The sequence below is a fragment of the Mesoplodon bidens genome, assembly GCF_964165515.1.
Source record: "Mesoplodon bidens genome assembly, chromosome: 3".
NCBI classification, from domain to species: Eukaryota; Metazoa; Chordata; class Mammalia; order Artiodactyla; family Ziphiidae; genus Mesoplodon; species Mesoplodon bidens.
The window spans coordinates 20,156,235-20,228,323 of NC_138178.1; the positions used below are offsets into that span (position 1 = coordinate 20,156,235).

Sequence of the window (72,089 nt, forward strand, 5' to 3'; positions counted from 1 at the left end):
ATACTTTAGATCTCTAACTTTATTTTTCAAAAATGCCATTATGAGAACAGATATACTAACATATAGTCAAGTTCACCTTAATCACAACGAAGTCATAGGATGAGGAAAAAAGAAAGAATCCTCAAATATAAGGGATATTTAAAATGTTAGCCATATCAAGACCCTCTTTTTTTTTTTTTGCGGTACGCGGGCCTCCCACCGCTGCGGCCTCTCCCGTTGCGGAGCACAGGCTCTGGACGCACAGGCCCAGCGGCCATGGCTCACGGGCCCAGCCGCTCTGCGGCACGTGGGATCTTCCCGGACCGGGGCACGAACCCACGTCCCCTGCATCGGCAGACGGACTCTCAACCACTGCGCCACCAGGAAAGCCCGACCCTCTATTTTTAAACACTGTGTAACATGGCATCTCGCTATATAAAAAGGAAATAACAGGGCCCAAGTATCCTTTAAACAAATCCAACGTAAACAGGAGTAAAATAAAGACTATTTTTAAGAACCTGTAAAATCAAAGCACCTATTTAAATTAAGACCATCAAGAATCTATGAGAGGGGCTTCCCTGGTGGCGCAGTGGTTGAGAGTCCGCCTGCCGATGCAGGGGACGCGGGTTCGTGCCCCGATCCGGGAGGATCCCGCGTGCTGCGGAGCGGCTGGGCCCGTGAGCCATGGCCTCTGGGCCTGCGCGTCCGGAGCCTGTGCTCCGCAACGGGAGAGGCCACAGCAGTGAGAGGCCCGCGTACCACAAAAAAAAAAAAAAAAAAAGAATCTATGAGATTATTTCAGGAGGACAAGGCCTGGGCGAGACACTAAATACTGTCGTTCTAAGGAAAACATTACAATCATTTTATGTAACTTACAAGGCAAATTAATACTATGAAAATCGTCCTTCACAGCACATTTAGAAGTTTGAGTTTAAATAATACTCAACAGGAAAGAAACAGATTCTGTGACAGTGGCTGAGACATACAACAAAAGGGTGTGACTTTCCAGTGTGGTCCTTCCGGGTCTATTTTAAGAGGTTTTAGACTCCGGCCTGAAATAGTTTTGATAATAATGCTTGTGGCTACAACTCAGCATGTAAGACATTGTCTGGGACAAAACCAGTTCTTCTCATGCTGTGTAACTTAGTTCGCTGTTTTTTCCCTTTTAAATTAATCCTGAGATCTTGCTCACAGAACATGGGGGATGTTAAGAATCTTTTGTTTCCTTCTGTTTACCAGCCACCTTGGAACATGCAAAACTAAAATTAGGTGATAAATTAAAATTAGGTGATAAATGACATCTTTAAAAGCATACTTCACTAACAAAGGAACTCTCTTGCTTAGTTGGAAGCTTATTTGGACTATTACTTTAATTGGAAACAGAACACATTGAGGAAAAAGCACTTTGGTTCACCAAAAAGTTATGGAGATGTGTCCTTAAAAGACTTCCTTATTAGGAAGTAACAATTTCTATGTCATTATCTCAATACTGAGATGGCTTGTATATCAAAAGAATAGGAAGTGCTTGCATCCTGTAGTTACGTAATAGGGTTTTAAGAAGTTTATATATATGTAATAATGAATGTGTGTGTGCAAACCATCTATATCTGTATATAACATATATGTACCTATAAACACACATGTACATGTATATACACAGTACACGCTCATATATGTATCTCCCAGTAACACAGACTCTGTAGTCTGATGAGACTTACTTTCTTAAAACTACCACCTTTTCCAAACTCAACCTTTCCATTCCACTCCCGTAACTCAACGTTACAGTAAATCATACTCTAAAGGCTTGAATTTTCAATTAAAAAAAAACCTGGGAAAACCAAATTAGACCAAGAAACAAAGGCATATTTAGGCTAACATACTCTCTTTTACCTTTCAAAAACAAACAAAAAACCAAAACAGTATTTTAAGACACTATGAAAATTGAACAAGCACTTCTTTATTTTCTTGGAAAGGAGGGGACGGTCCCTTTCTTGGAGAAACGAGTATGAGAGATCTAAACTGGCTTTCGTGTCATGCACTTTGGATAAAAGGTTAGATTAGAGACGCAGTAACAGAAAATTCAGACCCAATCCCCCTCCTCCTAGATCCAAAAAACATATGGCATTTACAAATCACTGAAACCTGTAGGTGTTCAAGGTTATTCTCCGAGCTCTTGGAAACGGGAAGATGTGGTGCGGGATGCTCTCGTTCGTAAGGATGTTTCAGCTCGGATGCGGGCCAGAGCGGGGCAGACAGTCGGCTGACTCCAGGGCCCCCATCGCTGGTCCTCCACGGGGTTCCGCAGTCCGGGCTTTGCTACTGTGCTGTGCGCATGCGCACATCCATGTTCGGCCACACGTAGCTGGTCACCCTAACTCCCCCAGCGCCGCCCACTCTCCGTCACAAGTTCTCCTTCAGGAGGCCGAGCTTCCGCAGGGCCTCCCGACGGGCCTCCTCCGTGGAGCCCCGGCCCGAGAACTGGACAGTGATGCCCTGGGGTCTGAACCCCACAGCCCGGGGGAGCGAGCCCGACCGCTTCCTGGCGTCCTGGCCGCAGTCCGGCTGTCGGGGTGCAAGTTTGCTGGGGAGGGCCGGGTCCGGACGGAAGGTGACCGTCTTCCCTGTAGAGACAAAGGGCCCGGGATGGCTCTTGAGGATGTCGTGGAGACTCTGGAAGCCATTGGCCATCGGCAGGGGCTGTTCCGTCTGCACGCCTCTGGACTGCTGGCCACCGTGCGCCCCTGCCCGCGCGGGAACAGCCTCCCGGGCCGGGCCCGGCTGGCTCTGCTCCGGGGAGACGCTTCTCCTCTGCTCGGCGGGCTCGCTCCTCTGGGCCCGGTCCTCCGTCTCCCCCACGGAGAGGAAGGAGACCCCATTGATGTTGGCCAGGACCTGGGCTTTGCGCTCCTGCACGTTGACCGCGGCCTTGGAGATGGTCTTATTGAAGTCCTTCCCCGCGCTGTTGGTCACGCTGATGTTGCTCGGGAAGCGGTGGATCTTGGGCGCCGGCTGTGCGGCATGTCTGTGCCACAGCGAGTGGTCTCCGTGTCGAGGGGCCACGTTAGTCAGCGTCCTCCATCCTGCAGGCCTGCCCTCTTTGGACGGGGATGTGGGCGAGAGCCCTTCGTTCCCTGCCAGCTTCTCAGACATCTTCTGGGCGATGATGAGCGGAGTGGGGACCGAGCGGGCCAGTTTGGGGTGCTCTGCTGGAGGAGGAGGGGGCTCTCTCCCGGGATGGGCCGGGGCTGCTGCAGGGACAGGGTGGGGAGATGGCAGGGGAAGGGCCTCGGGACCTGGGGGGTCTGGCGGGGGAGACTTCTCAGCATCCTCTTTCCTGAGGACAGGGGTGTCTTCCTTACCAACAGCGCCAGCCCCTGAAAAGTAGCAAGGATCCTCATAAGCTACCACCATATGCAGAAATAAATGCATCATGTTTCCTTTTCACTGAATTTACAAAGGTCTCAAAGGGATTCAATACCAATTTCAACAGTACCTCTTGTAAGCTAAACTCCCTCTACCCTATCCCCAGGACTAGTGAAAGAAAACATAGTATATGATTCTCATAATCACCTGACGAGAAAGAATGAATTAGCAGTGGTGAAAGATGTGCAAGCCAGAAACAGTACCTGGGAAGTATATGGTAAAAGCAAGTTTCTAAGGAGCCATCATCCTGAGACATGTAACAGGAGGAAACAACAGCTTACCTTACGGGGGATTTTACAGAGGGGAAATGGAGGCTGGGAAGTTTGTGGTACCCAGCAACTCTCCCTCAGGTCTTTCTAGATGAAGGATAATTGGATGTGTCACTTTCCTCTAGAAACAGAAATGTTTCCTGACAGCCTCCAGTAGAGTTTAATACACCAACCTATGATTCTTTACTATATCCTAACATACATGATCACAGATCACCTAACACTTTTCTGCACTAGTATTTATACACCCGTGTCTGCTGCAAAATTGGGAGCTATGTATTATATTTATCTTTGTATTCTCAGAATCTCACACAATGCCTGCCACAGAGTGGGCACTTAAAGTTGTTATGAAAACATCATGTTAGAGAATTGATGGGCAAGTGGCTTACTTTCAAAAAAATGTTTTCCTTGGCACAATTATATGATCTGACATTTTTAAGGGATCAGTGGTTCAAATTAGTTTTAGGAACTAAACTTCAAAGAAGAAGTGATAAAAGGGGAAGTTCATATTAAGTATCTTCTTTGAAGAGATGGCTGCAAACTCAGCCCCATATTTGGAACATATAACCAATAGTACATGAAATTCTGTGTAATACACAGCCTTGCTTACAAAAAATAAAGGGGTGGGGATATATTTCTAGAGGCTTGTGACAAATGGAAGTATTTTGTAGTCAACAGAGCAAAGATATTTTCCATCCTATTTTTCCCTCATCTTTTCCAATCCTTATCCTCTTGTCCACATTTCCAGTATCTTTTCCAACCAGGAAAAAAAAAATTGGAAGAACATTTTCTCCTTGTCCATGTCCCTCTGGTTCTATCACAGAACTCAAGGGGCAAAAAGCATACCTCTCCTCTGATGCCACCCTGAATCAAGCAAACTTTACAAAGTAGATGCTGAGCTGAATTTTTGTTCTGATCATTTTTGTTTTCCTGAACCAGCTGACTTTTCAGTTCAAACACTCCCACCTTGGAATAGGGGTATAATCTTGCACAAGAATTGAGATTGAACCTCAAAGGCTAAAGTACAAGTCCTTTGTATATTTTCTTTGTAGAATGGGATTGTTTCCTGAAGCCATTTCCAGTTTTCTTTTTTCTTTTATCCATGTATGCAATGTTTGTGTGCCCAATTAGTCTCATTCTTTATTCTCCCCCTTTTGAAATTTCCCTTCCATGTGTTTTCATCCTAATATGCCATGAAAGCACCTACTTGGTTGGATAATCAGACTACCAAGAGGATGCTTCTACCCTACAAAAATCTGATCAGCCCCACGAGCTACTATACTGGCTGGAAACACAGAGAACATGACAGAAAGGAGGGCCTCAGTGTCTTGTACCACATGACAGGCCACATCAGAGGTGGGGGACCTGTTCTCTGATCCTCACCTGCTGCCTCCGTCACATCCTGAAGGCTCTCGGGTTCCCCGGCTCCAGGGCCCAGCTGCACTAAGTCCACAACGTCCTCTGGCTCGGAGGGACCAGAAGTGCTCTCTTCCAGAGACCGCGGAGAGTGGCACCGAGCATCACCATCACACAGCACCTGTTCCTCAAAGTCGTCTTCCAGGGAATCAATCGTCTCTTCAAAAAACAGGAGGACGTCCTTTTCCTCATGTGTGAGGTACTTCAGGCTCTCATCCTCCTGTACAAAAGGTTTGGACATGAGGAATAAAAGCAACAGTGGTTTCACTGAAGGGAAAACACCCCACAACAATGTAGGGATCAATACAGAGCCTGGGGTGGAATTCATGGCACCATCCAATTTCCCGTCTGGGGAGAGTGCACCATCCAGGCAACCCTGCTGGCGCACCTCTGCCTGTGTGTCCCTCACCGTTCGACTTGCATGAGAAAGAAGTCTGTCCAAAAGGTGTAGCAGATTACGGATCTTAGACACTTTTGTTCCTCGTGAGTCAATGACAAGAAAGCAATTCTTCAGTATCTCCTCGGAAGAGGTCTTTTCGACTTGCTGCTGACAGATTTGCTTGGCTTCCCCATAACAGCAATGGGGGGATCTTTAGTTAAAGACAGTGGAGTGAACTCACGTATTTATCTCCTCTCCCTCCAGAAACCTCACTAAAACAAAAATGGGCTTTATCTGTTTTTAAAGATACAAGTCACAAAGACAAAGATCCTAGGAAGACAGCATTTGGGAAGGTAGACAAGGCGGTGACTGACTCAGAGAATCCAAGAACGGTGGATCTTAGTCAGCGGCTGGGGGTGGGGCCGGAATCGACCTGCTGTGGCATGGAGAGCCCTCACAAGGCTCAGCACAGCGTCGGGGAGGTGCTGGGCAGTTCTGGAAGTCTGGCTAAGATGACATTGAAAGGAGCAGAACTGGACGAGAGTCTCTTTCAGAAGCAATCAGGTCACCCAGGCAGAAAACTAGATGTTTATTCTTTTTTTTTTTCTTTTTAATATTAAGGGTGAGTAGTGTTTTTTTGTGTTTTTCTTTAATTAATTAATTAATTTATTTATTTATTTTGGACTGTGTTGGGTCTTCGTTTCTGTGCGAGGGCTTTCTCTAGTTGTGGCAAGTGGGGGCCACTCCTCATCGCGGTGCGCGGGCCTCTCACTATCGCGGCCTCTCTTGTTGCGGAGCACAGGCTCCAGACGCGCAGGCTCAGTAGTTGTGGCTCACGGGCTTAGTTGCTCCATGGCATGTGGGATCCTCCCAGACCAGGGCTCGAACCTGTGTCCCCTGCATTAGCAGGCAGATTCTCAACCACTGCGCCACCAGGGAAGCCCTAGATGTTTATTCTTAAAGAAGGTAAAGCCGGGGGGCATCAAGCCAAGTTCATGGTAAAGAACCGTTCTGAAAACTGGGAGTCAGGGAGTCAAACTGACCCTCTGGACAGAGGATTGGAAGGGTCTTCTCTGGGGAAGTGAATGGTCCAAGAGCCAAGAGGTGGACACCTTGGGCTCCCCAGGGAAACAGCTCAGCAAGATCACTCTACCAGTGAAATCACAGTCAACAAACCCCAGCACAGAATTCTTAATCAGTTTCTTAACATTCTACTCTTAAGTGTGTTCATATAGCTAATGATCACCAAGCAGCTGAGAAAAACCTTTAACATGAAAGACACATCAAAACAAGATAAGAAGGAAAAAAAGGCAACTTACAAGAAACAAACTATACAGAATGGTAAAAATTCCAAAAAGATGATCATGAACATCCTCACAGGGATCAGAGGAGAGACTGAAACCATAAACAAGAATCTGATGCTATTTTTAAAAACTAGAAGACAGAAAAGAGCTCTTAGAAATTAAAACTATGACAGAAAAAAAAAATGAAATAGAAGCCTAAAGATAAAGTAGAGAAACCGGAAAAGTACAACAAAAAGTCAAAAAAATATTTTTAAGCAGAAAACTAGAGAATACGAGTGGGAGGGCCAACATCTGAATAATGTGTTCCAGAAAGAGGAATGAGGAAAAATAGAGGAGAAGAAATGATCAAAGTAAACAAGTAAAATTATTCAAGGAAATGTCCTTAAACAGAAGGATGTGAGCTTCCAGATCAAAGGGTTGTGAGAATAACCTGATGAACAGGAGTAAAACAGACCTATGCCAAGGCCCATCAATTGAAATTTCAGCCATGGGAGACGAGGTGAGATACTAAAAGCTTCCCAGAGTGGAAAACGGGTCACATAACAAAACATCAGGAGTCAGAACAGCAACAGACTTCTCAGCAGCAGCTTTGGAAGCCAGAAGACAATGTTGTGATTCCTTTAAAATTCCAGATGAATTCAGAACTAGAATTTGTACATAATCAAGTTAAAGTTAGAGTAGAATAATGGTGTGTGTTTTTTTAAATTTATTTATTTAACTTATTTATTTTTGTCTGCGTTGGGTCCTCGTTGCTGCTTTCTCTAGTTGTGGCGAGTGGGGCCTACTCTTCGTCGCAGTGTGCAGTCTTCTCATTACGGTGGTTTCTCTTGTTGCAGAGCACGGGCTCTAGGCACGCGGGCTTCAGTAGTTGTGGCGCACGGGCTCAGTTGCTCTGTGGCATTGGGATCTTCCTGGACCAAGGCTCGAACTTGTGTCCCCTGCATTGGCAGGTGGATTCTTAACCACTGCACCACCAGGGAAGTCCCAATAATGGTGTTTTTAAGACACACAAGGTCTAACCAGCAGATCTCCCATGCGTGCCTTTCTCAGGAAGCTACTGCAGCGGGGGTGGAGGTAGGGCTGTTCCCCTAGACAAGGGAGGAACCAAGAAGAAAAACCTGGGAGCCAGAATATAGGAGAGAATGAGAGAAAGCAGAGGGAACCCCAGGATAACGGTGCTGTCCCCATGATGTCAGCTGTGCAGTGAACAACCAGCCTAGTTCAGAGCAAGTCATGGGGCCACACAGAACATGAACAAAGCAAGCAAATAAAACCAAAGCAATTATCAACCACAGGAAAAACTAAAGTTATGAGACAAAGCATGTATCTGTGAGTCAATTCCTCTATAGCAACACACACACACACACACACACAGGTATACTAATTATATCAGTATTTATGGTAGCAAGAAAATGAGAAACCACCTAAAATGTCCAACAATAAAGGTATGGTTGAACAAATCAGGGCACATCCACAGATGGAATATTATACAGCCATTTTAAATGGTTTTTTCAAAAGAATATAACGTTAAGTGAAAAAAAATGCAGCTAAGCAAGATTTGCCTTGATTTAAATATCAATATATGCATACTTCATATATCCACAAATACAAAAAGTACTGAAAGGATAAAATGTCAATGGGGGAAAATGAAGGTAAATAACAAACAGGAATGAGTTAAAAGTCGTTGCCTCCAGTGAGTTGGAAATGGGGGGAGGGGTACAAGTAAGACTAATGCTTTTTATAAACCTTATAAAAGTATTTGAGTCTTTACGATGAAAATAAATTTTGATAAAACGACAGGAAAAAATATAGTGGAAGCAAAGGGGACTAAGAGTTGGTCCATGTGGTATAGAATAATGCACTTCATACCGTGATCTGAGAGGTCTTCAAATGCCCACCTATCCAGGCCCATCACAGAGCCTGCAGTGTCCAGAGGTTTAGAGACTTTTCTTCAGTTTCAGGCACAGTATATACTTGTTTGGGGGATGATTAGCACAAGAACACATGCAAATTTCTCAAACTAGCTTGGCCATGTTAGCTGAATCCTAAAGGAAGTCCACTCAGGAAAAGGGGACTGTCCATGGCATGGGTTCAGTAAACAGGAATAACAGAATATTGCTGGGGAGAGATACCTACAGCATGACTTAGGTAGCAAAACAGAACACTGCTGGGAAGAGAAGCAATATATACCTATATACAACTGCTGGGTCATAAGATACGTGTCTGCTTTGGTAGACATAGCCTAACAGTTCTCCCAAGCGGCTGGACCAACACACACTGGTTGGTGCATGGCCCTGCATGTGGTAGCATCTCCTTCTGATATTCAGTACATTCCCAAGAAGACAGCAGTGTTGAGATTTTTTCCCTCATAATACTTAACTGGCTGTTTGGAGATCCTCTTATGAAGTGCCTGTTCAAGTCTTTTGCCTATTTTTCTATCAAGTTGTCTTTAAAGAAATAATTTGTAGGAGTTCTTTTATGCATACTTGATACAAATCCTTTGTGGGTGTATTTATTGCAAATATTTTTTCCTACCCAGTGGCTTGTTTTCTCTCTCTGTTAATGGGGGTCTTCTGGTGACTAGTCCTTAATTTTGGTGTAGTACAATGTATCAGTCTTTTCTTTAGAGCTTTTTGTGTCCTATTTAAGACACCACTACCTACTCCATGGTCATGAAGACGTTCACCTGCTTTTATTTATTCTAAAAGCATGGTTGTTTTTAAACTTCCATATTTGTGCTACAATTCATCGGAATGAACTTTTGTGTATGCTGTGAGGTCACAATTCGCTGTTTCCTACACTGATACCCAACTGTTCCAGCAAAACCGCTTGAAAAGACTATTGTTTCAGGACTTCCCTGGTGGCGCAGTGGTTAAGAATCTGCCTGTTAATGCAGGGGAGACAGGTTCAAGCCCTGGTCCAGGAAGATCCCACATGCCTCGGAGCAACTAGGCCTGTGCGCCGCAACTACTGAGCCTGCGCTCTAGAGCCCACGAACCACAACTACTGAGTCCATGTGCCACAACTACTGAAGCCCACACGCCTAGAGCCCATGCTCTGCAACAAGAGAAGCCACCGCAATGAGAAGCCCGCACACCACAATGAAGAGTAGCTCCTGCTCACCGCAACTAGAGAAAAGCCCATGCGCAGCAATGAAGACCCAATGCAGCCAAATAAATTAAAAAAAGAAAAAAAAAAAGACTATCGTTTCCCCACTGCAGGTCCCCTTGGTTGTAAATCAGGTGACAGGTCATGAGTCCATCTGTTTCTAGATTCTCTTTTCTGTTCATTTGTCTACTTGTCTGTTTGCACAATGATAAAATACTGTTTTAATTATAACATTATAGTTTGTCTCGAGTTTGAAGCCCTCCTGTTTTGCTGTTCTTCTTTAAGTTTGTGCTGGCCCTTTTTTTTCCAGTATCAGCTGGTCAGTTTCCATATACACATAAATATACACACACACCCATGCTGGGATTTTTTTTTTAATTAATTAATTAATTTATTTATTTATTTATTTATTATTTTTGGCTGTGTTGGGTCTCCGTTTCTTTGCGAGGGCTTTCTCTAGTTGCGGCGAGCAGGGGCCACTCTTCATCACGGTTCGCGGGCCTCTCACTATCGCGGCCTCTCCTGTTGCGGAGCACAGGCTCCAGACGCACAGGCTCAGTAGTTGTGGCTTACGGGTCCAGTTGCTCCGCGGCATGTGGGATCTTCCCAGACCAGGGCTCGAACACGTGTCCCCTGCATTGGCAGGCAGATTCTCAACCACTGCGCCACCAGGGAAGCCCCCATGCTGGGATTTTGATTGGACTTCATGGAAGTTCTTCAAATTGAGTAGAACTGATGTCTTACAATATTTTTTCTATCCGTATGGTGTACTTATTGAGATTAGTGGCTCTTTAAGTGTGGTCCTTCACCCAGCAGTGGCCGCAGCACCCGCAAACGTGTTAGAAATACAAATCCTCGGGCCCCACCTCAGATCTACTGAATCAGAAACCTTAAGGGGTTGGGCCTTCGATCTCTTTCAACAGACCCTCTGTGTAATACTGATTAACTAACGTTTGATATGCCTTGATCCGGTTCTTTATTTTCTCTCAGTAATATCTTGTAATTTCCAGTGTAGAGATTTTGACAGATTTTGTTCTCTCTCCTCTTAGGTATTTGATGTTTTGTGGTGCTATTAGAAATGGCATCACTTTGAACATTTTCTAAATGTTTCTGGTCTATAGAAATACAAGATATACTGACCTTGAAATAAGCAACTTTAACAAATGTGCTGCACAGTACTAACAGTTTATCTGTAGGTGCTTTTCAGTCTTCTATATAAACAGTGGTGTCTATAAATGAGAGGTTTTTATTTCCTCCTTTCCATTCCTCATGCCTTTCATTTTCTTCATTCTGCCTTATCGTACCACCAGGGTCCTCCAGTTAGCTGAACAGAAGTGGCATCTTCATCTTGTTCCCAATGTTGGGGAGAAAGCTTTCAATATTCCACCATTAAGTACAGTGTTTGCTATAGGTTTTTAAAAGATGATCTTCATCAGATTAAGAAAGCTCTCTTCTATTCCTAGTTTGCTAAGTGTGTTTGTCTTTAAAATAATGAATGGGTTTTGAACTCTGTCAAAGGCTTTTTCTTCATTTATTGCAGTGGTTCTCAGCTGGGGATGATTTTACCCTCCCTGGGGCATTTGACAACGTCTGGAGACAATTTTAGTTGTCACAATTTTCTCATTTATTCTGTTAATGTACTGAAGTAAGGTGATTGATTTTCAACTATTAAACCAACCTTGCATTCTTGGAATAAGTCCAACTTGGTTGTGATGTTATTAGCCTTTTTATACAACACTGAATCTGATTTGCTAACATTTTGTTTAGAATTTTTGCATATATATCCACAAGACAGATTATAATTTTCCTTTCATTATAATCAGATTTTGTATGGATTTCCTTTTTTAAGTTTGAACTTAGGAAACAGTGTGCCCTTAGACTTTAGTTCATGGCCTATCTTTCTGTTCCACTTCTTTTGAGATTGGGTGGGGCTGGGGGGGGAACAGAGTGATTTTAAGGAAAATTTTTCTCCAGTTCAAATTGTAACAGTTTTGTATTAACTAGATCTCTGTAAGTTTATCAGTTTACGTATCTAGCAGTTGTGTAGCCCTTAAGAACTTCAATTTTTCCCTCTAATAAGAGGATCCGTGTGAAGGCACATTAGAAGAGTAGCAGGATACTACAGGGGAAAATGGGCACAAGGCGTTCCTTATTTAATACTTTTTATTGAGCACTGAACCAAAGAAGAGAGGAATAGGTTTTAACAAAAGAACCAGGGTTAAAATCTTGTAAATCCTTCATGTCTACAGAATATATGACTAATGCATTTACACTTTATTCTGAGAACTCCAGGATCTGGCCCTACCTACCTTTTAAATTTATTTATTTATTTACTTACTTTTGGCTGTGTTGGGTCCTCGTTGCTGTGCACAGGCTTTCTCTAGTTGCAGCGAGCGGGGGCCACCCTACTTACCTTTTAAATGTCACTCCTACTCCTCTCCCCTTTATACTCTATAGCAGGGCTGGTAAACTTTTTCTGTAAAGGGCCAGATAGTAAATATTTGGGGCTTTGCAGTCTTAATGGTGGCAACTATTCAACTCTGTCAATGCAGTGTGAAAGTTACAGGTGATATATAAATGAATGAGCTTATTAGCTTTGTTACAATAAAACTTTATTTACAAAAACAGGCGGGGGGCCACATTTAGTCCACAGAGTGGGGTTTGCTAATTCTTGCCCTATAATCAAATCAAATCACTTGCTATTTCCTAGACCTGTTTCTCTGTCAGCAATGCCCATGACTGCACAGCCACATCTCATCTGTCCTTCCTGGTCCAATTTAAATGTCACCACACCTCCAGCCTACCCCCATAGCACCCACTGAATCATGCATTCAAATATTTGAGCATCTAGTAAGCATCGGGCAATGTATATACGAGGGTGTAAATAATGTTCTTGCTGTCTGGTTTAGCCCATCTAATGAGGGCTTCAGACAAGAAAGTAGACAAAATGGCTATGACAAGGTGACTATGGCGAGTTAGGGAAACATAGTATGGGTGTCAACTCACACTTTTGGGGCAGGGGTTCTGATATGGAAAAACTCTGGAGATGAAATGATTGTCAATAATCTGAAAGAAGTGGGTGAGAGTTAAACAAAAAGGGACCAGGGGTAGTTAGATATGTATTTTGGAGAGATCACATTGGCTATAGTGTGGAAAATAGGAAACAGTATGGACAACTGAATATGGAAACAATTTAGACAAAAGTTAAAAGTCACCTAAAGTAGAGCCATGGTGATGGGAACAGAGAGAAGCAGATGGAGTTGAGGGTTATTTAACAGGAAGAATCGATTCTTCGTATAAAATTCTATTTTTTACTGTAGTTGTTCATCACTCATGCATTTCACCTTTGCTGGACTTTATATGTAGAGGAAAGAGCCATGTCTGAGGCATCTGTGAACTCTGCACAGAGCTGACAATTTGTCTCGTGTCCAGGATGCAGTCACTGTAACCTCAGTGTCAGCTGCCTCCTCCCCACATAGGTCTGTCTTGGCCCTCTGGCCACCAGAACACGAAACTTTCATAAAAAATCCAGCGATGCTACTCGTTTTGTGATTTTTCTAGACTTATTGCGGGTTGGCGGGTGGTGCAGAGCATCCTGCCTCCTCTCTCCTCCTCTTTCCTCTTAATCTAGCCTGAGTCTTGCTAGATTACCCCACGCCCATCATTCAGCACACACCACACCAACCCTGCTCCTCCCAGAGTCACCCTAAGACATTTCGCATTTTTCTTCTCTCCATGCAGAGAAGTTCAGCTCGGTGATTTAACCACCATCACGACAAAAACCCTGCAAGTCTAAAATGAGCAGGGCTCTTAGCATGACAAAGATCCCCCTAGTTAATAATTACAACCACCATGGATGTTGTTAGGGTGACGTGATAATGGTAACAACCGGAACCAAAAAAGTCTTAGCCCCAACTATTTGTTGAATTAAACGTCTTGGGGAAATAAATTAATGCTCTCTACCCTTTTCCTCCTACTTTGACCTTCCCAACTCAGTGTTTCAATAGGGGTATTTCCAAGATTTTAGATAATCTGTTGACACTTTGGCTGGGTATAATGATTTCTCTTTGGTTAGACAGACAGTAGAATTAAATAGGCAACTGACCTGTAACATGCCGTCAGCTTAAGACACACTCCCATTTCCCAATTAAGTGAGCGGCAAAAGTGAGAATGGGGTATATAAACTCCGCACGTCCAATCCAACCTCAAAGCAAGGAGTCCCAACATAAGATTTCATTTGGAAAATAAGCTTAGAAAGGGAAGCTCCTATTCAACCATTTTATGTTGTGCGACAAACTGCAGGACTCACGGGCTCACAGATGCAACGCGGAGATCAGTCAGTCCAGCTCCTTCACCTGAAGGTGTGAAAACCGGGTGCAGAGGCAATGTAATGACTTTCCAAGGGTCGCACAACTATTTTGTAGAGCGGCCAAGGCCAGAACCAGTTCTCTGCTTGCTTTCTGTTCTGTTCTACTTATTTCCCTTTCTTTTTATAAATTTATTTATTTATTTTTGGCTGCATTGGGTCTTCGTTGCTGCGCGTGGGCTTTCTCTACTTGCGGCGAGCGGGGGCTTCTACTCTTCATTGCGGTGCGTGGGCTTCTCATTGCGGTGGCTCCTCTTGTTGTGGAGCACGGGCTCTAGGCGCTCAGGCTTCAGTAGTTGTGGCATATGGGCTCAGTAGTTGTGATGCATGGGCTTAGTTGCTCTGCGGCATGTGGGATCTTCCCAGGCCAGGGCTTGAACCCATGTCCTCTGCATTGGCCAACGGATTCTTAACCACTGCTCCACCAGGGAAGTCCCCATAAATCAATTTTGTTTTGTTTTGTTTTTGCAGTACGTGGGCCTCTCACTGTTGTGGCCTCTCCCGTTGTGGAGCACAGGCTCCGGATGCACAGGCTCAGCGGCCATGGCTCACAGGCCCAGCCGCTCCACGGCATGTGGGATCCTCCTGGACCGGGGCACGAACCCGTGTCCCCTGCATCAGTAGGTAGACTCTCAACCACTGCGCCACCAGGGAAGCCCCCCATAAATCAGTTTTAACCAGGCTGGTCAGCGATCAGAGCCCCAGGTCCTGGCAGACTCAGATTCTTGCATCATCAACTATCCAAGGTATCTCTCAAGCGTTAGAGGCTGGAGGACAGGCTGGGTGACTTGTTCATGATCAGCCTGGCCTTGAGTCTTGACCTAAGGGGCAGGGCTAAACACGCCGTGGACTCTGTTGCCTAATTCCCCAAACAAGAAGCTGCCCTCCAAATGAACCCAGACTCTGCCTGTACCTAGGAGAGAAAAGGAAGCAGAAACAGAGAAAAGCTGCAGTGCCAAGGGCTGGTGAGCCAGGAATTCAGGGCCAGAAAAGGGGCACGTGGCCCTTGGCTGAGAGAGTTCTGTCTACACCTCTATTCCCAGGAGATGCTGCTGCTGCCTCTCTCAGGCAGGGACGATAAAGAGGAAGACGTGGGCCTCGGGGAAGAGACAGGGCCTGAAGGGCAAGGCAGCGAGCACAGGCACGTCTATGGAGCCAGCAAGCAGATGAGAGGTTGCCCAGGGCCTAGGGCAGTTGGAGGGAAGCGGGGAGTGACTGCTAGTGGGCACGGGTTTCTTTTGGGTGATGAAGATATTCTAAATTTGGTTGTGATGATGGTTGCACATCTCTGAATCTACTAAAAACCACTGAATGGCATACTGTAATGGGTGAGCCACAGGGTATGTGAATTACATCTCATAAAGCTGTTACAATACATTTAAGAAAAAAAAGCAAGGCAGTGGACCAGTGGCCCCATGTGAGGAGGGGAGAGAGCTGGTGCCCTGCCGGGGTGGTCCCTGCTTGACCACTGGTGCTATTGGACGAGAGATTTGCTAACTCAGTTCCCAAAGAACTAAGCAGAGAGGAAATGGGATAAGAAAACATAGCAGCTTTCTTGGAAAGGGGTGAATGGAAGAGAACGAACATTTGTCCCTATTATTTGGAAGGTAGTAGGCTGACAGCAGAAAAAAATTTTTTAATTCCTTTCTATCAATGAAGTTTTTTTTTTTTTTTTTTTTTTTTTTTGCTGTATGTGGGCCTCTCACTGTTGTGGCCTCTCCCGCTGCGGGGGATGCGCAGGCTCAGCAGCCATGGCTCACAGGCCCAGCCACTCCGCGGCATGTGGGATCTTCCCGGACAGGGGCATGAACCCGTGTCCCCTGCATCGGCAGGCGGACTCTCAACCACTGCACCACCAGGGAAGCCCCATCAATGAAGTTTTTAATGCGCCAATTTGGGATGTGGAATAAAGGGAAGTTCTTTAAGGCTACAAATCTCCTGAAGCTAAAAGAACGGTCTAGAAAACCATCCCTCACCTGTGCTACCCCACCTACTATGCTGACTGCAGGTGATGTCTATAAGCCTCTCAGGGAAACACTGTTTTGCTTCAAGAACTTGGGAGTACATACATTTCTACCCTAATCTATGTATTATGATGGTGAAGAAATAATTTCTAATGTATTCAAACCAGAAAATTCAAAACGCTAAATCTACTGCATTTCTACCCTAATCTATGTATTATGATGGTGAAGAAATAATTCCTAATGTATTCAAACCAGAAAATTCAAGACGCCAAATCTACTGCCATAACTGGAACGCACACTGAACAAGTCTCCCATGAGGAGGAGGACAGAGTCCCGGACTGGTGCCATCTATGCTTGCCTGCAAAGATGACAGCAAAATTGTCCCTCTAGTCCCGGTGGAGCTCTGAGAGGAACATGGTCCTGGCTGGATGACCAACTCTTACGACAAATGCGACCAGCAGTGATAAAAGTCAGCGATCCTAGACATACCTATGGGAGTACAAATGTGGGACAGGAGATTTGTTTTTAGGCAAATGGCAGAGAGGAAAAAACCTTTGTTTGTTTGGCTGAAGAAAAACGTCGAGAAGGCTTAAAACACTCATAATAAAATAACCCCCACCTAAAAAAGCCACTGAATTAACTCAGTTCTTAGGCTTTTTTTCCTTTTGTTTTGCTTTTCTTTTAAACAAAGAAATTGGATTTAACGGCAGATTAAGACAAGAGTGGTAACTCCTTGTGAAGGAGGAAAAAAAAAAAAAAGAACCAGCTGAACTTATCTGTATCTTCAACCAAAAAAAAAAAAGAAAGAAAGAAGAAAAAAAATTTTATTTTAATAAACTTTATTTATTTATTTTTGGCTGTATTGTGTCTTCATTGCTGCTCACGGGCTTTCTCTAATTGTGGCAAGCAGGGGCTACTCTTCGTTGCAGTGCACGGGCTTCTCACTGTGGTGGCTTTTCTTGTTGTGGAGCACGGGCTCCAGGCACACGGGCTTCAGTAGTGGCAGCACACAGACTCAGTAGTTGTGGCTCACGGCTCTAGAGCATAGGCTCAGTAGCTGTGATGCAGGGGCTTAGGTGCTCCACGGCATGTGGGATCTTCCCAGACCAGGGCTCGAACCCGTGTCCCCTGCATTGGCAGGCGGATTCTCAACAACTGTGCCACCAGGGAAGCCCAGAAAGAAAATTTAAGAAAGATTATGATGGCTAAAATAATTTCTTGAGATGAGTCAAGATGTCTTAACCCCCGACTCTCCCAAGTAGGCGGCCTTGGGTATTTGTTCGGGCAGAAGGTGAGTTGATGGTCACATTCTCTTTCTACAAACACCGAAATGATCTCCCTGACACTTGAGCAAGGCTTTATTGGCTTAAAAACCCAAGGTGATAAGAGACGCCCCCCAGGAGCTGAAGCACAATGTAGGGGCAGCGAGAAGAAAATAGGAATCAGCGTCTTCTGTGCTTCCGACCCCCCTGTGAATGCCACGCTTTACTTTGGCAACCTCATAAGAAAGACCGTAAGTGCATGTGGCCTTTCCCACGGTTTCATTACAAGGGCTTAATTAGGGTTATTTCTAACTAGTCCCTGTTGTAATTTTTCACTATGGTTAACGTAAACCTCTACTTGTGGCCGGAAAGAGACACAGACAAGCCCGCGGGGGATGAGATATGTGAGCAGTTTTGATTACAGATGGAAAGAATCATGGCTTTGAAGGACAACGCTGGGCTCCCTGGCCGCCTTAAACTTCCCTGAACTGACAACGTCATAAAGTGGTCCCGACTGAGAGGGAAACGCCTTAAGCGCGTGGTGTCATGCGTGAGACCCCACATAAGCTTGTCACATGTCCCAGAGCTCCGCGTGGCTGTCATGTCACTAAACTGTGAGTTCCCGAAAAGATTAAAACCGAGTTTTATTCCATCACCTATCCAATCTGGTATGTAGGACGCATTTACTGCATGTTTACTGAATTGAACTCTCCTCAAAGCAGTTTAGCTTTGTTTTAAAATAGCTGCTCTGTCCAGGAAGTTTTGGGTTCAATCTGGGGAAGGAGCCAGAGCTGAAAGGACAATGTGGTTACTACTGACCAGTCTGCTTCTCCTTCCCACGCCTCTGTTCTGTGTCTTCTCCTTGAAACTGTCTGGAGACAAGCATGTCAGATTCCTAGTGTCCTGCTTAGACTTCAGGCGGAGCCAGCCATGGAGACGGCTTCGCCCCCGCTTGCTTTACCTTCTTCTTCCACGACCGACGGGTGAGGCCAAACGACCTCAGAGGCTTTGGAGAAGGAAGGGGTGATCAGGAGCTGACGACCGCTGTCTGATCACAGGCTTATTATGTGGCTTGAGGGCTATAAGATTTGTCTGCTAAGGGACCAGGCAGGGTTTCAAGACAGTTCACTGAATATCAAATCTCCAAAAACAATGAATTTGGATCATTGGTTTTGCCCAAGTTAGAGACAAAAATGAATAGGAAGTACGCTTGGGGACTTGGGCTGTTTCCAGTCCACCCTCAAAGTGGCACACACATTATGAAATTCCTCAATTCCTATGGGTATTAAGAGCATCCCCTCTTTTCAGCTAGTTAAATCATATTATTTTCTGGAGGAAGCTTCAGGGTGCCTGCCGGGCAGAGCAGGCTTCAGACCATGTGCAGAAGAACCTAAGGATCCTGGCATGATGCAGTACTGGTCCCTGGCAGTGCACCCCGGATGTTTGATGAGATGTGTGTCTGAGATATTGGCCTTAAGAGCTTAAGAATATGTCACCTTGGGCTTCCCTGGTGGCGCAGTGGTTGAGAGTCCGCCTGCCGATGCAGGGGACACAGGTTCGTACCCTAGTCCGGGAAGATCCCACATGCCGTGGAGCGGCTGGGCCCGTGAGCCATGGCCGCTGAGCCTGCGCATCCGGAGCCTGTGCTCCGCAACGGGAGAGGCCATAGCGGTGAGAAGCCCGCGTATCGCAAAAAAAAAAAAAAAAAAAGAATATGTCACCTTATACCCAGAGCTTCCTTTGTCACCTTAAAGAGCTATCATTTATGAATGTCTCTAAACCCTTCCTGAACCTTCTATTTTGAATCCCCATCACCTCTCGAGGTGGTAAGTTCCAGAGCTACACTACCAATTGTACTGTACTGACGATGTCCTTCTTACAGTTCAAAGGGAAAAGAGACCCTCTTAGTCAAGTATACAAGGATTTGGCCAGTTTGCTCTTTTTTAAAATTTTTATTTATTTATTTATTTATGGCTGTGTTGGGTCTTCATTGCTGCGTGTGGGCTTTCTCTAGTTGCAGTGAGCGGGGGCTACTCTTCATTGCGGCACACAGGCTTCTCATTGTGGTGGCATCTCTTGTTGCGGAGCACAGGCTCTAGGCACGTGGGCTCAGTAGTTGAGGCATGTGTGTGGTGTGTGGGCTCAGTAGGTGTGGCTCATGGGCTCTAGAGCGCAGGCTCAGTAGTTGTGGCACACAGGCTTAGTTGCTCTGAGGCATGTGGATCTTCCCGGACCAGGGATCGAACCCGTGTCCCCTACATTGGCAGGTGGATTCTTAACCACTGCACCACCAGAGAAGTCCTGGCCAGTTTGTTCTAGTTCTAGCTATACATTTTGCTAGAAAATGTTCAGTGGAAGAATTTCTTACAAGAAAAACAATACATGTACACAACCACAACTAGCCTCTTGAGCGATAAAAAGTTCACATACTTCACCCTCCTAGAACAGCCTGGGTCATGACGGCGGCCATGTGGATAGCCATAACAATCCTACCTAAGCAGCTATTTTAATTTTTAACTTGTACTGGCTCAGGAGAAAGGTTTCTAAAAAGCAAAGATCTGTCATCTTCCAGGCCACACTTCAACTAGTGTTTAAAAACTTCATAATACTCTCATTTAACTTTAGGCATTAATGTTTTATCTTCTTTTTAAAAATAACCGTTGCTTAAAAGAAATATACACTTCTATAAATTGGAACTATCTTTTACTTAAAGAGCCCTCCAAGGGGTGCATTTATTTAATCCCATACAATCTGGAGGCCTAAAAACACTGTTACTGACAAACCTTTTATGAGGTCAGGGAATAAAGAACAGGGAGTGGGGAAACTACTACAGTTGACTGTCGTTCTAAAGAGACAAGTCATAAAAAGGCTGAGGATTTAGAATAAAAACATATAGACCCTCCCCAAATTTAGACTCCCTTTTACCATCCCATCTTTACTGGTCAAAGAAAGAAATTCAGAAGGCTACTCATAAGAGATGGATAGATGGGAAAGCATAGATCCAAACAGGATGACAGGGCAGGATGGAGTGGAGTTATTCTCTACCTGGGGCTAACAGGGCACGCACAGGAGCTTGTACCAGTAATTAGGAAGCACTGATTAGATGCTGGGCATTTCATCTCTATGGGTAACCCTTGAGAAAGAATTATTATCCCACTGCCCACCCCCCTTTTAAACTAATGAAGAAAATAACTAATGAAGAAAGTGATTAAGTTACTTTTCCCAGGTTCCAGAGGGAGGCACATTTGAATTTGAACCCAGGCATGTCTCCAGTATCCTGTGTTTATTACTATTCTGAGCCGATTTTCAGGATACTCATTAGTATCAGTAAAGAAAGCAACTTGAAAAATGCATACGGATTTCTGGGAGGACTTAAGAGAAATTATAAATACCTTGGGGAACGTCCTTCTGATCTGTACTCGGCTCCACTGTGGAACCTACTTAGCCCGGCACTAAGGCTCACAAAGCCCTTCCAGCACAGGTGGCTCATAGGCATAACACTGCTCACCTCGCCCATCTTGACCTCCTGAGATTTACAAATGTAAGAGATTTATAGTCTTTTCTGTCTTTGAACCTAAAGATAATTCTCATATCTTACCAAAAAATACGTCCATGATAAAAAGTTTTATAATAAACCATTTCTCCTTGTGACTCTGGAGCTGAAACTTAGTAGACCTCCTTTCAAAGAAGAGCTTTTGCCTCTGAAGGTGAATTCCTGGGTCTGACGTCCTGACAAAGAGTCAAAGAGTCAAAATGATGCATATTCTCCAAATCTGCCAGGTGATGGAATGAACACCCCACTGCCAGACACTCTGTGAAGAGCTGTATTTATATGGTGGTCTCTTGTAATCTCCCCGAATTCATTTCACAGTCTTGCTTCTTCTAGTTCAGACATCTTATAGCTGCTCTGGTGCCTTCGGTCCCTCTAAAAGGCTCTGTTTCTTTTCTCCTACACCTTCGTGGTAGGGAGTGTGATGCACCCCCCAGGTCACCCTGGGGATGAAGGACCTGGTCCCCCATCTGTTGGGAATGCTGCTGGCAGGTGGCCCTCAGCTGTCAGTCCCCTTTGGGGACTGTCTCCAACTGAAAGGAACTGTCTTGTCAAGGTCGTGCCTCCCCCCAGGGATGTCCTCATCCCAGGGCTGATGGCGGAGTGGGTATCCAGGCTCCACTCTCGGCCCCGCAGCTCCAGGCCCTCCTGAGGAACAGCTAAGGCCTGTGTTGGGTCTGCCTCACAGCCCAGCTTCTCTCTCTGCCCAAACCCTGCTTCCTCTTTCTTCCAGATGTTGAGCCCAGGAACAGCCCTAATAAGCCTCCTGTGCTGTAACGTTGTCCATCTCAGAGTCTGCTGCCTGGGGAAGCGAATCTGCAGCCTATTCTGTCAGGGTGAACCACAGCCACTAGACTGCAAGCTCCGCCTCTGTCCTCACCTCCGAGAACAGTGCTTCAGTATTTGAGCAAAGGGATAAATCACCTACATAGAACAGACGGAAGGCAGTCCTCCATGGACGGGTTTGCAGAGCTCAATCAAGTTCTTTCTGTCTTTGGAGTATATGAGTTTAACCCACCACAGAGGATGTGGTGAGGGTGGTATGAGTTGGTGCATGTGAAGAACTGTCCCTGTATGACTACAGTGGAGATAGAAAAGTAGCGACTTTCCTGCCCCAAATTCAGCGCACATGACACACTTGGGGTTATGGACTGTCCCAGGAAGAGACAGAGAACAGGTATTGCTTCAGCTTTCTATCAAAAGAGGCCATGGTACAAAGGATGTCAAGAGATTTGCCTCAAGTTCAATAAGAAAATGAACGTGAAAGGCAAGAAAATAATTCGAGCACTGACTCGTAACGCACTACACCCATTTCCTCAGAGACCGAGGTCATCTGACGACCATTCTCGACTTTATTCCCTCCCCACGCACACAGGGCAGCCCTTTAGACTATGGTTCCTAAGTTATCCACGCCATGTTTTAGAAATACCCTCTACATCACAGCAGAGCTGCTTCCTAACTGTGCTTTGGAGAACAGACTCCACTAATGACTGGAGTATTAATCTGTATGTCTTTCTACCTATTCTTTTAACATATTCTTTACATACAGTTTTTAAATTAAAAAATTAGTCCCAAATTCTCTATTCTTAAGGATTTATGGATTCTCAGATATTCAGAGAGTAATTTGTATATATTTTTCCTTTGGCGAATCAAATAATATTTATTACATACTTACCATGGTGATTGAAAAAAAGAAGATATGCAAGTAGGAGCCTATAAAATTATATTGTTACTATTAACTGCCCTCTGTACACTTCTTTCTTATGTTCAGCATAGCTGGGGTTAATTTTAGGGATTGGTGTATCTTTAGAAAATTTGTGCTCCCATTGAAGATGGGCTGAGATGAACAATGGACCATTTTTATTGAGATCCAAGGTAGACTATCTCCTGTCCTTCCCTCTATGAATATCAAGGTCTCCATCCTGAAAGGTGAATACCCTGAGGGGTGGGGCGGGCCAAAAGATCATCTCTTAACTTTACAGACTTTTTGTGAAAGTTCCCAAAGCTTGTTGACACTTATGTAAAGGTCTGGATGCTGAGAGAAAGGGATAGGAAAGCATTTATATTTGTAAAGGACTTAAACATCTGTTTTAAAGTGAATTTGATGTTATCTGTGAGGTGTTTCCCTTCTTCCAGTCATTGGACCTGAAAGGCAGGTGCCCTGGCCTGGGCTGGTGACCACCTTCAGGCACGGCGTGCTCTGGATCTTAGCAGCCAAGTTATCACTGTTCTGGATTTTGTGCAAAACATAATACGATTCACACTGAAATGCTGCTTCAGAGAGCGAGTATTCCAAGACGTCAAGCTAGTTACCCCAAAAGGATGTTGTAAGATACTCCTGATAGGGGGGGCGAAATCAGCCAACATTCAAGCACACAGAGCACCAGAGAAACAGGGACTCACCCGAGTGAGACTTCTGGAACGAGAGCTGCTGGCCCGACTCTCCAGACTGCCCCCTCTGCTCAGGCCACCAAGCTTGCAGCCGGGCAACAAGTCAGGGTCCATCTCCCAAGAGTCTGACTTCTGGTGATGGACAGGCATCCCCACAGTAACCCCGGCCGCTGGCTCAATCACAGGAAGTGGGGAAGGGGCCGGTGTCCCATGCCCAAGTAGTGGGTCACCTCTGGAGGAGTAAGCACAAGGTGACAAGGGTTAGTGAGCTCAGACAGGAAGGCCTCATTCCCCCAGGATGAACAGGCGTCACGAGATACAGTCAGCTGGTCCACAGCCTCGACCGTTAGGACTAAGATAATTAGGACCCCTGAAGTCAACTTGTTTGGTGATGCTCATTTCCATTTCTCCTTTATCTCCTTATCCATTATGAAGACGTAAGAATTATTTTTATTTTATTTTTTATTGAAGTAGAGTTGATTTACAATGTTAAGTTCTGCTGTACAAGCAAAGTGATTCAGTTATACATACATATATATTTCTTTTTTTTTTTTTTTTTTTTTTTTTTGTGGTACGCGGGCCTCTCACTGTTGTGGCCTCTCCCGTTGCGGAGCACAGGCTCCGGACGCGCAGGCTCAGTGGCCATGGCTCACGGGCTCAGCCGCTCCGCGGCAAGTGGGATCTACCCGGACTGGGGCACGAACCCGTGTCCCCTGCATCGGCAGGCGGACTCTCAACCACTGCGCCACAAGGGAAGCCCATATATTTCTTTTTATATTCGTTTCCATTATGGTTTATCACAGGATATTGAATATATCAATATTTCCCTGTGCTGTACAGTAGGACCTTATTGTTTATCCCTCCTATATATAATAGTTTCCATCTGCTAACCCCAAGCTCCCAATCCATCCCTCCCCCACCCTTCTCCTCCTTGGAAACCACAAGTCTGTTCTCTATGTCTGTGAGTCTATTTCTGTTTCGTAGATAAGTTCATATATTAGATTCCACATATAGGTGATATCATATGATATTTGTCCTTGTCTGACTGTATGATAATTTCTAGGTCCATCCATGTTGCTGCAAATGGCATTATTTCATTCTTTTTTATGGTTGGGTAGTAGTAAGAATTATTTTTAAGGAAAGATGGGTGTACTAAAAATTTCTTTCGTGCTGAAAATTTGATGAAACAATGTTCTGGCACCGTCCTCTGCTCTTCGGGTCTGTACTTTCACGCTCCGTCACACTCAGGCTCAGGCTTTCCCTGTACTGATTATAAATTCTCTTCTTTTCTGCCTCAGACACCACAACATTATGGTTCCTTTTCCAGCCTCGTTACAGTTCAGAGTTGAGGTAAAGTGACAAGAGCTAACAAATTACTAATGGAAGTTTGGTTGACATCTCCGAAATTCCAGACTCTTTGGAGGCCATGATACTACTGCAGTTTCTACATAAAATGCTAAGGTCCCATCAGTTAATACCATCGGAAAGTTCATGTTCCCACTTTCAGGAACAAGGACACTGAAACTGTCCCCACCGAGCCCTAGTCTCATACAGTCCTCTGACTGTTCCAGCAGGAAATTCAGCTCAGCCCCTGAACACCAGACAACTGAGTTCAACAAAACCTTCCAGAAGACCAAAGAAGGCTAGTAGGGAATAAGGGAATATGCCTCCTGTCCATTACATATGACCTGATGTTACGGCAAGTGAGGAAATAGATGCTCACCCCTCCCTAGACTGAAAGGACCACCAGGTGGCCTTACAAGCCCCTAAAGAATCCCGAGGGGCACGTGAGCTAAAACCACCATAGGTGCCATCTGGTGGGGTGGGGGCGGGCAGTGAGTCTTCCCCTGACAACAGTGAGAGGAAAGACGGGAAGCGAGGTACTGATTCACCTCCAGTGAGGGACCTGGGGGACCGTGTGCTCGGTGGGACAGGACCTGGAACTTGGCTCCGGATCTGTGCAATGAGACAGCACATGGGTCCCTCCGTGGGGCGGAGGGTGGTAACTGACTACACCATCCGAGAGCACGCCTTCCTCCTGTGCTACTAGCGTTTGAAAAGCTATTCTGGTGCTGTAAAACTGTAGTGTTTAGACTTCCACAAATTATTCCCTTGAAAGAAGGTGAGGAAGCTAATCAGAATTCTCCAGAAGGCAGAGTCTGTTGGGGAGAAAGTGGAAACCTTGGTTCAGTATCCTTCACAGGCTCAAGCTGTCCATCTTCTTTCATCTCTTAAGGAATTGAGAACCAGGGGCTTCCTGGTCCTAGTTCTCCAGGAGCCAAAAATATAGAATTCCATGGGTGAGCCACTGTGGGGCATGGATTTCTGAGCATGGGGGCAAGGTCTGCACCGGAAAGGGGAGAGCGTGAGATAAAGAAGCAGGAGCAGATCCGTCTGACAGAGCGGCCAGAGCCGTGAGTCTGTGAGGTCATGACCACCTCACAGCATCTAGTCTCCTTGCCCAAACAAGGGCTCACTTTTTGTGTTTGCTAACAGTGCACTTTAGAAAAGGGAGGCCAGGGTCAGACTAAGAGGGCTCCATAGATGAAGAAACCGACTTCTCCCAGAGGGCACAGAGCAGGCTCACTACGGGGGCGCCACAAGCTAGCGCCACGAGGGGAAACTAGAGCCGCCTGTGCGTGTTTCTGTTGATTCTCTCGGGCTTCCTGTGTTTGTTGCTCGGTACTTACTAGGAACATCCTTTTCTGCTAAGGTTGAAGGTCACAAGTGCTCTACAGTCTTGGTAAATCTCTGTCTGCCGAGCATGGCCGGTCAGGGCACAGCAGCCATCCGAGTTGATGGTGCTCGTGGAATTGGTGGAGCTGGTGGGGCAAGTGAACCTCCAAAGTGAGTGCACTGGAGCCAGAGAGGAAGGCAGCTCCTCCTCTTCATCCTCCCCTGTACATTCCAGAAAGACCTAGAATGGCCTGGATGGAAGGCATCCAGCCCTCCTCCCACTATCACCCCACTCCGTCACAGTTCCAGATGGCCACAGTCAGGTCTGCAGAGCAGCCCAAGGAGCTAGGTCCTTCCACTATTCACCAAACCCCGGAGATGAGTCATCTTGTCAAAGACCCGTCCTCAGGCACAGTGGCTTTCAGCCTCGTCACACAAACAGCTTTGGGGATATCTTTGACACCTCCCTGTCCCTGCCACTCACAACCAACCAGCTGCCCAGACCTGTTGATTTTTCCTGCCCAATGTCAGTTGGATCCACTTCCTTTCTGGTCCCCCTCCCAAGTTCAGGACCATTTTTACCACATCTGACTGTTCTTGCTTTTTCCACTCTTGGCCATCCTTTTGCTGGATTAATCTTGAAACACCACTATGATGTCACCACTCTCCTAAAAGCAATCACCCTCAACCCACTCCCCACAGGCTGCAGAATCAAAGTTCGTCCTATCAATCAATCCTTGCTTCACTTAGAACCCTATATTCCTTTCTAGTCTTAGCATGTTCTTCTGGTGTTTACTGTTCTCCTACTTCATATGGGGCAGATTCCAGGTACTAGAGAAAGACCGATGGGTAAGAGGCATCTCCTTCCCAGAGGAACTGAATCCAGCAATGGGTCAGAACCAGATCTACTGAATACATCTGTGGGGGTAACAGCTGAGCATGTGCATTTTTATCAAGTTCCACAAGTAATTCTGCCACATGGCACCAACTCTAATGGAGGACGGATGCATCACTGTGTTCAGCGCCAAGATAGGGCAGCTGGGAGCAGGGGGAAGGTGCCCATACTCCCCGGGAGGACTCAGAGACTTTCAGAAAGGCCAGCAATAAGAGAGGTTTGAGATTTCAGGTTTAAACAAACCGTGCTGGGCATTCCAAACACAGAAAGAGAGTAAGCAACACATGGCCTATTTGAAACGTCGTGAGTGGCTGGGGTGAAGCCCTGAAATGAGCTAAAGCACAACACAGAATGAGCTGGAAAAGGGAGAAAGGGCAAATAGAGGCACACGGAGAAGTGGACCCGAGCGAAGAGGGACTTGACTCTTGAACTTCACCCACAGGTGATGGGGGGCCCTGGGGAGGGGCAGCATCACATTTATAGGTTAGAAAGGTGACGCTGGCAGCAGCTGGGGGGGTGACAGCACCAGAGGGGGACCTGAAAGCAATCAGGACAAGCGATGTACAAGGAGGAGGAGGCCGCTCAGTGCTCTCCGGGACACAGTCTGGAGTGTGGAAAGAGCTAAAGGACAGAACAGAGTCTAGTAGACTTCCACGTGTATAGGGAAAGAAATGATAAATATCTGTGTTTATGCTTTGCTGTGCATAGACTCTTTCTGGACGGATACCCGAGAAAAATTCCAACAAAGCCTGCCTGTGGGGAGGGAGAAATGGATGAATAGGAAGTAGCTGGCATCATTACAGTAAGATCAGACAAAGGAAACGAAGGCAAAAGTGAATTACTAGAAACAAAGAGGATTACTTCAAAATGATAAAAATTTCGATTTACCTGCATGTACCTCAAATATAAATAACATGAGTTAATAAACCCACCATTATAGTGGGAGATTTCTGCACACCACTCTTAACAATAGATAAATCCAGCAGACTGGGAATAAAGAAGATTTAAACAACACAATTAACAAGTTTGATCTGAGCGACATTTACAACATACTAAGTGAAGCAACGTATTTATTTATTTATTTATTTATTTTGCGGTATGCGGGCCTCTCACTGTTGTGGCCTCTCCCGTTGCGGAGCACAGGCTCCGGACGCACAGGCTCAGCGGCCATGGCTCACGGGCCCAGCCACTCCGCGGCATGTGGGATCTTCCCGGACCGGGGCACAAACCCGTGTCCCCTGCATCGGCAGGCAGACTCTTAACCACTGCGCCACCAGGGAAGCCCCAAGCAACTTCTTAATACATATTTTTTCATGTTCACATAGAATACTTATGGAAACTGATGGCATCCTGGGCCAGAAATCAAGTCTCAGCAAATTTCAGAAGACTGGTGGTATTGGAAAACACATTATTTTACTACAAGGCAATTAAATTAGAAATCAGTGACCTAAAGATAATCAGAAGAATCCATGTCATTAGGAATTTATATTTCTAAGTAACTCTTAGAAATATTATTAGAAAGTATTTAGAACTACATGATAATAAAAATACTGCACATCAAAACCTGTGGGATGTAGCTAAAACATCACTTAAATGCTTACAGTGTTAGAAAAGAAGGCTGGAATTTAATGAACCAAGCAAGTAACATGTAAATTAGAAAAAAACCAAAAGAATAAACACAGAATAGACAGGGGAAAAAAAAGAATGTGAAATTAGATAAATAGAAAAACATACAATAGAGAACTAAATTTCAAATTTTATTTATTTATTATTTATTTATTTATTTATTCATTCATTTATTTATGGCTGTGTTGGCTCTTTGTTTCTGTGTGAGGGCTTTCTCTAGTTGCGGCAAGTGGGGGCCACTCCTCATCGCGGTGCACGGGCCTCTCACTATCGCGGCCTCTCGTTGCGGAGCACAGGCTCCAGACGCGCAGGCTCAGTATTTGTGGCTCACGGGGCTAGTTGCTCCGCGGCATGTGGGATCTTCCCAGACCAGGGCTCGAACCCCTGTCCCCTGCATTGGCAGGCAGATTCTCAACCACTGCGCCACCAGGGAAGCCCCCAAAATTTATTGTTTTGAAAATGCTAATAAAATTGACAAACTTTTGGCAGAACTAATCAAGAAAAAATAGACAAACAATATCAGAATGAAAAGGGAAACATAACTACAGATGCCACAGATATTGAAAGGGGGATATTATAAACAATTTTATGCCAGTAAGTTTGAAAAGATAGATGAAATGGACAAATTCCTAAGAGAAGATCTCCTTAAAACTAACACCAAGAATAAAAGAAAAAATCTGAATAGTAATATAATCATTAAACAAAATGAATCATTATATAAAAATCTCACAACAAAGAAAACAGCACATCCAGAAAGGTTTACTACAGAGTTTTATGAAACATTCAAGAAACAAATAACTTTAAGTTTACACAAACTTCTGCAGAGAAGAGAAAAAGTAGAAACAAACTCATCTCCTTTTGAGGCTATTAAAACCTTGATGCCAAAACCCAAGAATGTACAAAGAAGAAAAAATTACAGGCTGCTGCCATTCATGAACACAGATACAAAAAGTCCTAAACAAAATCATTAGTAAGCTGGATCTAGAAAGCAAATAATGACCAAGATGACTTAATCCCAAGAATGCAAGGTTGGAATAACGTTGATTTTCCAACATACAGTACAACATTAATTGATTAAAGGAGAAAAGTCATACAGTCATTTCAATAGATGACAAAAAGCATCAGACGAATTTAATATTATGCATAATTTAAAAATAAACCACAAATTATGAAGAGAGAACTTTTTAACCCAATAAAAGATATCCATAAAAATTATAGCAAACATCATATTTGATGGCAAAATATTAAAACCACTCCCATTACCACCATCCCATCCTCTATTCTATATTGTATATTAAGTCATAACCCACATATAAGGCAAGAAAAAAATGTATAAGGATTGAAAAGGAAGATGTTATTATTCACATATAATTACAGTCATTGTAGAAAACTCCAAAATTCTGTCAAATTATTAGAATCAGTAAGAGTTTAACAAAATCACTGGGGATAAGCCAATATAAAAAAAATTAATTTCTATATACTAGCCACAAACAACAACTAAAAAAGATACCATTAAAAATAGCATAAAATTGTACTTCCATGTTGGCGCAGTGGTTAAGAATCTGCCTGCCAATGCAGGGGACGCAGGTTTGATCCCTGGTCCAGGAAGATCCCACATGCCGCAGAGCAACTAAGCCTGTGCGCCACAACTACCGAGCCTGCGCTCTACAGCCCGGGAGCCACAACTACTGAGCCCACGTGCCACAACTACTGAAGCCCGCGTGCCTAAAGCCCGTGCTCAGCAGCAAGAGAAGCCGCCGCAATGAGAAGCCCACGCACGGCAACAAAGAGTAGCCCCTGCTCACCGTAACTAGAGAAAGCTCACGTGCAGCAACGAAGACCCAACGCAGTCATAATTAATTAATTAAAAATAGCATAAAATAAGGATGCATATATGTATATATACATTATATTACTTGGGAAAAGATTTAACAAAAGATGAACTCCAAGACTAAGCAAAAACAAGGTAAACCTTTTACAATGGAATACCGTTCATCAGTCAGAAGCAATCAATTGGACGATGGCATGGATGGATCTTGAAATGTATGGAGTGAAAAGTTATAATTAGAGTCTTAGCACAATCCATGTGTATACATTTAAAGCACACACAGCCCTGTATTTTACATCCATAACCAGGGACACATCCCAGTGGTGCGGATGGGTAGATGGGGGGCGGGGCACACATCGACTGTACTATAGTCTACACCTGGTCTGCTCCACCACACTGTTTTCTTACACACCTCTTACTGCCCGAAAAACAATAAGGAAGATTTCCTGCAGGTTTGAATAATAATGATTTATCAGATCATTTTATCACCTGGGAAACTGTGAAAAGTCCAGATCTCAGGAGATGACACGGGACAGATGAGTTTGGATTTAAAGAGAGAAGCAGAGAAGACACCCATAATCTAGGAACCCTGGGGCAATTTAGGAGGGAGACGCTGAAGGCAGTCTGGCTTAACTAGGAAGGAGAAACCCTGAATTTAAACTTTTCTTGGATCATAGTTTAGCTCAAAATTAGCCAGGGAAAGGTTGACCAGATCCAATTTACCTAAGAATCTAAACTGGAACAAATAGATAAGTTCCCTTACATTCAACTACTAAGCTTTGTCCCACTTGGTGGGGGGAAGGGAATCGCGTCCTCTGAGACTTAGATTCCCTGCAGACATGCTAAACAAAATCACAAGGGTGATTATTGTCTTTGCAGTTCTGAACATGAAGGGGAAAATGATCCTCCTTAACCAAGTGATGTGGAACTAATTTTGCTTAGCATGTCTGCGTTACACTTTAAAAAGAGAACTGCTCCAACTCACAGCCAAGGCAAACGCTTCACAAAAGAAAAGAAAGGTTGGGTCTTAGGGTTCTGAACCCCGTGGGCTATGATCCAGGCTTAGAGACCCCGACTCCTGTCTAGACACCACTACGAACCACCACAGCTACCGCACAGTCAGCAGAAGCACAGCTTAGCTGGGAAAGGAGGAGAAATGAGCTTTTTAAAAACACCCCCTTCCCAAATTGGGCCATCCACAAGGGCCAGACCCATGTGCAAACCTACATCCCACTCTTTCATCATCTCATTCTCCATTAATAGGAACGTTGGGAAGATTTGTTCCCAAACCTAGAAAAAGAATCTTAGGACAGAAATTACCTTGAAGACTATATCCTGAGAAATCCCAATATGATGATTTAACAGCCAAGCCGCTTTCAAAAAGATATGTTCTTCTTGACCTTCAAGGACATTAAAAAAAAATGAAGGAGCTTCCCGGTGGGAACTGTTTCTGAGTCATCACAGCTCATTACAACTCATGGGCTTTCCCTATGGTTAAGCAGTGGGCGAAAGTAAAGAAAGAGCCATTTTTCATGGAATGTACACACTCTTAGATGAAATAATCAGAAAACACAAAATAGCCATTGTTGGCCTTAATGCTGCCAGCTCCTGACAACCTTTGTTTGTCTGAACATGTACTGATGTACTTTGCTCTGATTTACACAAACAAAGAAGACAGGGGTCCTACTTTTAGAGTTTTCTATAGCTTCTATAGTTTCCTGTCTGGTTCTCTGCTCATTCCTGTTTTTATGGGAGTGATGTGCATTAACAAAAATGAGTTTTATAATGAGAAATTACCTAGAAGATGAAGCTGTAATCGATGCCAAGACTCTTTTATACTGTTTTATTAACCTAATCCATAAGTTAAAAGGAAACGGAGTCCTGATATTCTTTCTTTTCTACTATTCAACTTAATTATGGCTTGAATAAAATTCTTAGACTAATCATTTCATTTCTCCCCCTAAAACATAATTTATAGGTGAACTCCATAGAAATGATTGTGCTCTAGTTATGACAACACACCTGATAATGCAACACAACTCTCAGTCCCACCACCCATTTCACACATAAAGGGCAGTCTCTGGCCCCTCCCATCCCTCTCAGTACCAAAGATGCACATTTAGACACAAATGTACAGAACTGACCTGGTAGGCAGGTAAAAGTCATTTGGGGTCCTGTAGTTCATTTTCTTCCAAGTTTTCTGCCCTCAAAAACTTTGTTAAAAATAAAACAGGGCTTCCCTGGTGGCACAGTGGTTAAGAATCTGCCTGCTGCCAATGTAGGGGTTCGAGCCCTGGCCGGGGAAGATCCTATATGCCGCGGAGCAACTAAGCCCGTGCACCACAACTGCTGAGGCTGCACTCTAGAGCCCGCGAGCCACAACTACTGAGCCCGCGTGCCATAACTACTGAAGCCCCCGCGCCTAGAGCCCGTGCTCCACAACGAGAGAAGCCACCTCAATGAGAAGCCCACGCACTGCAATGAAGAGTAGCCCCCGCTCGCCGCAACTAGAGAAAGCCCACACACAGCAACGAAGACCCAACGCAGCAAAAAATAAATAAATAAAAAATTTAAAAATAATAATAATTAAAAAAAAAGATTCAGTGCAACATTCACCAGTGAATTGCAAAGACCTAATTAACCTTTCTGAAATCCTGGATTCCTTTTGGGACCACAGGCCTATCAAAGTGGGCACCGTTTTCGTTTTCCTAACCAATCCTGCCAAGGAGCTGTAAGAACATAGGGCTTTAAAGTGTGTCTGGAATCTGGCCTAACCTTGTCTCTTCACACTTATTCCCACAATAGGAACCCTTTTATCCAGCCGGGTCTCCATGCTCTGCTCGGGTGTGAGCCACGTTTGGACTGCTTCCCCGTCCCTCTCCTCTCCATCCTCAAAGCCTGGCTCCTGAACGATGGCAAACCCCATCCAGCCTTCCTTTGGGAGGCTGCCCATCGCCTGGCTCCTCCAGTACCTACTGCTTACTTTCCACCACTTTTTAACCACATGATGCCACCTTTGTCCCTCTGATACAACTCATCATGTCAGATTTCATTATGCTCGTAATTCCTTTTCCTCAGTTAGACTAGACTTGCAGGCAAAGCTCTCTCTCTCTTTTTTTTAAAACTATAGCCACAGGATTTTGGAAAATATTCATCCCAAAATATTGACTTAGTATTTGTTACTTAACCAAAATTTATGTTTTATTTATTTTTGAAAAAATTTGTATGGAAGTACAGTTGCTTTACAATATTGTGTTAGCTTCAGGTGTACAGCATAGTGATTCAGTATTTTTTTGCAGATTGTATTCCATTATAGGATATTGGAAGATAATGGCTATAATTCCCTGTGCTATACAGTATATCCTAGTTGCTTATCTATTTTATATATAGTAGTTTGTATCTGTTTATCCCATACCTCTAACTTGTCCCTGCCTTCCTCCCTCTCCCCTTTGGTGATCATGTTTGTTTTCTATGTCTGTGAGTCTGTTTCTGTTTTGTATATACATGCATTTGTATTATTTTTTAGATTCCATGTATAAGTGATATATAGTATTAGTTTTTCTCTGTCTTATTTCACTAAGCAAATACTCTCTATGTCCATCCACACTACGTCAAATGGCAGTATTTCATTCTTTCTTATGGCTGGGTAATATTCCATTGCATATATACCATGGTTTTTTAATCCAGTCATCTGTTGATGGGCACTTGGGCTGCTTCCATGTCTTGGCTGTTGTAAATAGTGCTGCTATGAACACAAAATTTATATTTTAAAACTCTAAAACCATGAGAGTATCCTTAAAACAGACCTTTGATGTAGAAGAAAAGTTTGAACACGTAGGAGTTGTTTCAGACACGTTAACCTTGTTGCAGTAACTGCCCTTTATCCTTCTATCATATTCAGAGACCAAAGCCTTGAAATTTATGAGAAATTACTCTCAGTCAACCTTTATATTCCAATCAAGGGCAAATGTGGAGCAGGAGGGGAGTAACTTTAAACACAAATAATGATCTGTTAAAAACTTGGCACCAATAACATCGGACACACTAAGCCAGTAATGCTTCCCGATATTAACATGTGATAAGTATCAGGATGAATGCACACACGTATACATCAACAGGTGTAACCATGACCAAAATTAACTTCTAAAATGGGCCTCTACACAAATACACAGCTGAAGTAAAATAAATAAGTAGTAACTATTATTTAGTATGGGCTCTTTCTCCATGTCCAGAAAACAAAAGCCTTGGAAAGAAAAGAATGCTTCCAAAAAATACTCACTAAGCAAACTAGAACTGGATCCCAGCACAGAACATCAAAGGGAAATCTTTTTCAGGTAGAGGCTCGTTGTTGCTGGGAGAGCTGGGGGCAGAGGCTTAATTTTGTCTGGTGTTTTCAACGGTTGACATGGTCAGTGGTTTAGCATTCCTTTTCCTTCGCTTTTTTCTCTGAATGGTTTTTTCCCTTACTTCTGAAGATGTCTGCTGTAAGAACTTAGGACCTTAAACTCTTAACTGGCACTCAAGGATATTAAAGACAAACACTTCAAAGGCTGGTAGTTTTACTTCTCCAGAAGAATTAGCATGCTTTCATTTAGAAGTGTTTTTTTGGGGGGGGTGTGGGGGGAGGAAGCTCTTACTGAACAATGTAAAAAACAAGGTTGGTTTCAGATCTTCTCAATTGTGAATAGTTTCAACTGTTAATAGGAGGCAGTAATTAATTTACTTAAGGTCGTATGCCACGTGAAAGTAACTGATTCGCCTACTCATAAGCAAACACTTTCACGGCAGAGGCCTCAGCCAGGTAGGCTGGTTAACAGGCCCCAAGGGAAGGAGTCTCCCACCACCAGTGTACTACCACTGAACAGAAGATTCGGAAATCAGATTTTCCCAACGTAAATCCTCACCTGAAAAAACCTTGCCCAGATTTGAGTTTTGTTACTAATAACAAAAAGTAATGACCCAGGAAGAAGCAAACAGAAAAGCATCAACAGGAGGAAAATCTAGTTACATCTGATGAAATGTTTGCAAAGGTTGACACTTCAAATTTTGATTTTTGGCTCATTTAAAAATATTTACATTCTATATGCTTACTGCATTTCTGGATTGTTTAACAAATTAAAAAAAAATCAAAGGAAAAATCCCAGCTTAAGTTGTTCTTGTTTCGTTAAACAAGCTTGTGTGCTTTCTCTTTATTTATTCAGCAAATGTCACCAGAGCACGCACTATGCCCTACTCCGGGGAGCTAAAATGTAGACCTTCTTACTTGTCATAACAATTATACCTTATTGTTTTATAATGCTTTTTCTTTCTTCTGAGGAGCTCAGAAAAATTCTTAGCTAAGTTTTTCATTCCTCCTCACAGCAAAAATAAAGCTGACCGAGAGCATGTTCATTCTGCGCTGGTATTTACAACACCTGGTTAGACTGGAAGCCAAGATCTGATTTACATTTCTTATCTCAGGCTGAACAGATTTAAATCCAAACCTGAGTGGGGCAAAAAGCTCCTGCAAGACCTCCTGCTGGGTCAGTCCACTGCGTCAGACTTTGAACCCCGTCTTCCCCAATCTCTTTGCCAGCCATGCATCTCCAGAGGCTCTCTCCTCCCTCTTCCTGGACACCTGCAACCCAGGAACAAAGCACTCAACTCCCTCCCTGCAAATCCAGGCCCTTGGGTGCAAACTCCTACCCCAGTTTTAATAGAGGGGAAGAGACAAGGGGCTTTCAGAACTTTTTCAAGAAATGGGGGACTTCCCTGGCGGTCCAGTGGTTAAGACTCCATGCTTCCAATGCAGGGGGTGTGGGTCAGGGAACTAAGATCCCACAAGGTGCGGGGCGTGGCCAGAAAAAAAAAAAAGAAATGGGGACAACCAGTATAAAACAGATAATCAGCAAGCACCTGCTGTATAGCACAGGGATCTCTACTCAGTATTATATAATAACCTGTAAGGGAAAAGAATCTGAAAAATACATATGTATGTATATATCTGAATCACTTTGCTGTACACCTGAAACTAACACAACTTTGTAAATCAACTATATTTCAATTTAAAAAACTGGAAACAAAAAGAAAAGAAATGTGGACAACCGAATGTTTGTTGAAAAAACTGGATGACTCTAACCAACAGTTAAGATGATACTGATGTCAGCATTTCAAGGGCCGCCTATCAGCCTCTCTGAGAGAAAGCTCAGCACCTTAAATGAATCAACAGTGGAATTTGATAATTACTCAAATTACTCAAAATTTGACAAAGACCCCTTGGCTACTGAAGCTGTCCGGCTCCTCACCACTTTGGAAAAGAAAAACAAGACTGACATGAGAATTCGGTAGGAAATACAGTATTTAACACACTGTATTTTTTTTTTTTTTTTTTGCGGTACGCGGGCCTCTCACTGTTGTGGCCTCTCCCATTGCGGAGCACAGGCTCCAGACGCGCAGGCCCAGCGGCCATGGCTCACGGGCCCAGCCGCTCCGCAGCATGTGGGATCCTCCCGGACCGGGGCATGAACCCGTGTCCCCTGAATCGGCAGGCGGACTCTCAACCACTGCGGCACCAGGGAAGCCCAACACACTGTATTTTTATGTGAATTTTCAAGTTCCCGGCAACATTCTTCTAGCGGTTGAGAAGGGAAGGGTCAGACCCCTGGATGGCAGTTAGTAAATCGAATTGTGTGAAGCTGCCATCGGCGTAGGTCAAAAATAGTTGAATATAGGTAGTTTTCTATGGTTAACCTAACAGTTTTGGAACTGAATTGATAATTAACATTGTAAAAAAGCAAAGTGTTCCTTGAAATGCAATTTTGGTTGCAGTATGGCTTTATTACACATAGATACTAAAATGCTTTCCCTCAGATGATACCTCTGAAATCACAAAGGAATGAATAGGGGGGAAAATACACAACAGGTTCACCTCACACACACTTTACAGACAATCTGACTGATGAAGTGAAGCTGCCTGTATCAGCAGGAGCCCAGACCACAAATTCATTGTTCTCTAGTATGTGTGGAGGACAAGTTATATGAGGAAACTGAGGTCAGAAAGAGTTGGATTTAGGCTTCAGATTTCCACTCCAGAAGAATGCTTTTTTGGACTTTTTCTGTACCAGAACTTCTATTCAACACTGGACATTTTCAGCGCCATCCCCTTGTCTGTACTGTCTAATCTCCTTCATCTTTCTATCCTGCCTTTCTCAACCCTCAACCCTCAACCCCCCGCTCAACTCAGATTATTGCCTCAGTGTACAAACGTCTCGTCCACAGCAGAACACAGGCCACTCGTGACCCGTCAGTGGTTCATGCCGCCAAACTCAAGGCTAAACTTTTCGGCATGATGAGCAAAGCCACGGTTCTACCATTCTGACATCCCACTATCCTGCCCTTCTTGGCCCGGTTCCGTTACATCCTACTGAAAGAAAGGGTACCTCTATCCTCCGCTCCCTGAAGACCTGTGGGCCTCTGAGATAGACTCCCACTTGACACCTATATCTCTGTTACTAGATCACAAGATTCTCGAAGGCGGGGACCACACTCATTGACCTCTATATTCCCAGTTGTGCCCAGCACGGAAGGAACTTAAATGTTCACGAAAGCTCCTGAATCTTCACAGAAAATGTCAAATGTGCCATTTTGGAAAACAGCACCTGACCAAACTCACCTGTCTAGTATAAAAGAGCACAGGCATCTTTTTTTTTTTTTCCCACACAAGATAATTCCTTTAAGTTTTACAAAATAAACTATTTTACATACACTCATTTGTAAGGGAGAGCTGTGGTGAATCATGAATGTATCATCTCCAGTTTCAAGGTCTGAGAGGGCCTGAGAAGTCATTTAGTCCTGCCCCCAGTTTTACAGACCAGGAAACCGAGGTCCACAAAGGTAAAGTGGTGAACCCGATGGTTACACGGCTATTTGGTATTGAAGCCTCTGGTGGAGAGAGTTAAGTACTGCTCTTTTTCCCTATGCCAGGCTCTATGAATCAGTTAATTTTAAAAAATAAAATATAACCTGCAAACATCCAAAAGAGAAGCGTATGAGGAGTAGTAGGTTTATATCTCCAATGACGACTCAGTGATCAGCACATGGCAGGTGGCCCAACAGCCTACAAATACTGCTGAATGAAGAGATGAACGGCCCAGGCCTTCGGACCAATAACTAAAATAGGTAGAATATTAAATATTAAAAAAGCACTAGTCAGACAACCAGTCTCCTGGAAGGAGCTGCAGAAGCCGGAAAGAGAAAGAGAAAAAGAAAGAAACAAAACCAAAACAATAGAATGAGGGTTGGAGAAGGTACATACTATACAAACCAAGTCCTATAAAAATAACTATACTTACATGCAAGATGCTGATGATATAAAAGCTAATACAGGGCTTCCCTGGTGGCGCAGTGGTTGAGAGTCTGCCTGCCGATGCAGGGGACATGGGTTCGTGCCCCGGTCTGGGAAGATCCCACATGCCGCGGAGCGGCTGGGCCCGTGAGCCATGGCCGCTGAGCCTGCGCGTCCGGAGCCTGTGCTCCGCGACGGGAGAGGCCACAACAGTGAGAGGCCCACATACCGCAAAAAAAAAAAAAAAAAAAAAAAAAAGCTGATACAAAAGAGAATCAAGTCCTTGAATAGACCTGTCTCCAAAGAAAATCTGGAAGTGGCCAACAAGCCCATGAAAAGATGCTCATCATTATTAGTCATTAGGGAAATGCAAATCAACACTACAATGAGACACCACTTCATGCCCACTGGGGTGGCAATAAAAACAAAAACATGGAAAATAACAAGTGTTGGTGAGGATGTGGAGAAACTGGAAACCTCCAATATTGCTAGTGGGAATGTTAAATGGTGCAGCTACCATGGAAAACAGTTTGGTGGGTCCTCATAACTTCACTACTCACAATAACCAAAAGGTGGAAATGACCCAATGTCCATGAGCTGATGAATGAATAAGCAAACTGTGATACATTCCTATAATGGAATATTACTCAGCCATGAAAAGGAATGAAGTACTGATTCATGCTACAACATGGATAAATCCTGAGAGCATCATAAGTGAAAAAAGCCAGACATATGTTGTATGATTCTATTAACATGAAATATCCAGAAAGGCAAATCCATAGAGACAGAAAGCAGATTAGTGGTTGCCAAGGCTGGAGTAGGGGGGAAATAGGAAGTGACTGTTTATTGGTTATGGAGTTTCCTTTTGGGGTGATGAAAAAGCTCTGGAACTGGATAATGGTGATGGTTGCAAAACATTGTGAATGTACTTTTTTACACTTTAAATATGTGCAGTTTATTGAATGTCAATTATACCTTAGTAAAGATATTTGAAAGAAAATTTTTTAAAATGGGAAAAGACACATCAAGGAAATATTAACAACAGCAACAATTAAAAGATCACTTCTGGCTATACTACATCAGACAAAATAGACTTTAGGGCAAAAATCCTCACTAGTGATAAAAGTAACTATGTTACGATAAAAATTCAATTCCTATTAGACACTGCATGTCTAACAATATAAATTTACAAATGCATACTGTTAGACATTAAACTAGAAAGCTGTTTATACAAATAGTCTCAGAATATTTTTTACCTCAAATACAAGGAGATATCGACAAAGATCCCATTCTAGTGGGATCTTTCATGTACCTCCCTCAATTACTGACATGTTGAGCAGACACAAAGTTAGTGAGGAATGATGCAATTAATAAGGTTCATTTAACGGATATCTGTAGACCTCTACAGAACAAAATGAAAGAAAACACATTCTTCTCAAACACATATAATGTGAATATACTTAATGCCACTGATTTGTACACTCTAAAATGATAAATTCAATGTTCTATGTATTTTACTACAAAAAAAAATAGAGAGAGAACCAAGTGTTTCCAGTGGTAGGGTCTTTGGAAATATCCAGTCTGAAGATACGAGTTCATAAGGAGCAATCACACCCCTAACCAATAAGGCAGCATGTTCTGCCTTACACATTCCTCTACTACAGATGCCAACTGCACGGATTTTAAACCCGGATTTTAAACCCAGCACCTACTTTCTCAAAACAGGATTCAAGATTAATGCTGCGGGTCTGGGAGCGGGACAACGGAGTTACTGAGAAGTGCAGCTTCAGGGTGGTTCTCTACAGAGGTGGCTACAGTGACTGCACTGTACTGACGCCACTGTGTCAATGTGAACAGAAGCTGGACCCACTCAGATTCAAGAGGGGAAGGCTGCAACGTTCCAAGGGGTAGAGCTGCCCAGCCCATCCTCCTGAGAACACACAGGCAGCGGGGAAGCCACTAACACTGCCACCAGAGAGGGCAGTGGAAACTGAAACGAAAAGCCGCCCTCCACCAGTGATGGCAGCGGCTCAGGTTCTGGGATGCTTCTAGGATGCCACGGCACTACTGGCGGCCATCCACAACCAAGCGGATAAGACGCACTTGAACTCTTGTTCCAGAGGATGCCCTGTTCTCAGTTCTGCTCCACCCAAGCCTTTCCCCTCTCTCCCCCCAGGCTTCAAGGCTCAGCTCTCTCTCCTGTAGTTACTTGAGATGATCTTGACAATCAACACAGGGTGCCAACCACAGGCTCCTAAGGTGTCTGAGAACTTTGGAACCAGGGCCAGGTGTATCTTCAGCTCTTGATGAAGGCTTACTCTATCTGGTTTTAATCTGTTTGAGCCGTGTGGCTGTTATCTAGATGTGTCTGTATGTCCCATGACTAGTTCAGCAGTCAGCACATTGTAGGTGGTCAAACAGGCCTGAAAATACTGCTGAATGAATTAATGAACACGCAGGGCCTGCACGAAAACAAGCAAATCCTGCCCTCCGCCACAAAGGGAGCCATCGTGGTGTCAAACACCCGCCATGTTTTCTTAAAAGCATCTCTCCTCTTTCCAGCCTTCTCTAAATTATCTGATTTTGGCTTTCTGATTTCTAGTAATGGAGAAAATGTGTTACTTTTAAATTATCAGCATCCAACATTCCCCCCCCCCGCAAAATGTAAAAAAATCTCTGAAGTGCTGTTACCAAGGCATATACCCAGTCCCTTAAAAATGGCTATTACTGGTCTGAGCAAGAAAATACACAAGATTCCATACATACACTGTCAAGTTTGGCAAGAGAGATTTTAGACAACTTCCACCCTTCCCGCCCAACCCCAAGTAAACAGGGCATTTGTTTGTATTTCCACATTGGCCTCATGAACCAAAATACCTCCTCCACCTAGAAAAACAATCTGTAACATTCAGACACTGAGCTTTGAGGGCAGACTTTTCAGTGCATGCTAGAGCAGTAAGAATGTAGTGCTTAAAACAAAAAGTAGAAAAGCATATTTAATAAACTTAGGTTCTCCTGTGAGCATTTTCCTCACGTTTACACTTACATCTGATTTGGTGTTTCTATATCTTTCAGAAGTATAGATTTTAAAAAAATTGTTCTGCATGAAAATTGGAGTCAGAGGAACCTTCTTTCTACAGTCTCCAGCTACAGACCTGAATGTTCTACTGTGTTTAGGGGGAAAAGACACAAAAATCATTTTCCTTTCCTCTAAGTTTTCGCTTTGCACCAAGTAGGTCCTGGCAAAGAGTTAAATGTTTTCTGATGTTAGTTCCTGCGGTTTAAGAAAAAAAAAAAAGATAAAAAAATAAAAGGCTAGGTGCTTAAATTTAGACTCCGTAAAACAATACTGGGAAACTTTCAAAGCTTTGGAGAAATTCTGGAGTTTGTTTTATTTGCATCACATCGGCCACATCGCCTTCTCTTTTTTTAATCCCTCCCGCCCCTGCTCACCGGCTGATCCTACACGTTCCCGCGTGATTCAGTTACCTGTTGAGGTCAGGGGTTGGGGAGCGGGGGTGGGGACGAAAATCTACTGGTCACTTTGCGCAGGACCCAAGTTTAACAGGTGGCTTCGGCCACCTCCTGCCAATGTGAGGCTCCCGCCCTCCTCTCCGCGGGGGATGGGACACAGCGCCCTGGGAATTCGACGGTTGCGGCGGCAAGTGGGGCTCCGGGGAGGGCGGTGGGGACAGGGCACGGGTGTTGGGACAACCCGGACCTCTCTGCGCGTAAAGCAAGAACCGTGCCACGGACCACCTTCGCCCGCCGCCAGGACAGCCTCGGAGTCGGAAAGCCTCGCGTCCTCCCCACCGCCCCCGAGCCGGACGCACGCGGACCCCCGTGATCCCGAATGAGGCCCCGGGTTTCCCGGGTGGGAGGCCACCGGGTCGACGACGGCCCCTCGGACGGCGCCAGAGCCCTTCCTAACTTCCAAGGGACGCGATGCGGAGGAGCGGGAGAGCGCGCAGAAGAGATCCCCTCCGGGAGGGCACCCGCAGGGACGCGCGGGAAGCGCAGGCAGCCGGCTCACTAGGAAAGGGGATCGCCCTTCCCTCCCTGGACCCCACCAGAGCCCCGATCTCCCCCGACCGGCTGCAAACGTCGCCCCGCTCACCGACGTGCTGGACGAGGGGATCGGCTGCCAGGACGCCCTCCCGCCCTCCGACCCTGTCCGGGATCGAGAAGCCCGCACTCACCTCGCAGGAGTCCCGCAGGCGCCCACCCGGACCGCAAGCGGGAGCCGAGCCCTAGCGCCGCCCGTTCGCCTGTCCGCCCGCGCGCGCCTCGCAGACCTTCCCGGGCCGCCCCGCCGCGCGCGCTCGTGCGCGCTCCCGACGGGGTCTCGGCTGCTCCCTCCCTAAAGTCACACGGCGCGCGCCCGGGACATTTAAAGGGACAGGCCCCCGCGCCGGCGCTGCCCCGCAGCCGCCTCTCGGTGTTGGTGCGAGGTTTGAACTGGGGACGATCTGAGGAAACTCCAGCCCCATATCTGAGTTAAACACTCGGAGGAAAAATAGGGATTTGCATTTGAAGCTCTGAATAAGACGGGACATTTTTTTCCCCTCCTTGGTCAGTTTTGGGAGGTTATTTTACATTTAATGACAATAATAACTACCACGTATCGAATTCTTATTACCCTTGGACAAGGCATTTAACACACACATTATTTCATTCAATCCTTAGAACAACCCCCAATTTCTTATCCCCATTTTACAGAGGAGGAAAACTGAGGTTCAGAAAGGAGAAGAAACTCGTCCAAGAGGTTTTGACCCCATTCCTTGCTGCCATTTCTTCTTTATCACCATGGAAATATCCACTGAGGTTAATAGCTGGTTGTGGAAGGCTTCTGTAAGTTGGTGGAAGTTAATGTTACTGGTGTTTCCATGGATGTGACAACTCTGTAGGAAAGGAGAAAACAAGAGTTATAGGGTTTTATTAATTATAGTGTTTGATATATACTCAAATGGCAGACATTATAAAACCTGTATTGCAAAGTGCTGTTGGTGCTTATCCCCATTTTACAGAAAACTAAGGAAGTGGTTGGTGGCACAGGATGACTGAGTCACTGGTGGCACTCGGGGCTGAGTTCCAATTCCTTAGTCCTTATATCATTTCTTTGCTCTCCCCAGGAGGAGATACCTGATTAGAGGGAAGAAAACTTTTTCACTAATAACACATTGGCCTCATCTAACTCCCTGCATCTTTAATTAATGTTTACAAAGCACTTTAATCTACTGCACTTACTAGTTAATTAGGCAAGTATTATTATCCCCCTCTTTCTGAACCAAATCCAGGAGAGAATCAATTCTGTCGGTCCTTAATCCTCATTGAATAATGGACCTAAGCTTTCTGTTCATGTTCTTTTTTCTCTTAAATTTTGTTCCATGTAGTTAAACACTAATGCATGTATCGTGAATTGGCTTAGTAAAAGTTAAATAGTATTAAATATCCACAGGTGAGAGGTAACATAGGCAGCCCCTGTTTTTCACAAATTCAGATTAAGAAAAAAAGACATTATAAGTGCTTCCCAGAATTATTTTTCCTTTTTAGTAGTGTTCTTTTCGCTCGGTTAAGCTTTTATGATGTATAAACGTATGTGTAGCTTAGTTTTTTAGCTTTAAAATTTTTAATGTACACATTATCTTGTGTGTACGAATTAAATTTTACACGGTATCTTTTCTTCCAGGTGAAGAGGAGATGGGGGGAAGAAATTGAAGGATGATGGGATTAGGAAGGAAGAAAGGGAAAAGAAAAAGGCACAAAAAGTAAAAAAAAGGGTGGGAGGGTGTGGCGGACAGGAAATGAACAAGGAAGAAAATGAGACTGAGGTTTCAACCAAGGCAGTAGGGAGAGGAAGCCAGCCCTGCTAGCTTTGTACCCGATCTTTGTGGGAATTGCGAACAGGTGGCCCTTCCGCGGGGCCGATGCAGACCTGGCCAGGGCGCAGCGTGAGTACCTGAGCTCAGGCTGCCTTCCAGTACCCCCTGCACCCCTGCCCAGGCACCTCTGTGCCAACTGAACCTACCCAAAGGCACTAGAAGGTGAGAAAGGACATAAAGTGAGGTAAGAAAACAAGAAACGGCCTAGAGGGGGAATTTAAAGATTGTTATTCCTAAAAGTACTTAGATAACGTCAATGGAGAAAAGAACGAAGAAACATCTGGAGGGTCTTTGGACCTGCTGTTGTTACTACTTTAAAAATCCATGAAATTGACAAAATTTTACTTTCTTTTCACTCGACTTTTTACTAAATTCTTCTGTGGCTGGTCTTTGCTAAGAAAATGCCGGTGATACATGGCTCAAAATATTAGACAGTTATTCTTATTAGCTCTGTGTAAGTTAAAAATTTTAAAGTAAACTTTAAAAATTTAAGCTAAACATAATTTTTATTGTATAAAAATAATTACTGTGTAAAATTGGCTTGAGAATCTGCAATATTTATAATGACCACTAGAGGGAGGTAGACAGGAAAGGAGAAAGAATGGTTAGCGAGTAAGCTTCCTGAGTTTACTAAAAATTACAGCATTTTAGAGCTGAAAGAGGAGATGTCAAAAGACATGATTTTGCTTTATGCCTCGTCCACTTAGAATATGTGTAATCTTGAGCTATTTATTCTTTTTGAGACTCAGTTCCTCAACTGTACAATGAAGCTATTAACACCTACCTTGGGAGGCTAAAACAAAATTATTTTAAAGTTTACTTGAACAAGTAGCAGATAAGAAGGGTTAAGAAAATTATGAAAATGAAGAAACAGATGGGAAATTTCCCTGTTTGTTAGTTAAACAGTATAAAATAATAATTTAAAGTATCAAAATAGAATATTAGTAGATATTGAATGATATAGATAATAAAATAGGATAACCCAGAAAAAGACAGTGTTGATATACTGTAGATTTTAATATGTGATGGAGTCATCTAAAATAAATGAAAAAGGGACAGATTCTCAATAAATGGACTTGAGAAAGCTAGTAATTTGAAAAAAAAATCAAGTTGAGCGCATACATTTCATTATGTGCTAAAAGAAATTTCAGCTACATTAAAGAACTTTAAAACTAGGAGAAAATTTAGGCAAATATTTATGTAACTTCAAGATGGGGGAAGAAAAGAAATCGAAAAATCATAAAGGAAATGACCAGTAGACTAGATTACATAAGAATTTAAAAATTGTGGCAACTAAAAATATTGTGAACAAAATAGAAAACAGAACAAATCTGACAGTTCATTTTTTGTTTCTTTGTTTATTTTTGGCTGCGTTGGGTCTTTGTTGCTGTGCGTGGGCTTTCTCTAGTAGCGGCGAGTGGGGACTACTCTTCGTTGCGGTACGCAGGCTTCATTGCGGTGGCTTCTCTTGTTGCGGAGCACAGGCTCTAGGCACACGGGCTTCAGTAGTTGTGGCACGTGGACTCAGTAGTTGTAGCTTACGGGCTCTAGAGTGCAGGCTCAGTAGTTGTGGTGCACGGGCATAGTTGCTCTGCGGCATGTGGGATCTTCCCAGACCAGGGCTCGAACCCATGTCTCCTGCATTGGCAGGCGGATTCTTAACCACTGCGCCCCCAGGGAAGCCCTGACAGTTTATTTTATCCTCAATACAAGAGTACACACACATTGACAAGAAAACTCTAATAACTCAATGAGAAAATTTCCTCAAAGAAAAAATAAAAACGATTAGTGTGTATATGTAATTATATTTTAAAGTGTTTGGATTACCCAGTAATTGAAAAAATTAAAAATTAAAATAATAAGCAATATTTTCATCTATTAAATTAGAAAAACATTTTAAAATTCTAACATTCAGTACTGGCAGGAGTGCAATGAAATGGGCAATTTTATATATTATAGTGGGAGCATAAGTTGATATAACTTTACTGGAAAGTGATTTTGTGAAATATTTCAAGACCCTTAAAAATGTTTATATACTTTGGCCTACAATTCCATATCTAAGGATTCAACAGAAATAATCAGAAATGAGCACAAAGATTTGTGCACTGTCTCCTTTTTCATAATGTCAGAAAATTAGAAACAACCAAAAAATCCAAAATTAGGGAGAAGTTTAAGTGAACTACTATGCAGCTATTAAAAATGAGGTATTTTGCATGAACACAAAAAAATACCTAAATATATTGTTAAAGGGGAAAAAAGAATATTACAAAATTGTGTGTAAACTATTGTTTCAGCTATGGAAAAATGCATGTATATATTCAAAAACTAGAAGGAAATATATCAAAAGGATGACAGTTACTCCTTCTGGCTGTGATTATGTGATTCTTATTTATAGTATTGTATATGTCCCAAATTTTCTGTTGTGGTTCTATATTTACTGTTATAAATCAATACAGACTAATACAAATTTTTTTTTTTTTTTTTTTTTTTAAGTTTATTTATTTATTTTTTTAATTAGTTTCTGCTTTATAACAAAGTGAATCAGTCATACATATACATCTGTTCCCACATCCCTTCCCTCATGCATCTCCCTCCCTCCCACCCTCCCCATCCCACCCCTCCAGGCGGTCACAAAGCACCGAGCTGATCTCCCTGTGCTCTGCGGCTGCTTCCCACTATCTATCTACCTGACGTTTGGTAGTGTATACACGTCCATGCCTCTCTTTCGCCTTGTCACAGCCCACCCTTCCCCCTCCCCATATCCTCAAGTCCATTCTCAAGTAGGTCTGCGTCTTCATTCCCGTTTTGCCCCTAGGTTCTTCATGACATTTTTTTTTTAAATTCCGTATATATGTGTTAGCATACGGTATTTGTCTTTCTCTTTCTGACTAACTTCAAAATACAAATTTTTTGAAACAATAAATGCCAATGTGCATAGCATAGAGTCTGGCTTATATCAAACATTCCATAAATATTTGGTAGATAATGGAGGGAAGAGAAGGAGATTGATGCACTTCAAGGATGACTTGCTAGTGAAATTTCTTGATTTTAAAAAAGAAATAATTATTCTAAAAATAAGGAAATTACAACCTGGAGGTTTTTTGGTGACAAATTTCAAGAAAAACTTTAAGAGATGATAATAAAGTGGTTCCATACTTCCTGAAAGCAAAGTAGATAACATGCTACCTTGTCTGTATTCCAGGTCGATATTCTGAAGGAGAAATACATGGGGAAGAAACAAGTGTGGAAGAAAATGGTAAATAATTTTATCTGAACTCAATGATAAGAGTCTGAAAGAGAAGCTAGGTTCTAAAAAGATCCCTGGTGAAGAAGTGCTTTTCATTCACGCTTTAGGACATGCCAAGTGACTGACGTCCAAACAGGAAGAGAGAATGTATGGAGCCCATTCATTTTTCATCCAGAAATTGTTTGTGGTTTCTTCTGTGCCAGGTGTTACTAGGGGTAAGGTCCAGGAGATGCAACAGTGAACAGTATGGATAAGTTCCCTGCCTAAAGGGAATTTATGGTCCAGGAGGGCTTGGTGGGATGCAGACAAGTCTCAAATGATAAACTGGTTAGTCACCAACCATCTATTAATCCCCAGATGAAATAGAAGTGATTCTGTAAATAAAACAATGGTAAGGTGAACCGTATCCCCCCAGAGATAAGCCTGAGGACTCAGGGGTGGTTGAAATTTGGCTGAGGATAACTTGCTTCGCTTTCGCTGTTCTCTGGCTAGCTTTCGGTTTACAGATGGAGGATGCAAAGCCGACAGGGTCTTGGAAATGGCTCCAGGAACCTGCGGTGTCTGGGGAGCCGGGGACAGGAGAGCCTTGGGAAGTTTCCTGTGCAAGTGTCTTTTAACCCTGTCCATCTTCCCACAAACTTCACTAAGGCCTCCACTCCTCACGAGGGCTTTTGGAGTGAACCTTATTCTTAGGAGATTTGAATATGGGCTGAAACTGGCCTCAGGTGGGTCTTAGGTAAGAGCCGGGACCCAATGAGACCCAGTCCTGTTTGTGCCACAGACATTTGGAAGGAGAGATGAGTACAGTGTGTTGGAATACTTAACATTTGTAGTTTGTGTTACCTTCTGCTAAGTTGAATTCTTCTAAACCCATTTCAGTTAAAAGATTTCGTTAGGCCAGATTTCTACATTTGAGGGCTGACTTTTTTTTTATACAATTCTGTTGTGACCCACGACATAAATTCTTCTTTGATGTGACCCTGAACTTAAGGATGTTAATTCCCTGATTTTGAGGGAGCAAAATGTACCTAGTGTTACAGTCAGAGAGATGGAGGAATCACAGAGCAGGGTCGTTAACCACTCAGTGGGACGGTGGAGTCCAGGTCTGTCCCCAGCTTACAGATTCAATAACTCTGTTCCCGTCAGTGCCACCTGGATGCCACCAGCTGCTCAGACAGTGGGTCTCAACTGTATTTTCAAGTTGCAATACTGGTGGAGGAAAGGATGGGGAAAATCAAACCGGCAATTCTTTGATAAGCTTAAAATGTTTTATTTCAATTTCTAGATTGTTAAATAGGATTTAAAAAAAAAAAACCCTCTTCCTACAGAGAATCACAATAGGAAAAGAAAAGGGAAATCACACCGAATGTTACCGTTCACTGGGAGTAATAAAATGTGGGATTTTTTTTTCCCTCTTGTCCTAAAATTGCCCTGAGGACCAAAATACCTACCTCTTACGTTCCCCATTCAGGAAGTCACCAGGAACTAACCAGCTTCTCAGGACTTCCTGATGGTCAACACTTCTGAGCTGGCTCTACTGCCAGCTACACCCCCAGTCCCATTTCCAAACTAAGAAGAGGCTTGCAGGTCCTAAGCTTTGTGGAGATGCAGTTAGTATTCATGGTGGGAGGCTGTAACAGGAGACTGGAGCTGGGCTGTGTTCCCTTTCTATCCACCCAGGACAATCTCCTTTCTAACCATCTCCAAGTCAACTGATTAGGGACTTTATTTTATTGTTTAAAAATATTTATTGGGCCTCCCTGGTGGCTCAGTGGTTGAGAGTCCGCCTGCCGATGCAGGGGACACGGGTTCGTGCCCCAGTCCGGGAAGATCCCACATGCCGCGGAGCAGCTGGGCCCGTGAGCCATGGCCACTGAGCCTGCGCGTCCGGAGCCTGTGCTCCGCAACGGGAGAGGCCACAGCAGTGAGAGGCCCGCGTACTGCAAAAAAAATATATATATATTTATTTATTTATTTATTTATTTATTTATTTATTTTGGCTGCAGCGTGTCTTAGTTGCGGCATGCGGGATCTTCCTTGTGGCACGCGAGATCTAGTTCCCTGACCAGGGATCGAAACCCGGGCTCCCTGCACTGGGAGCGTGGAATCTTAACCGCTGGACCACTGGGAAAGTCCCTGATTAGGAACTTTACATTCACAGAATCCCTTTTGCCACATAATGTGACATAATCACAGAGGTGACATCCCATCATATCTGCAGGCTCCACTCATGCTTAGGGGGCTGGAATCTTGGGGGCCAGCTTAGAATTCTGCCTGCCACAGAGGGGAAGGGGTTCCTTTAATCCCCACAGCCAAGTCAGGGCGAGAGTCCTAAGACAATCACTCATAAAGATTGGGGTTCAGCAAAACAGGGAATTAGACTCTTGCTAGGGTGACCTCGTAGTTACCCCCAGGCCACGAGGAGCTGAGCAGGGTAAGAAGGTCACAGTGAGCATTCTGGGAGCCAAGGAGCATGGCACAGTGTGTCCTTCCCACTGAGGTTTGGGGACAGACTTGAAAGGCTTGTGACCTGCCAGGCTGGAGATTTCAGAGCGGTCCCTTCCCTCGGGCTTGAAGGGCTGCAAGCTCAGTGAGCCTGGAGGGAAGATGGGGCAGCTCCACCCACCCCACTCTCCAAGTCCATCCAAGCGTGTGGAAGGGGACCTTCCAGTTCTTGGGACTCTATGTGCGGGAACATACATTACCCCAAGGGCAGAACCAGCAAGCTGCTGGGGGGCCGATGGGCCAGGCGACTGAGTTTGAGATGGAATGCCTAGGACTGAGCCTTTAAAAAAAAATTTTTTTTAATTGTGGTAAAATATACATAGCATAAAATGTACCATTTTAACCATTTTTAAGTGTACGGTTCAGTGCTATTAAGTGCACTCACAGTGTTGTACAACCATCGGCATTATCCATCTGCAGTACTTTTCCATTATCCCAAACTGAACCTCTGTCCCCATTAAATCCTCACTCCCATTCCCCAGCCCACACCCCTGGCACCACCGTTCTGCTTTCTGTCTCTATGATTTCGACGACTCTATGGACCTCATATAAACGGAATCACACAGTATCTGTCCTTTTGGGACGACGTCTTTCACTTAGTATGTTTTCAAGTTCATCCATGTCATAATATGTATTAGAATTTCCATCGTTTTTATAGTTCAGTAATAATCCTTTTTATGTATAGACCATGCTTTTTAAATCCATTCTTCTGTGGTGGACCCTTATGTTGTTTCCATGTTTTGGCTATTGTGAATAATGCTGCAGTGAATGTGGGTGCACAAAAATCTGTTCAAGTCCCTGCTTTCAGTGATTTTGGGTGCATACCCAGCAGTAGAATTGCTGAATCGTATGGTGATTCCATGTTTACCTTTTTGAGGACCCACCATACTGTTACCACAGTGGCTGCACCCCACCTGCAACACCTGTATGCGGGTTCCAATTTCTCCACATCTTCATCAACACTTGCTATTTTCTTTGTTGTCGTCATTTAATTATTAGAATTGAATCTTAAATACAAAAATGAGACTGGTCTAATAACCCAAAATCTTAGGCAGATTATTAAATCTGGCCAGTCTGATTGCTGGTGGGAAATGGGGATTCAGCAGAGAGCAGCTGCTGACAGCAATGAAACCATCCCGTGCTTACATCCCCAGCAAGGTGAGAATCCTCTGTAAACCAGTTACAGGAATAGAGTTCTTTTTCTTAAAATGCTTACTAGCTTTGAAAATGATTCACGTAAGAGCGCAGCAACCTAAATACATTTACTGCCTTCTTCATTCCACCTCCATTCACTTCCTAAACCCTGGCTGTCCGGGTTCTACTCCCACGACTCTTTTGAAGCTGTCTTCTCTGAGTTCTCGTCCCAGCTTACAGGCATCTAGGAGCTTGGACTGTCCATCAAATAGTATTTAATTCCCAAAGTTGAGTCTTCAGCAGAGTTCACTCTGCTCTCCTTGGGCAAAGACATTCATCACCCTGCTCTCAAATATGACTTCTATGACCATGACCTGAACAATCTTCACCTCTGGGCATTGTTCATTTCATTTAACAAGCTGAGTGCCTACCCTCACTGTGGTCAGGAACCTTGTTTTGAATTGTCTGCTGGGCATCTCATTAAATTTAAATTCGTTCATCCATCCATCATCCCTATGGGGTTGTGAAAGGTGAGGCTGTCTGCTTAGGATGCTTGAGTTGAGAGAAGTATAGACACACACACAAAAAAGTTAAACCATTCTGCATGATACAGAAACAGGAGTAATCCACTGGTATCTCAAGAAGGGGGTCGGGATCCTGAAGAAGGAAATGGAAGAGTCTAGAGGAATGGGGGTGGGGAGGGCTAGCTAGAAGCATGGAAGAAAACCAGGGCCTGTGGAGAGATGAGGATATAAAACATTCTCTGTGTCGAAAGCGATGGGACTTGGAGAGCGCAGCGACGTCTGACGTTGGATTTGAAGTGTTTGCACACCGTGTGGTAATTCTCCCTGCTGCTCCCAAACCATGTAACGCCGGCAGTGCTTTGGGGGAGCGGAAAGGGTCATATCCCATGATTTCAGGAAAGCAAGGACAGTTAAAGCGGGGCTGGGAGTAATGGTTTGGAGTCAGAGGAAAGCAGGGAAATCGGTGACAGTGTGGATGAGAAGGCAAACCCATGTGTTCTTGGATATGTTAGAGAAATAGATGAGAGTATTCTAGATTCAGCTGTTAATGACTGCATTTCATTTTGATATTAATTGAAACAGTGACCTCAGGAAGTTGGAAGCCAGGGAGTTGCCTGGATTATAGAATCTTCACGAACAAGACTTGACCTGGGACACCAGGTGCCTGTTCTTCATACATGTTAACATCCTTATGGGACCAGTGACCTGTGTTTTTCATGTTAAGTGTTTGGCCCTCATCTTTTGGGCTCATAATCTTCTCTCTCAGATCCCGACCTTCTTTCTTAAGCTCTTTTCAAGGCCTGGAGGGAATTTCCAGTGGTTAGGACTCCACGCTTCCACTGCCAGGGGCCCGGGAACTAAGATCCCGCAAGCTGCATGGCACGGCCAAAAAAAAGGCCTGGAGCCCCTCTTGCTCACATTTCAGGGGTATAAATAATAACAACCCTTATCTTTATACCATTTCATGGTTGACAAAACATATTCACACACATTTAATCCTCTTGACAGTGATTATTCCCGTTTTACAGATGAAACTGAGGTTCAGAAGTGTTCAGTGACTTTGCTCAATCTCACTTGTGTAGTAAGTGACAAAGTGGTTGTTCTAATCCACTGCTCTCTGCTTTTGACCAGAGCTGCCGTTCCTGTGTCTGTGTTGACCGGGTGTAGCAGTACTATTTCATGCATTTTCTCTCTGTAAAGCCAATTAAGGAATTTGTGCTCACACCGTTGACTATTTTCAAGGTTATTAAATTAGTATTGGGGGAAAGTACAAACTTTATGAGAGTTTTAGGAATAGTCATAAACACGAGAAATGTGGAAATCTTGTCTTATAAAATATTCATCTGAGTGGAGTCAGCTGAGGAGTTACTGAGAGGGAAGGCTACAGGGATGACAACAAAATAGAAGCTGTGTCTCAGCTAAAGGTTGAGAACGACATAAAAATCCATTATTTCGATGGAACGTGCCACAACATTTTCCCGAAGTGTTCCATAAAGAATTACTGGGGCTTCCCTGGTGGCGCAGTGGTTGAGAGTCCGCCTGCCGATGCAGGGGACACAGGTTCGTGCCCCGGTCTGGGAAGATCCCACATGCCGCGGAGCGGCTGGGCCCGTGAGCCATGGCCGCTGAGCCTGCACGTCCAGAGCCTGTGCTCCACAATGGGAGAGGCCACGGCAGTGAGAGGGCCGCATATCGCCAAAAAAAAAAAAAAAAAAAAAAAAAAGAATTACTGAATGCCAAATGCAAAGTACTATTATTAACTTGAGAAAAGATTCTGTGCTTCCACGTACCAAAGAAATCCAAACAATAATTCCACGAGTAAGGCTAACCTACCTAAAGCATCACCTCCTCCAACACAGAGTAAAGTCCTTCATTCAGGCAAGGCCACAGAAGCTACAAAAAGATAAGGCTACAGGCTCATGCTGCCCAGACTTCATTTTTTTGGCCATCTTCACGTCTTCCTTTGGTTTTATTTGGAACCCCTTAGCCAGGCTGACAGAGGTGACAAAAATAGATTCAAGACCCTGCAGGTGAGGGGCAGAGCTGGCTGGGGAAGGGACGCAGTCTGCTTCACGCTGACTCTCCCGGGCAGGACAGATGGCCCATCCCTGCAAAACCTGTATTATGGTGGGAGAATAATTACGCCCAACAGGGTATCTAAATATGCCCATTTTCCAGCATCTATTTGAGGGCAACAGGGGGAATTGATATCCAAACAGCTCCATAATAGGTTTTGAGTTTTGTCTCCCATCAGCCCATTTCCCACATTTACTAAAAATAGCAAAATTAATTAATTTTCATTGGCTTTCCCTTCCCCTTCCTCTCCTGGGAAGAAGTGCTTATGACCACTGAAGAGGAACAGGCCTGCTTAGATTCATAAATTGAAAAGTTGAAGCCATTGAGGTCTGACTCTAGAGCTAAATTCATCTGATCTAATCAGCAGAGGGCAGAACGAATAACAAGCCATCCTGACTTAACATTGCGTTAAAATGTTGTGTTAAGAAATTCCAAATGTTGGAGCCATTTCTAAGAGGGCCACATAATTTTTCATTTCATAAATGCATTTACTAAAAGATGCCTTTAAGTTGTAAGCTCCTTTTGTGCGTTAAGAATATTCAGATTACACACAAGACCACTTCTGTGGCTTAAAAGCTACATCTATAGCTCTGGTCCTATAGCAGTTTTCACACCTCAATCTCAAAATATTTTTCAGATACTAATTCATTAACTAGATGACATTATATATCCCATTTTCAGGAGGAGAAACTGAGGTTCCAAGAGAACCTGCAGAAGGACATGGTTCTTGCTCCCCCATCTGTGGCTTTCTTCAGTAAAAGGCCTTTGCAAATTCAAGGACACTGCCCAACAGGTGGAGTGGTTATAAAAGGAGGGTATTATTACAATAAGGTGGTAATAGAATAACACACTGTAATTTTTAGCAAAATAGTTTTCAGACAATTGAAGAAAGCCATAAACATTGGATTAGGGAAATAAAAAGCTATTTAAATATATTTTTTAAATATATAGCCTTTGTCCTCTGGCCCAGCGAAGACATACCTGTAGGGTGGCATTGGCCGGACATCTTTAAATAAGTGAAAAAGTATCTAGTAACAGGAACTGTAGCATCCGCGGAGCCAAGGCTGTGTGGTATGTCAGTGCCAGCTGTGGGCTGACCACCGCCCTGGGGTCTGATCACTATCTCCTGGGCACTGTCTGCTCTCTGAAGGCCTTCCATTTCACCAGTGAATACTGTCCTCTGGGGACAGAGCCTTCTTGGCAGCCATTTCCAGATTGTGAAGTGATGACCCAGTTCTCTTAGGAGACAAACTGGGAGGAAACCGTGGATGTCGGGTGGAGGTAGGAAGGCACGGGGCTCCTCCAATCCTGCTGGAGCAGCCCCTGAGCTTCAGAGACCCGCCCCTCTCCCCAGGCTTTGCTCACTTGGGCACAAGCCCGTACATCTTTCGTGGGAGATCGGAATGGAGACTTCTTTTCTTTTTTTTTAAATTTTATTTATTTTTTTATACAGCAGGTCCTTACTAGTTATCCATTTTATACATATTAGTGTATATATGTCAATCCCACTCAGAATGGAGACTTCTGACCCTGCTCTTGTTAAGATGCTGAAGTCAATTACTCACTATTAGGCCATTGAACTCTCTCCTTTTGTTTTTTCACAAGTGGGACAGGACCATGAGGCGTGGCATAACAGAACCTGGGGATCTATTGTAATAATGACTCAATTCCTTTGTTGCTAATAAGTGGACAAGTTGGAGCGAAGCCCCAGTTTGTGATGTGTGAACGCTGCCCGCTAAAGGCCCCTCAAGCAGAGGCCTGCTCACACACGCCAAGCTCAGCCCAGACTCCTCAGCGCTGCATTCCTCTGTTTGGCCCCCAAATTCCCTCCTCACTCAGACCCTTGCTGCCTCTGTAGCCTGAATGCTTCCTGAACCTGCACCCTAATCTGCCAGAGTTGCTCTCGTTCTGGACCCTTAAAGATCTTGCTGGTCCTTGAAGCTCAGCTTGAGTGTGGCTCCTTCATGGAGATTTCTTGCACATCCCCCCATAATCCCCACCTACTCCTTTCTCTCTCTTTTTTTTTGCCGTAAATATATATTTCTTTTTTTTTAAATCAAAGTATAGTTGATTTACAATATTGTGGTAGTTTCTGGTGTACAGCAAACTGATTCAGTTTTATGTGTGTGTGTGTGTGTGTGTGTGTGTGCGTATACATATTTTTCAGATTCTTTTACATTATAGGTTATTACAAGATATTGAACATAGTTCCCTGTGCTATACAATAGGTCCTTGTTTACCTACTTTATATATAGTGGTGTGTGTATGTTAATCCCAACCTCCTAATTTATCCCCCGCCCCCCTTTCCTCTTTGGTAGCCATCAGTTTATTTTCTATGTCTGTGAGTCTGTTTCTGTGTTGTAAATAAGTTCATTTGTATCATATTTTAGATTCCATATGTAAGTCATATCATATGATATTTGTCTTTGTCTGACTTACTTCACTTAGTATGATAATCTCTGGGTCCATCCATGTTGCTGCAAATGCATTATTTCATTCTTTTTTATGGCTGAGTAATATTCCATTGTGTATGTATATCACATCTTCTTTATCCATTCACCTGTCAGTGGACACAGGTGGTTTCCATGTTTTGGCTATTGTACATAATGCTACTGTGAACATTGGGGTGCATGTATCTTTTCAAATTAGAATTTCCATCTTTTCTAGATATTTGCCCAGGAGTGGGATTGCTGGATCATATGGTAGCTCTATTTTTAGTATTTTTAAGGAAGCTCCATCTTTCTTTCTCTTTCTATAGCACTTGAAACATTCTGCCTGGTAGCGTGGTTGTCTCTACCCCCATCTAACTGAGCATCCACCAGTGGGTCGGAAGATCTTTGATCTCTTAGGAGCCAGGCCCATGCCTTCTTCCCCCTGAGCCCCTGGCGCATGGAACACACCATTTTGAAAATTACACTTATTTGGAGTAGATGGAAACCGAATTGAAGGGGGTTAAGGAAGAGACAAGGGGTCAAGAGGCGGAGGCAGAAGGTTGGTGGCCAAAGGCAGGAAGCAATAAGATGACTGCTCAGAGGGCAGCAGGGTTGAGTGCTGCTTGTCAGCAAGTGTGATGGACCCAGTGTGAGGAGAGCATGCAGTGGGAGGTTGCAGAGAGAGACGGGCTAAGTCCTGTGTCACTGATGCGTGTTGCTCTTCACGAGGGCTCACAGGAGCTTGGGGAATGGCCAGAGCGCTAGCCTCTCAGAGCATCACATCTTCAGGGAATGCACTATAACAAACAAAATGCACGGTCAGTGTTCTTGGAATAGCTGAACGGTAAGAGTGCAGGTGCTGAGGAGGGGAAAGATCACAGCGTCCAGGGCAGTCACGACAGAGGAGACGGTTCATGATCCATCCTGGGGGTTCCCTGTGGAGGTGACCAGGGCTGTTTAAACCACACGGCTGGGTTCTGGATCAGAGGATCCCCCAGGCCCCAGGAGACATTCCACTCGGCCTCACGCATCCTCCAGCTACAACAGATGAACCTCTCACCTATTTTTAAGGATTCCCAGGAGAGGGGATTCCGCTCCCTTCTTTCGCGGGGAATGGAAAGAGCACGGGAAGCTTTCTTTCCTGGGTTCACTGAGGCCGTGTCTGTGAACGTCTCGAGGCTGCCTGGATAGTGTTTTGTGAGCTCCTGATTCAAGGAGGGTGTGTCAGGCTGCTGTCTGGTCCTGGATGCTCCGGGAGTTGGGAAGTGGAGGGGACACTGCCGTTTGCTGGAGCCACTGAGTGATGTCACTATGTATAGAAGTGATGTCACTACGTATAGAACTTACCTCCTGCTCTCTGGACTCTGAAACCAGCCCAGCAGCGAGGGTGGTGGGCTGAGGCATGGGGTCAGGATGCGGGGATGCGAGGCTCTTTTCCAGAATCAGGTGGAGTCACACAGCCCAGAAAGGAAGGGCTGAAAGACCTGGAGTTGCTTTTCATGAGGGGCCTCAGAATGATGCCATTCCTACAGCCTGGGGGGCAAAGAGCTGCAAACCCTGACTAAAGGCCATTCTTTGAAAGGTATGCAACCCAGGTAATGAAACGTGAAACAGAAAGCCGGAGGGGTGGCCCCCATCAAAGATCTGGGCTAATGCTGCCACTCAGATTATATCACTTTGGGGACTGCTGGCCATTTCTGCTCTTAAGGCTTCCCTGGTTAAAGAGGAAAAGATTGAAAAGAAAAAATTATGGACCGTGGGATGCAAAACTGAGTTGAAGAATTGAACAAAATCTTCAGTGTGGCGTCCCCAGACGGAGCCCTGTGTCTTACTCAATCTCGGATCTTGATTCCTCTCGTTTTTGTTTTTAGTACCTTAATACAATCAATGGCCCAACACAGGGACAATATTGGAAGTTTTCCTGTTGAGTGGACCCAATGCTCCCCCAAAAGTGAGTTATTTCACTACTTAGAGTCTTGCTTTTCCATGTGCAAAACTGGGGGTTGTGCTAGCCATTGCCTCCTTGCTCAAAAAACCATCAGGAACATTCAAGTTGAAAAAAATATTCAGGTTCTCAGTAAGTATTTGTTAAATTGCCAGCTCCAACATACTTACTAGAAGTGGGAACTACAGTGACCTGAGACTTAAGTTCCCCTTTTTAACTTTTGAGGTTGGAGGGAACTACTTATTGCTTTTTATGAAAAAAAAAAACCATTAATTTTGCTCATTAAATTGTTATAATTTTCTTTTTAATAATAGGTCTGTAACAGGTAGAAATTCCCCCAAATTGTGGAAAGTATGGCTTCTCCTCTCACTATAATTTTGGTAATTATAGCTAACAGCCATTCATTTAGTTGGCATCATTTGGGAGAACCGAAACATTTCTTGGAGTGTCTTCATTGTAATAGTTAACGTTTTGATAGAATCTCTTCAAAATCCATTAAACATCCTTTTATCTTCCTAAACATTGTCCACTGGATACAGCTTAAAGGTTATATTCCTCAGGGTCATCATACCATTCCTGTCACACTGAAGTGTAATGAGGGCGTCATCACCAAGCTGCTGTGTTGGTCTTTTTGCCCTGTGGCTGAATGATCATGTTTTTAGGAATCTTGTGTCTACTTGGTGCCATTGCCTGTTTTTGTCAATCTATCTGCTTCGAGTGCTGTCCACTTGCTGTGGGCTGGGAGAGCAGATATGAAGCTTGCTAGAATATGTCTATAGCTGCATAAAATCGGCTCTGAACTACTCTTTGGTGAAAAAAGGTACAGTGGACATTTGTGAATGCCATCCCAGCTTGCATTACACCTTTCCAATCGTCCCTGATTTCTTTTTTTTTTTTAACTTATTTTATTGAAGTATAGTTGATTTACAATGTTGTGTTAATTTTCACTGTATAGCAAAGTGATTCAGTGTACATATATATATATATATTCTTTTTCATATTCTTTTCCATTATGGCTTATCACAGGATATTGAATATAGTTCCCTGTGCTATTATGGTATGACCTTGTTGTTTATCCATTCTGTATATAATAGTTTGCGTCTGCTAATCCCAAACTCCCAATCCATCCCTCCCTCACCCCCCTCCCCCTTGGCAACCACGAGTCTGTTCTCTATGCCCGACAGTCCCTGGTTTCTATTTAGGGATTCATGTGTTTCTACCTGGGGATCCAAGGTTGGAGCACTTGAGCTCAGCTAAGCCAGTGAGCACATTGCATTCCCCTAGGCATGTGGTTGGCCCAGAGGTGAGCAGTGGACCCACCAAGTCTAATCGGAGTGCTCTCAGCATCTTTAGCTCATGATGCTCTTTCTTGGACATGAAAGACGAAGCATACAGACTGCATCTATGGGCCGTCATCTTGCCACCATTAGGGAGTCAGCTTTAGCACGAGGCTGATACCAAGGAAGGCAGAATGGAGAGAAGAATCAAAACAATACTTTGGTGACACCCCCTAACCCCTGAAGCAACCATTGCTTAAAGCTCCTTCTACTTACGAATGTTTTTAAATTGAAGTATAGTTGATTTACAGTGTTGTGTTAATTTCTGCTGTACAGCAAAGTGACTCAGTTACATATATATATTCTTTTTAATATTCTTTTCCATTATGGTTTATCTCAGGACATTGAATATAGTTCCTTGTGCTCTATGCAGTAGAACCTTTTTGTCCATCCATTCTATATGTAATAGTTTGCATCTATTAACCCCAAACTCCCAGTCCATCCCTCCCCACCTCACTCCCCTTTGGCAACCACAAGTCTGTTTTCTATGTCTGTTTGTTTCTGCTTTGTAGATAGCTTCATTTGTGTCTATTTTAGATTCCACATATAAGTGATATCGTGTGGTATTTGTCTTTCTCTTTCTGACTTACTTCACTTAGTATGATAATCTCTAGGTCCATCCATGTTGCTGCAAATGGCATTATTTCGTTCTTTTTTTATGGCTGAGTAGTATTCCATTGTATATATGTACCACATCTTCTTTATCCATTCATCTGTCGATGGACATTTAGGTTGATCCATGTCTTGGCTATTGTGAGTAGTGCTGCCATGAACATGGGGTGCATGTATCTGCCTATGGATTTTTAAAATGAGACTTTATATGATAAATTTCCTTATTGTGTAAGCCACTTTGAGTCAGCTTTTCTGCTATCTACATCAAAGAGAGTTCTAATTGACTGATAATGGGAAATAATTTAGTACTTGGACTTGATAGAAGATCTATTTTGGTACCTCAGAATATATCATTGGTACACTTTGTGGTAATACATGGGTGCGCACTTATTCTTTAAAGCGTACATAAGCATTGTATGCACTGTTGTATTATGATATTTCACTATTAAAAAGAAAATAGGGCTTCCCTGGTGGCGCAGTGGTTGGGAGTCCGCCTGCCAATGCAGGGGACACGGGTTCACGCCCCGGTCCGGGAGGATCCCACATGCCGCGGAGCGGCTGGGCCCGTGAGCCATGGCCGCTGAGCCTGCACGTCCGGAGCCTGTGTTCCGCAGCAGGAGAGGCCACAATAGTGAGAGGCCCGCGTACCGCAAAAAAAAAAAAAAAAAAGAAAATAGTTAATACCATTATACACCCATCTAGGCAGAATAACCAATAGCATTCATTCAAAAATATTTATTGAATGTCTATTATTTGTCAGACACATTCTGGGTCTTAGGGATATAGTTGGGGAACAAGAAAAAAAATCCCCATTCAGAAGGATACAATTGAAAAGCACAGAGGATCTATAGGCATGCCAGGTAACGATGTGTGCTATGGGAAGAGTGGAAGGTTAAGGGAGGGGTGAACAAGGGCTGTTATTTTAGGCAGCATGGCGGGGAAGCCTCTCTGATGAGGTGATATATGAGCAGAGACCTGAAAGAAGTGAGGGTGAGCCTTGCAGAGATTGAGGGATTCAGAAGGAGCTCTCCAGACATGGGAACAGTGTGTGCAGAGGTCCTGAGGTATGAGTGGGCTTGGAGCGCTCTGGACATAGCACGGAGGCCAGTGGTCTGGAGTGCAGGGACTGGGGGAATGGGTGTCAGAAAGACAGCCAGGAGCACAGCCTCATATACAATGTCAGGGACTCTGATTACCTTCAGAGAGAGGTGGGGTCTGTCTGGAGGATTTTGAAGGCATATTAGGATCTGACTCAGTATTCAAAAAATCGCTGTTGGGTGCGGAGAACAGTCTGTAGAGACTAAGGACATGGCGTGCTTTGATGTTGCTTGCTTCAGCAGACTTCTATTTCTTTTTTTTTTTGGCTGTGCAGAGTGGCTTGTGGGATACTAGTTCCCCGACCAGGGATCGAACCTGCGCCCCCTGGAGTGGAAGCGGGGAGTCCTAACCACTGGACTGCCAGGGGTGTCTCTCAGCAGAGTTCTAAATAGCAAAAAAGCACTGACCTGAAAGAGGACAATGCACAAGTTATTGCGTTTTATTTTTGCCCCCAGAGTCCTTCGGCACTGTGGGGTCTGTCCTTCTGCAGGATGCCGTTCTCCCTGAGTGACTAGGGAGCCTGTAAATACAGCTGGAGTACTGGGAGCAGATGATGACAGTGGTGCCTATGACTTTGCAGAACGTGGGAGTCCCTGCCCTGGCTGTTTGATAACCTCTAACCTCTGACCTCTGACCTGGCAGGCAGCCCTGGGCAGCAGAAGCAGCAGTGAGTCTGAAACTATGGCCCTGCTGGAACCCTGGACTCTGCTTCTTCTCTTCTGTCAGACACATCTGTACCTTAGCCCGTGGGCTGGTTCTCTGTAAGATGATTTCAAAATGAACACAACGTAATGTTCTAGGAGTTAAAATTAAAAATGCTCACTTAGGGACTTCCCTGGCGGTCCAGTGGTTAGGACTCTAAGCTTCCACTGCGGAGTGCATGGGTTTGATCCCTAGTCGGGGAACTAAGATCCCACATGCTGCGCAGCATGGCCAAAAAAAAAAAAAAAAAAATGCTCGCTTAACCTAGCTAGATTCCTTCTCTACTTTCCAAATGGGAGAGGGCAAAGAGAAGAGGTTGAGAGGGCATGAATAACTCTCCAGATGATCTCTGAATACTCCTTCTGTGGAAGGATTAAGGGTTCTTTCGAGGCATCCAGCCAAAATACCCCCCTGTAGTGTTGCATTGAAATTAACTAATGAGATAAGCCCCCTGTTTTAGTTTCCTGTCTTTGGTTATAATTGCTGCTGCAGCCTTGCTCATCATTTCCTGCAGGTTTTCCTTCTCTGGCTGTGATAAATATTAATGCCTTTAATTTTTCATTCCTCCCTTCAGCCTGGGATTCTGTGAAGAGTGAGATTTTCTTGTTCTTTAGGCTGCCTTTCTCAGCGATGATCAATTTTCATTTTCTACAACAGATCTTCCTAGGTTAGTTTTTAATTCAGACCTTCACTTTGGTTTTTCTTTGACTATTTTAAAAAGAATGAGAAGCCTACAACAGCCAGAGCTGAATCCAGGGCTTCGAAGCTCATCATGGTCTCTTTATCATTGTTTTCTCTCAAGAGTCCTTAACCTGAGGGTGTCAGTTCCCTGTGATTCTAGGCAATGTTTTGTATGTTTAGAAAGATGTGGTTTATTTCGCCTAGAAAAGATGTCATAACTTCATCAGGTTTTCAAAATATTCTTACTAAAATAAATTTTAAAACATTCAGAAACCCTGCTTAACCATTCTGGGGATCATTGCTTTGGGCAAATCTAGTGACTAATCCTTGTGATACGTGGGAACAAACATAATCATATCTTCTAGAGATTGTAGGAAAAAGGTTCTCTCCTCTCTTAGAAACACAGGGCGTTTGAACCAAAAATGATTACCACTTCCCCACCCCTACTTCACTGCACAGATGCAGAAATGAATTTCTCCAATCTCACAGCACGGGAGTGGCAGAGCTGGGACGTGGTATTCTGTTGACTATCCACGTTCCACCAGCAGCAAGGTGACATCTAGCACTCCCTAGTATTCCACTTCCCAAACTCTTCTCTCTTTATTAAGGTACACTAGTTTATTCCCTCCAATGAAAACAATTTCATTCTAAGTACCAAAGTAATATTTAGTAATTGACAAGAAACCTGACAAATCCTATAAAGGGTCTGTATGTCATAAACCGGAGAAATCATTTCTTGTCCTTCCCAGCCTACAGAGGACATCCCTGTGCTTTTTTTTTTTTGGCCACACCATGCGGCATACAGGATCTTAGTTCCCCAACCAGGGATGGAACCCCTGCCCCCTGCAGTGGGAGCGCAGAATCTTAACCACTGGACCCCCAGGGAAGTCCATCCCTGTGCCTGTCGTGGACTCCAGCCGTTGCATTGTTAGTTATCTCTTTGTATCCCTGCTCCGCATCTCCCCCGGGATTTTCGGGGCCTTGAAGACAAGGACCTTCTCTTGAATGCTTTTATATTCCACAGAATCTAGCACTCAGGCCTGAGCACTATTTGTACATTCCATTGCACTTTTAGGGCATTGTCTAGGTGTCACCACTGTGGATCATAATTCCTAAGCTCAGTGCCTTCAAGGGTGTTTAGGACATTGTCTAGGTGTCACCACTGTGGATCATAATTCCTAAGCTCAGTGCCTTCAAGGGTGTGGCAGGTAATGAAGCAGAACAAGTGTAGGGCCATAGGGACAGTGGAAACAGCAGAAAACTGGGAAATACGTGCCCCATCAAAATTAAAAATTAAAAAAAAAACAAAACTTCAGAGGCCAAACTTCCAGCTATCGTGACATGAAAAGGTCAGTAAATCCTCTCCTCCCCAGACAGTATGAAACTGGACAATATTGTCAGAACCAGCCATTTCTGTGCTTTGGAACTTGGCCAAAGGCAGATAACAAATTGAAAAGCATTTACTCAAGAAAAATGGATAGAGCTTCAGGCAAGAACGGGTCTGCAGCCTTTTTGTCTGGCCTGTTTCCATCCCAGCCCTCTTCCCAGTTTTGTCCACGGTTTTATCAACAAGGGGCTGACCAGAAAAAAATGTCAAGTTTACTGCCAATGGGGTCAAATCAATTTTGAGCAGAGGGTGAAAAGCTACAGCACTGACAGCAACAGAGAACTTGGCAGGAAACAAATGGGGAAAACTCACATCTCTGCAAGTTCGAGAATGTGCTCCTGTTTGGGGTAAGTGGTGAACCAACTACATATTTAACAGAAAATCTTGGAATGGGAGAGCCAAAGGGTTGAGATGGGCTCTCCACACATCCCTGCTGGCTGGGAAACTATGCACATGTGCAGGAGAGACCCAGGAGAGCCCGGGAGAACGTGAATGCTGTTTCTCCAGGACCTAGCACGGTGCCTGGAATATAGGAAGTGCTCCGTTTATGTTGAATCGATGAATGCTAGTTGCCATATGCAGTATATCTGTCTATGAGTTGCCTTAAGTGCTTTTCAGAACAAGACAGGGTATAAGTAAACACATTAATTAAAAACTAATATTATTATTAAATAATATATGTTGGGAGAGGGCTCAGGAGAAAGGAGCCATTAAATACCTGAGAATCCAGATACATGTGGGCAAATCCAGGGAGAAGCAATGGATGTGGTAATGGACAAAGCATTTGCTCCCCTGGAAAAGCTCTTTCCCTGACACCCTAAATACACAGGCCTGACTCTTGGTACTTTTCTAAATGCAGGCTGGCTCCTTTGTGTTGAAATCTTGCTTAGGAGAAAAAAGTGTATGTGAAGTGCTTAACACAGTGTTGGTAATGAGAAAACTCAGGGGAAGTGTTTGTTTTTAGGAATGGTATAATAAGGTCTTCTGGACATTCCTCCTTGATCCAGATTTCATGGCTCCAAATAATTTTGCCAGGAATGATAAAGACCCAAATGTTGGGCTTCCCTGGTGGCGCAGTGGTTGAGAGTCTGCCTGCCGATGCAGGGGACACAGGTTCGTGCCCCGGTCCGGGAAGATCCCACATGCAGAGGAGCGGCTGGGCCTGTGAGCCATGGCCGCTGAGCCTGCGCGTCCGGAGCCTGTGCTCCGCAACGGGAGAGGCCACGGCAGTGAGAGGCCTGCGTACCGCAAAAAAAAAAAAAAAAAAAAAAAAAGACCCAAATGTTAAGACACCTCCCCCATTTCCAACTCTTGGTCTGTAACTTCCTTAGGGAACACAAGTAAAGCCCATTAGACCAGAAGTTTATTCAGAATTTGGGGACTAATTCAGCCTGGTCCTTGGGCAGAAGACTGGCTCCATGTGTGCTTTGCTGCTCAGGGCTTGTAAGACCAGGAAAGGGCTTCTCTTGAGGTTGGAACAGGGCCCAGGAGTATGTGAACGTTCGGGTACGTTGGGCTGGCATGAGTGAGTGATGACCCCAAATACACCCCCCACTTCCCTCCTCAGGGGACAGTGGCTTCTATTTACAAGGAGGCAATGAACTCCCAGGAGAAGAGACACCCAGCGGTGTCTGGTGGAAAGCACCCAGCTAGATTCCTGAAGAGCAGGGCTCCCTTGTTCAAGGTGTTGCCTGATAAGAGAGTCTTCATCATTCTTGGCAGTGTAGGCTTGCTCCTTTCCAAGAACCATAACTCCAATGATGTTAGGTGTATTAGTCAGCTCAGGCTGCCACAACAAAGCACCACAGGCCGGGTGGCTTAAACAATGGCCTTTTATCTTCTCACATGTGTAGACTCCGTGTCCCAGATCAAGGTGTGGGCAGGGTTGGCTTCTCCTGAGGCCTCTCTCCTTGGCTTGTGGACGGCCGTCTCCTCCCTGTGTCCTCACGTGGTCGTCCCTCTGTACCTGTCTGTGTCCTCATCTCCTCTTACGTCAGGATGCCAGTCCTGTTGGATTAAGGCCCACCTATACAGCCTCACTTTATCATAACCACCTCCTTAAAGGCTCAACGCCAAATACAGTCACATTCCGAGGTACTGAGGGTAGGTCTGCAGCATAGGAGTTTTGTTATGATTCAGCCCATCATGGTAGGTAACCGAGGGGCAGGGGCAGGGGCAGCTTAAGGCTGTAACTTACTCAGCAAGATTGGAAGAAAAGAAGAAAGAGTGTACAAAGAGGGGCTTTGAAGGGAATAAGGGAATTAACATTTGTTTATTTAGCCTCTACATACACAGGCAATATCCTAGGTGCAGTTTAATGAAATTTCGCAACCATCTTATAAGGAAATTATTCTTCACCTTTTTTTTTTTTTTTTTTTTTTTTTTTGCGGTACGCAGGCCTCTCACTGTCGTGGCCTCTTCCGTTGCGGAGCACAGGCTCCAGATGCGCAGGCTCCGGACGCGCAGGCTCAGCGGCCATGGCTTATGGGTCCAGCCACTCCATGGCATGTGGGATCCTCCCAGACCAGGGCACGAACCCGTGTCCCCTGTATCGGCAGGCGGACTCTCAACCACTGCGCCACTAGGGAAGCCCTATTCTTCACCTTTTAAAAAATAGTGTTACCTTCCTTTCATCTTTGTTTTTAAAATCTTATTCTGATGGTGGTGGTTGAATCTGTGAAAAAACTTAAATTCCAAATGTTCAAACTCGTTTTGACGTTCAGCTCTTCTCTTGGATCCTCTGAGCCCTGGCAGAAATGTATATGAGCCTATCAGCTGAGCATTAGATTATTTCCCTGAAAAGCAATGAAATACCCTTCAGCATCCCTAAACGCTGGCCTGATCCCACCTGGACATCAGGGGACTGCAGTTTGGTGTGGTCAGTTGTGTGAGGGGTAAGCCTGGGGTTGTACATGTGTGTACCTTCGTGGGGGGGTTGGGAGGAGGGTGGGAGAGAATTTTCTGTTGAATTTTGTCTGACTGAATGAATAGATAAGAGATCTACCTCTTAAATGAGACGCTGAGCATTTTATTCCTTCTTCACCCTTCGTCCTACACAGACACAACGTATCCTACATGATACACCCGGACACCAGCTACATGGTTTGGGGGGGCCAGTGCAAAATGAAAATGAGGGGGTCTCTTGTTCAAAAATTGTTGCTGAACTAAACTTGGATCCGTTTGCCTGACGCGCAGCAAAGCCAACCCACTGACACCGGGCTGTGGGGAAGGAGAGTGCAGCGTTTATTGCAGGCTCCAAGCAGGGAGTCCAGGCAGCTCATGCTCAAAAGGCCCGAACTCCCCGATGGCTTTAGGGGAAGGGATTTTAAGGGCAACGTGAGGGAGAGGGTCCCCAGGTGCATGATCAGCTTGTGTATGTCCTTCTGATTGGTTGGTGGTGACGTAACAGGGTGGTATTTCGGGAGTTAACATCATCAACCTTCTGGTTCCAACCAGTCTGGGGTCTACCTGGTCAGCAGTTTCCACCTGGTGGAGGTTTTAGCATCTGCAAAACAACTCAAGGACATGGCTCAGGATGTTATCTGTAGCTCCTGAGGAGGAACTAAGGGTGCTTGACTTTGTTTTATGGCTAAACTATTATTATTTTGTCTTGCTCGACTGCTTTCCCTTGTTTCTGCATTTTCTCACTTTTCTGATAAAATTTGCTCTCTGGAACTTGGGGAAGGCCTAGGAAGCTAAAGCTTTTCTACAGAAAAGAGGTTGGGGGGCTTCCCTGGTGGTGCAGTGGTTGAGAGTACGCCTGCCGATGCAGGGGACACGGGTTCGTGCCCCAGTCTGGGAAGATCCCACATGCCACGGAGCGGCTGGGCCTGTGAGCCATGGCCGCTGAGCCTGCGCGTCTGGAGCCTGTGCTCCGCAACAGGAGAGGCCCACGTACCACAAAAAAAAAAAAAAAAAAGAGGTGGGGGACATAGGGGTCTGCCCCGGGGAAAGTCTCGCAGGGTCCTGTTCGGTTTCAAAATGATGAATAAGTTTAAGATGGTGACAGCCGAGCTTGAACCCAACCATGAGATCCTTCTGGGTGGGGGCCCTGGGGGGCTGCCCAGGTCACACACACGTGAGGCCGACCCTCTGACTCTGCCACTTGTCTCCTGGGGTCATTGGACCGAAGGGGACCCTCCTGGTTAATTATTATCCCTCTCTAGATGAGCAGCTGATACTTTGTCTTCACTTGCAGACACTCCATCCCTCACCCCTAGTTACCGTGGACGCATTCTCAGCTGGCTTTCCCACAAGAAAGGAAAACCCGCCTCTGGCTCCAGGTGTTCCTGTTAGTCTGCTCAGCACTGGGGAGGCGGATGGGGCTTGGTTCCCTGGTCATAGCTGACACCGCTCTGTCACTCTCCTCCCACCCGGCTCCTCCTCTCTGAGGGCCCCAGCCTTCCCGGACTCTGCCTGTGGTGGTAGAAAAGTGGGAACACCTTTGGAATTTTATCATTTCCATGGCACTGAGGCTGGCAGGATTGCTGGTGCATGTTTTCCGGGCAGAGTCCTCTTCTGTTTCTTCTCCAGCCAACCTTTCTTGGCTGAGGGGGTTCTGAGTGGTTGGTGGAGGTGACTCAGCTGGCAGTGCTGGGTGGCCAGCCCTTCGCTGTTCCCCTGAGCACAGGCTCCTTTGTCCTGGCCTCACACAGACCTACTGACACCACAGCTCAGCCTGCTTCTCTCTTCCCTACTCTCCTCATCCTGATTCCCTTCTTTGCTGGCTTCTCATCAGCATGGCTGGTGGGCATTTGTACCAGCCCTCGGGTTGCTCCCAGGACCTTGCAGATATCAGGGTGCTTCATTCTACCACACTCAGGTTCCTGAGAGGTACCCCCAGGATAGTCAGCAGCACTATCTTTATACCCCCAGCTCTTTTCAGTGAGCCACCAAGATGCTTCCTGAACCTAAGGGGCCAGCCCCATCCTTCTGAGGAGTGATGTAATGTAGGGGTGGTTATGGGGTAGCAGGGGTATACGGGGTGTGCACAATGGTAAACCGCCACTTTAAGAGGAAATCCTCTGCTGCTGCACAACCCAGCTTCTGTCTCTGAACCTCAGAGATGACCTTGACCTCTGAGGAGCCCAAGGGGTAGTGAGGGCCTGAGAGCCATAGGGATACCTGGACTGGGAGTCAAGGAACCTGGGTTCTGGTCCTCTGTAGCAGGCAGAATAATGGTCCCCCAAATGTCCGTGTCCTAAACCAGTGAATATGTTACCTTACGTGGCAAAAGGGACTTTGCATATGTGATGAAGTTAAGGATTGTGAGGTGGGTAGAGATTCCTGGACTATCAGGTGGGTCCAATATAATCACAAGCCTCTTTAAAACAGGGAGGCGGGTGGGTCAGAGCCAGAGAAGATGTAAGGCCAGGAGTAGGGGTTGGGGTGATGTGATCGCTGGTGGGAGTCACGAGACAGAGAACGTGGGCAGCCTGTAGAAGCTGGGAAAGACAAGGAAACTGGTTCTGTCCAGAGCTTCCAGGAGCAACGCGATCCTGCTGACACCCTGGTCTTAGTCCAGTGAAAGCCATTTTGGACTTCTGACCTGCAGAACAGTGAGGTAATATATTTGAGTTGTTTTAAGCCTCTAAGTTTGTGGTCGCTTGTTACAGCAGCGAGAAGAAATGAATACATCCTACACCTGCCATTAATGGAGCTACTTGAGTCTTGGGTGGGTAATTCCTCTTTTTTGACCTCAAGTTCTTTACATTAGGGAGTGTGATACACAATCGTTTTCAAACATTTACTAGAAAATTTAAAGGAGCAGGATGGTTTTATTAGTTGAAATCATGTGCAGAAGCCCAGTGTCAAGCAGGTGAGAGTGGAGCTTCTTTGGTGCTTTAGGACCTGCTGGGCAGTGCTGAGTAGTCAGAAGGCGCTGGCAGAGTTGGAGGTGGGCCCTCAGCGTGTCTCTTGTTATTGACTTTCCCTCTGGGGGGAAGGTGGGCACTTGTGTACTTGATTGGTTGACAACTTCTGACACACACCAAAAACTCATTGGAACTGAGTAGAACTTAAACTACTGTTGTTTTTTATTTAATGCTCTGACCTTTATTTATTTATTACTTTTTATTTAATTTTTTAAAATAACTTTATTTATTTTAGGCTGTATTGGGTCTTCATTGCTGCATGCGGGCTTTCTCTAGTTGCAGTGAGCGGGGCTACTCTTCATTGCAGTGTGTGGACTTCTCATTGCGGTGGCTTCTCTTGTGGAGCATGGGCTCAGTAGTTGCAGCGTGTGGGTTCAGTAGTTGTGGCGCACTGGCTTAGTTGCTCCGAGGCATGTGGGACCAGGGATCGAACCCGTGTCTCCTGCATCGGCAGGCGGATTCTTAACCACTGCACCACCAGGGAAGTCCCTACTGTTGTTATTAATGAGGTTTTATACACATATCTTACTTGGGGTGCTCTATACAACTTATAAGAATAGACCTTATCTTCAAGGCATGTCCATTTCTTGCAAGATCCTCATTTCAAATCCCTGTCTGTTCAGGAGTTTAAGCAGGGAAGTAATGGCCATTAATACAACACATCATCTGGAAAGAACCGCAACTAGTTTTTCACTGTTATTGAAATTGACTTTGGCAGCCTGCCAGCATCCTCAGTTCCCTTGGGGAAGGTCCACTCTCCCTGGAGTTTTCCTTTTGCTTTTTTTCTGTTGCTCTTGAAGTCTAGCCAGGGTCCACACTCGTGCCTCTATACGCGACTCTCAGTTTCAGATGTCTAAAGTTGGGGAACCTCCTACGACATCGTGCTCAAAAAGTGGAAGGGATAAGTAAAGGGGGCAGCAGACTCATTTCCTCAATGGCCCTAAGATTCTCTGGGAGGATGCCAAGGGCAAGGTAAACCCAGCCCGACTGAGAAATCAAAGCAGCATTTAAAAAACAAATAAGCTTCATGGGCGAGTATCTCAACTCCCTTAATAAAAGCAACTTTAGGACTAGACAAAACAAACACAGGAGTGGAGGAGGGTTATTAAATGTGAACTTGTGTGTTCTGTACCGGAAAATTTTCTACTTGGTCTTTCTCTCTTCCTCTTGATATAATGTATAAGGATCAACAGAGGAACTTGTTAAAATTGCAAATACCTGCATCTTCCAAACCCAGAGATTCTGCTTCAACAGGTCTGGCATGAAACATTCCAGGTGGTTCTAACATGCATGGCCCTAGGAGGAAATTATGACAATCAATCATTGACAATTGCGTCTGAGCTACCAAAGTGAAGATAGCTTTAAGTCCACTCTTGGAAACTCGAACAAGTAGGACCCTTGTGTATACTTCTTTTTATTTCCTGCAGTGCCTCTTTCTACAAAATTTTTTTAGGTGACTGCATAGTAGTTCCCTAATAAAAAAACATTATCTTTGTTATATGGCATTATGTTATATAATGCCAGCTCTAAACATATTGTAACCCAATACCTTTTGCATATAGCAGTCTAGTTTTCCCAACACCATTTATTGAAGAGACTGTCTTCTCCCCATTGTATATTGTTGGCTCCTCTGTTGTAAATGGACCATATATGCATGGATTTATTTCTGGGCTCTCTATTCTGTTCCATTGATCTAAGTGTCTGTTTTTATGCCAGTACCATCCTGTTTTGATTGCTGTAGCTTGTAGTATAGTTTGAAATCTATAAGCATGATGCCCCCAGCTTTGTTCTTCTTTCTCAAGATTACTTTGGCTATTTGGGGTCTTTTGTGGTTCCACACAGATTTTAGGATTATTTGTTCTATTTCTGTGAAAAATGCCATTGGAATTTTGATA

At 44.4% G+C, this 72,089-nt stretch overlaps 1 protein-coding gene across 1 annotated transcript; it reads right to left on the reverse strand.

Moving 5' to 3' along the window:
- Nucleotides 1-1,914: 1,914 nt before the first annotated feature.
- PROSER2 (proline and serine rich 2) lies at nt 1,915-43,217 on the reverse strand. Its single transcript, XM_081230111.1, has 4 exons — nt 42,959-43,217; nt 23,424-23,643; nt 5,055-5,307; nt 1,915-3,353 (listed from the first exon to the last, which is right to left on the reverse strand). The coding sequence occupies exons 2-4, from the start codon at nt 23,559-23,561 to the stop codon at nt 2,380-2,382; spliced, it is 1,365 nt and encodes a 454-aa protein (XP_081086237.1). The 5' UTR covers nt 23,562-23,643; nt 42,959-43,217; the 3' UTR covers nt 1,915-2,379.
- Between the last annotated feature and the right edge of the window lie 28,872 nt (nt 43,218-72,089).

Bases quoted from the DNA above. Each gene is read 5' to 3' on its own strand.
- PROSER2 (XM_081230111.1), bottom strand. From the start codon at position 23,561: ATGCCTGTCCATCACCAGAAGTCAGACTCTTGGGAGATGGACCCTGAC. The intron at 5,308-23,423 runs GTGAGTCCCTGT...CCTTTTGTACAG, and splicing joins GTTCCAGAAGTCTCACTCGG to GAGGATGAGAGCCTGAAGTA. The intron at 3,354-5,054 runs GTGAGGATCAGA...GCTACTTTTCAG, and splicing joins GGATGTGACGGAGGCAGCAG to GGGCTGGCGCTGTTGGTAAG.